The 71,384-nt window shown below is 47.1% G+C and overlaps 1 pseudogene; it reads left to right on the top strand.

Annotated features, from left to right (window-relative positions):
- Positions 1-30,542: 30,542 nt before the first annotated feature.
- On the top strand, positions 30,543-70,113 carry LOC140198310 (zinc-binding protein A33-like; annotated as a pseudogene).
- The last annotated feature ends 1,271 nt before the right edge of the window (positions 70,114-71,384 follow it).

The raw sequence follows: 71,384 nt of genomic DNA, 5'->3' as shown, positions 1-71,384 counted from the left end.
CTCACACATCGACTCCACTCTATCCCATTCGAGTCAATCCCTTTCAACTTACATCCACGACACTTCTCACGGCTTCAACCTCCTCAGTAATTTTCAATTCCCTGGCACTGAGTGTCTCATTTTCACTATGGATGTCCAGTTATAACTTCTATCCCCCATCAAGAAGGCCTTAGAGCTCTGTTTCTCTCTCAATAAAAGAACAAACCAGTTCCCCTCCATCTGGAAGGATTGGTGCTCATACTCAACAATGTTCCTTCCGCTCCTCTCACTGTCTCCAGACTTGAGGGCTATCTACCGGCATCTGCATGAGCCCCAGCAATGCTTGTTTCTTTGTTGGCTACTGTTACATACCTGTAGGAAATCTGTGATTTTTTTTTGTGAGAATGATGTAATGGTCTTTTGGAGGTCACCTGATGTAATTTTCCCTCCGGTGAGGTCACGTGATGGCATGCGCACCACGGGTATATAAAGGAAGACCCCAGATGACGCAGTTAGTTTTTAGTTTTCCAGCTAGAACGTTGATGTGTGTCTGTTTCTATTGCGCATTTGTTTTTATAACACAATTTAATTTTTAAAACGGAGTGTTACGTTCTGTTGCAAGGTGCAGTAGTGCTGGACTGGAAATTTTTGCTAGATGTGTTGATGTACCTTATTCCAGCAGTAGTGCGGGAGAGTGACGATGTTATCGAAGTACAGGACCGAAGGATTGAGAAGAGTCAGTATCATTCGGCAGTTTAACAAAGGATCGACCTTCTTGAGTCTTCGTTGAAGGAGTGGTGACCTGCATCGTAGATAACTCTTGCCAAAAGTGAAAAGAGTTCATGCAGGGTGCTCTCTAGAATTTAAGGTCAGTTGTTTTAAACTGTTTATTTCCTGCATCATGAATCCTTTGGACAGACCAACAGGAAAGTCGCGTCTATGAAGAAATCCTTCTCCAGGAAGTCTCTCCCAATTGAACGTATAAATCTGTTGGACTTTTGAATTTATCATTTTAAGAACTATATCTGACTTTACCGCTTTAAGAACTGTTTTCACATTTAATGCTTTAAGAACCAGTGCAGAGGGACAATTTGTTGAATGGCTGCATAGCGGTTAACTTTCGGTTAAGGTTTTCATTTTTTAAAATTGTTTATCCATGTTTAATAAATGTTTGGTTGTTTTTATATAACCTGTCTCGATTGATAGTCATTGTTGCCGGTTACGTAACACTATGTACAACAGTCCATGTTCCAGGCCTTCTCCAGTAATGCTCCCCAAACCTTCCTCAGAAACATTAATGACTGCAATAGTGCTGCTTCATGCACCCATGCTGAGTTTATCAATTTCATCAACTTTAACTTCCACCCTGCACTTGAATTCACTCGGTCCATTTCAAACACCTCCCTCCCCTTTGCCCTTCTCTCTGCCTCCATCTCTCGAAACAAACTGTCAACCGACATATTTTATAAACCTACTGATTCCCACAGATACCTTGATTATGCCTCTTCCCACCCTGTCTCCTGTAAAATGCTATTAACTTTTCTAAATTCCTACATTTCCACTGTATCTGTTCCCAGAATGTAGTTTCCCCTTCCAGAACATCAGGAATGTCCTCCTCTGCAAAGAACAGGGTTTCCTTTCCTCCACTATTGATGTTGCCCTTACCTGCATCTCCTCCACTTCCCAAACATCTGTGCTCACCCCATCTTCCCTCTGCCTTAACAGTGATAAAGTTCCTCTTGTCCTAACCTACCAGCACATAAGTGTCCGCATCCAACACATCATCCTCCAAAACCACCTCCATTTCCAAAGAGATCCGACCACCAAACGTATCTTTACCTCCTCCCTTTTCTACTTTCTGCAGGGATCAATTGCTCCATGACTCCCTTGTCCATTCACCCTCCCCACTAATCTCACTCCTGACACTTACCCCTGCAAGCAGCCAAACTACCTAGTCACCTCCTCCCTCACCTCCATTCCAGGACCCACAAAGTCCTTCCAGGTGAGGCAACACTTCATCTGCTGGGGTCATTTATTTGATCTGCTGCTCCCAATGCAGCCTCCTCTACATTGGTGTGACCTGTTGTAAATTGGGGACTGCATTGTCAAACACCTCTGCTCCATCTGCCAAAGATGGAATTTCCTGGTGGCCAAACATTTTAATTCCAATTCTCATTCCCATTCTGACCTGTCAGGCCATGGCCTTCTCTTGTGCCACAATGAAGCGACCCTCAGCGCGAAGGAAAAACACCGTATAGTATGTTTGGGTAGCCTCCAAATAGATGGCATGAATATTGATTTCTCCTTCCAGAAAAAATTCTCTCTCTCTCCCCTCTTCTTCTATCCCCCACTCTGGCCTCTTACCTTCACTGACCTATCATTTCCCCCTGCATTCTCTCTTCCTTCCCTTTCTCCTATGGTCCATTCTGCTCTCGTACCAGATTCCTTCTTCTCCAACCCTTTATCTTTCCAACCTACCAGGCTTCACCTATCACTTTCCAGCTATCTTCCTTTCCTTCCCCACACAACCCACTGATTTTGTTCTAGTGACTTCCCCTTTGCTATCCTGAAGAAGGATCTCGGCCCGAAGCGTCACTTCCATGGATGCAGTCTGACCTGCTGAGTTCATCCAGTATAGAACATAGAAAATCTACAGCACATGACAGGCCCTTCGGCCCACAACGTAGTCCCGGCCATGTAACATACTGTAGAAGCTGCCTAGAATTTCCCTACCGCATAGCGCTCTATTTTTCTAAGCTCCATGTACCAATCTAAGAGATTTCTAAAAGACCTTATTGTACCTGGCTCCACCACCTTCACTGGCAATGCATTCCACGCACCCACCACTCTCTGTGTGGAAAAACTCACCCCTGACATCCCCTTGTACCTACTTCCAAGCACCTTAAAACTATGCGCCCCTCCCTCGTGTTAGCCATTTCAGCCCTGGGAAAAAGCCTCTGGCTATCCACATGATCAATGCCCCTCATCATCTCATACACCTCTATCAGGTAACCTTTCATCCTCCATCACTCCAAGGAGAAAAGGCCAAATTCACTCAACCTATTCTCATAAGGCACACTCTCCAATCCGGGCAACATCCTTGTAAATCTCCTCTGCACTCCCTCTATAGTATCCACATCCTTCCTGTAATGAGATGACCAGAACTGACCACAGTATTCTCAGTGGGGTCTGACCAAGGTCTGATACAGCTGTAACATTACCTCACCGCTCTTGAACTCAATCCCACAGGTGATGAACCTTCTTAACCACACTGTCAACCTGCACAGCAGCTTTGAGTGTTCTATCGACTCAGACCCCAAGATCCCTCTGATCCTCCACACTGCCAAGAGTCTTACCAATAATATTATATTCTGTCTTCAAATTTGACGTACAGGAATGAACCACTTCACTCTTATCTGATTTGAACTCCATCTGCTACTTCTCAGCCCGGTTCTGCATCCTATCAGTGTCCCACTGTAACCTCTGACAACCTTCCAGACTATTCACAACATCCCTAACTTTTGTGTCATCACCAAACTTATTAAACCACCCTTCTACTTCCTCATCCAGATCATTTGTAAAAATCATGAAGAGAAGGGGTCCAGGAACAGATCCCTGCAGAACACCACTGGTCTCCGTCCTCCCTGCAGAATACGAACTATCCACAATCACTCTTTGCCTTCTGTGGTCAAGCCAGTTCATGATCCACAAAGCAAGGTCCCCCTGGATCCCATGCCTCATTACTTTCTGAATGAGCTTCACATGGGGAACCTTATCGAATGCCTTACTGAAATCCATATACACTACATCCACTGCGCCACCTTCATCGCTCTGTTTTGTTATATCCCCAAAGAATTCAATCAGGTTTGTAAGGTGTGACCTGCCCTTGACAAAACCATGCTGACTATCCCTGATCAGATTATGTCTCTCCAAATGCTCATAAATCCTACCTGTCAGGATCTTCACCAATAACTTGCCCACCATTGGGAAAAGGGGATGGGATAGTGAAGGAGAAGTGGGGGACATTACCGTGGTCTCCTCCACTGTCTTGATGAGTCCACGATTAGGTTGGAGGAACAACACCTTATATTCTGTCTGGGTAGCCTCCAGCCTGATGGCATCAACATCGATTTCTCGAACTTCCAGTGATGCCCCCAACCCCCTCTCCTTCACCATTCCCCATCCCCCGTTTCCCTCTCTCATCTTATCTCCTTGCCCGCCCATCGCCTCCCTCTGGTGCTCCTCCCCATAAACTTTCTTCCGTGGCCTTCTGTCTCTTCTATCAGACTCCCCCTTCTCCAGCCCTGTATCTCTTCCACCGATCAACCTCCCAGCTCTTTACTTCATCCCTCCCCCTTCAGTTCACTCCTATCACCATGTGTTTTTCTCTCCCTTCCCCCACTTTTTCAATCTACTCCTCAGTTTTATTCCTCCAGTCCTGCCGGAGGGTCTGTGCCTGAAATGTCAACTCTACTTTTCCCCATAGATGCTGCCTGGCTTGCTGAGTTCCTCCAGCATTTTGTGTGTGTTGCACCGGGTACATCGAGTCTTTCCTGGTGACTTGTGGTCAAAGGTGTTGGTCTGGAGGAACTGTGCCCAAGTTCATTAACGCAAAGTTCACATGCACAGACGATGAACAAAGTTACTGACAGGAGCTTCCTGTGACTCTGAGAACAAACTCGGCGCTTCTATCGGACTGAAATCTGCAGCTCTCGGCCGATGAGAGCCGGTCCGTCAATCAGCAGGACCGGCTCTCATCGGCCGAGGAGTGAGCCCCGCCCAGTGGGCTGTCCATTGCAACCGGGAGCGAGTGGCTCCGATCCGGGGACAGGCCGCAAACCGGCAGCGGCACCTTGGGAACCGCTGCGACACCGACCGGGGCTGCGAATCTTTTCTGTGGTGGAGGTGAGGAGATTCAGTGAGATGTTTCAGCTATACGGAGGGTGCCCGGCCTTTCCCCGCCGGGGATTGGGGCCTGTTGTCTGCAACCGGCCTCCTGCTGCTGGGAGACCGGAGCCGCGCCGCAGCGGCTGCAGATGGGTCGCTGGTGCTCTCACCTCTCTCCTGTGCAATCCGACAGACTGAAGGGCGCGGGAGGGCAAGCACCGATGACCCCTCTCCGGGCTTCAACCCTCCTTCTCTCCCTGGTCACCCCGCTCGGGTCTTCTGCCTTCTCTGGATCTTTACATTGCCAACTGCCGATGGGACATCAACCATCGCCACTTCACCACTCCTCCCTCCAATTCCAACCTCACTCCTTCCGAACGCTCTGCTCTCCACTCCCTCAGCACTAATCCTCACCTCACCCTCAAACCCGCAGATAAGTGGGGTGCTGTAGTAGTCTGGCGTACTGACCTCGACCGTTCAGGCCTAGTGATAATTCTCAGACACCTCCTACTTACTTACCCCTCGAACAGGACCCCATCAAGGAGCACCAGGCCACTGCCTCCCACACCATCACCAACTTTATTAGCTCTGTGGATCTCCCATCCACTGCCTGCAACCTCATAGTTCCCGCGCCTCCCTTTCCTACCTCTAACCCAAGATCCACAAACCTACCTGTCCAGGTAGACCCATTGTTTCAGCTTGTTCCTGCCCCACTGAACTCACATTGGCACACCTAGACTGTCTTTTATCCCTCCTGGTCCAGTCCCTTCCTCCCCACAACAGTGGCACTTAACACTCTGGATCTTTTCAATGATTTCAGGTTGCCTGGCCCCAATCATCTGATCTTCACTGTGGTTGTCCTGTACCTGTACACCTGCATACACCACCAGGAAGGCCTCAAAGCTCTCCATTTCTTTCTGAACACCAAAACCACCCAGTTCTCCATCACCACTCTCCTCTGTCTGGCAGAACTTGCCCTCACTCTCAGTAATGTCTCCTTTCACTCCTCCCACTTCCTTCAAACAAAAGGGGTAGCCATGGGCTCTCGCAAGTGTCCCAGCTATGTCTGCCTTTTTAGCAACTACATGGAACAGTTTATGTTACTGGTGTCTGTCCCCCACTTTTCCTACGCTACATTGATGACTGCATTGGTGTTGCTTCCTGCACCGATTCTGAGCTCTTGGACTTCATCAACTTTGCCTCCAACGTCCACCCTGCCCTCAACTTTACCTGGTCCATTTCCAACACCACCCTCCCCTTTCTCGACATCACTGTGTCTATCTCTGGAGACAGCTTATTTACTGAAGCCTGTTATAAATCCACGGACTCTCACAGCCACGGACTATACCTCTTCCCACCCTGTTACTTGTGAAAACGCCATCCCTTCTCTCAGTTCCTTTGTCTCCACCACATCTAATCTCAGGAAGAGGCTTTTCATTCCAGAATTCAGGGGATGTCCTCCTTCAAAGAAAGGGGCATCCCTTCCTCCACCATCAAAGCTGCCCTCAACTGCATCTCTTCCATTTTGCGATATCTGCTCTTACCCCATCCTCCTGCCATCCCACCAGAGATAAGGTTCCTCTTGTCATCACCTACCACCTCATCAGCTCTGCGTCCAGCACGTAATTCTCCATAACTTCCACCATCTCCAACAGGTTCCCACTGCCAAGCACATCTTTCCCTCCCCCTCACTTTCTGCTTTCCACAGGATTCTCGTCTTGCACGACTCCTTTGTCTATTCGCCCCTCCCCACTGATCTCCCTCCTGGCAAATGGAACATGTGGTACACCTCCTCCCTCACTACCATTCAGGGCCCCAAACAGTCCTTCCAGGTGAGGCGACACTTCGCCTGTGACTCCTGGTGTGGCGTCTTGTACATCGGTGAGACCCGGCGTAGATTGGGAGACCGCTTCGCTGAGCACCTGTGCTCCATTTGCCAGAAAAAGCAGGATCTCCCAGTGGCCACCCACTGTAATTGCACTTCCCATTCCCATTCCGACATGTCAATCTCTGGCCTTCTCTACTGTCACAATGAGGCCACATTCAGGTTGGAGGAGCAACACCTTATATTCTCCTTGGGTATCCTCCAACCTGATGGCATGAACATCGATTCCTCACCCCCTTCTTCACCATTCCCCATTCCCTTTTCCCTCTTTCTTTATCTCCTTGCCTGCCCATCGCCTCCCTCTGATGCTCCTCCCCCTTTCCTTTTTTCCATGGCCTTCTGTCCTCTCCTATTGGATTTCCCCTTCTCCAGCCCTGTATCTCTTTCACCCATCAACTTCCCAGCTCTTTACTTCACCCCTCCCCACTTCCCGGTGTTACCTATCACCCTGTGTTTCTCCCTCCCTCCCCCAACTTTTATCCCTGACTCCTCATCTGTTTCTCTCTGGTCTTGATGAAGGGTCTTGGCCCAAAACATTGACTGTACTCTTTTCCTTCGATGCTGCCTGGCCTGCTGAATTCCTCCAGCATTTTGTGTGTGCTGCAAAGGTAAACTTATGTTTTAAGAAATTAAACTTTATAATAAACTAACTGCAAGAGATTTAAACAGTTCGAATGATATTTGACATTCTTAATGTCATATGGTCAATATATTCAGTAATGTTAACACTGTTTAAATCATTGCCATTCAGATCGCCTTGGGGGTGTCGCAGATTTCAGTGTTTGTGGGGCTTCCCCACCTGACCCAGGCCCTCCATGTGTGGTAGCAGAAGGAGTCTCGACTGTGGTCCTCTCCCAGAGACTTTGCACTGGCTGCGCCAACACCTACCATGTCCCTCAGCACATCCTCCTGCAGCCTGGACTGTGCCTGCCGACAGCATTCCCTTCGCGACATCTGGCTGTGCTGGGAGACCAACAGGTTTTGGGCAGGACAAAGAGTGTCTCTCACTGAGTTGATGATCTTCCAGCAGCAGTTCCCGGGCTGAGTGACTCAATGGAGAACGTGGTGAGTCAGTGTGGGAGGAAGTGAGAAAAAGGAAGGGAACAAGTCCTCTGTTCGAAGCCAGAGGATTGGGAAGCTTTTCAAAACTAACAGAAGGCAACTAATAAAAAGGGTGGTAAAGATGAAATATGAACGTGAGCTGGTGAATAATATAAAGGAGGATATCAAAAGTTTTATCAGATATATAAGAGTAAAGGAAAGATGAGAATGAATATCAGACCACTAGATAATTACATTGAAAATGGTGGACAAAGTCATTAACTACATGGTATAAGTCTTCATTGTGGAAGACATCAGCAGTATGCCAGAATTTTAAGAGTGTCAGGGCACAGAAGTGAGTGTTGTCACTATCACTATGGAGAAGGACCATGGAAAACAGAAAGATCTGAAAGTTGACAAGTCACCTGGACCAGAGGAGTGAGACCTAGAGGTTCTGAAAGAAGTAGCTGAAGGGATTGTGGAGACATTAGTGCTGATCTTTCAATTTTCACTAGTAGTTTTGGGGGACTGGAAATTGTAAATGTCACTCTACTCTTTAAGAAGGGAGGGAGACAAAAGAGGAAATTATAGGCGATTTCTTCTGACTTCACTGGCTGGCTAGAGTCTGTTATTAAGGATGAGGTTTCAGAGTAATTGAAGGCACATGATAGGTTGAAATCAGCATGATTTCCTTCAGGAGAAATCTTGCCTGACCAATCTGTTGCATTCTTTGAGGAAATAACAGGAAGGATTGACGAAGAAGAGTCAATAGATATTGTTTACTTGGATATTCAGAAGGCATTTGACAAGGAGCCACACAGGCTGCTAAACAAGATGAGAGTCCATGGAATTACACTAAAGATACCAGCACGGATAGAAGATTGACTGACTCTCAGGAGGCAAAGAGGGGGAATAAAGAGGTCCTTTACTGGTCGGGTGTCGGTGATGAGTGGTGTCCGCAGGGGTCGGTGTTGGGACTGCTTTTCATTTTGTTTGTCGGTGATATGGATGGCAGAATTGCTGGTTTTGTGGACAATACAAAGATAGCTGGAGGGGTAGGTAGTGTTGAGGAAACAGGGAGTCTGCAGTAGGGCTTAGATTGCAGAATGGCCGAGAAGTGGTAGCTGGAATATAGTGTCGGGAAGTACATGGTCGTGCACATTGGTAGAGGGAATAAAGGTATCGAAGGAATAAAGGTGCTTGCAAGTAGGTACAGAGGAGACGTCAGGGGTAAGTTTTTTACGCTGAGAGTGGTGAGTGCGTGGAACAGGCTGCCGGCAACGGTGATGGAGGCAGATAGGACAGGATCTTTTAAGAGACTCCTGGGTGGGTACATGGAGCTCAGAAGAATAGAGTGCTATGGGTAATTTCTAAAGTGGGTACATGTTCGGTGCAGCATTGTGGGCTGTAGGTTTTCTACGTTTCTATTAAACGTGCAGCAAATTCAGAAATCGGAGGTGGAGAGAGACTTTGGAATCCTAGTGCAGTGTTATCCAAAGCTTATCATGCAGGCTGAGTCAGTAGTCGGGAAGGCAAATGCAATGTTAGCATTAATTTTGAGGGGAGAAGAACGTAAAAGAAAAGATGTAATGCTGAGCCTTGGTAAGGCATTGGTCAGACTCCATTTGGAGTATTGTGAGCAGTTTTGGCTCCTCGTATCAGAAAGGATGTGGTGACATTGGAGAGGGTCCAGAGGTAGTTCAGAATAACGATCCTGGTAAAGAACGGATTAGGTAGAAGAAGCATTTGATGGTTCTGTGCCTGCATTTGCTGGAGTTTAGAAAAATAAGGAGTTATCTCATTGTGACCAATCAAATACTGGGTGGCCTACAGAGAGTGGAGTTGGACAGGATGTCTCCAATAGTGGGAGAGTCTAGGACCAAGGGGCACACACCCATAATACAAATACATCCTTTTTGTACAGTGGTGACAGGGAATTTCTTTAGCCAGAAGATTGTGAAACTGGAATTCATTGTCACAGAGAGATGTGGGGGCCAAGTCATTGAGTATATTTAAAGTTGAGGTTGATGGGTTCTTGATTAGTAACTTCTATTCAAAAGGTTCAAAGGAACATCTAAACAAGCCTGATGCATTTTGGAAACAAGTCCTGTGGACTGATAAAGTTAAAATAGAACATTTTGGCCACAATGAGCAAAGGTATGTTTGGAGAAAAAAGGGTGCAGAATTCAGAATTTCATGGAAAGATCCCCTCTCCAACTGTTAAGCATGGGGGTGGATCGATCATGCTTTGGGCTTGTGTTGCAGCCAGTGGCACGGGGAACATTTCACTGGTAGCGGGAAGAATGAATTCAATTAAATACCAGCAAATTCTGGAAGCTAACATCACACGGTCTTTAAAAACGCTGAAGATGAAAAGAGGATGGCTTCTACAACAGCACAATGATCCTAAACACACCTCAAAATCCACAGTGGACTTCCTCAGGAGGTGCAAGCTGAACGTTTTGCCATGGCCCTCACAGTCCCCCGACCTAAGCATCATCGACAATCTGTGGATAGACCTCAAAAGAGCAGTGCATGCAAGACGGCCCAAGAACCTCACAGAACTAGAAGCCTTTTGCAAGGAAGAATGGGCGAAAATCCCCCAAGCAGGAATTGAAAGACTCTTAGCTGGCTACAGAAAGCGTTTACAAGCTGATACTTGCCAAAGGTGGTGTTACTAACTACTGCCATGCAGGGTGCCCAAACGTTTGCTTCGGGCCCTTTTCCTTTTTTAGTTATTTTGAAACTATACAAGATGGAAATAAAAAAGTTTTCTTGCTTAAAATATTAAAGAAGTGAGCCATCTTTAACTTTATGCCTTTTAGAAATCAGTTCATCTTTTACTCGCTTAGCTATTCACAGTAACAGAAATTTTGACCAGGGATGCCCAAACTTTAGCATGCCACTGTGGGTAGGAAGGGACTGAACCATGGGAGATAAAACTGAGTCATGGTGAGCAGATATAAGCTCTATGGGGTTGCATAAAAGCTTGTGGGACTGTATATCTTGATTCAGTTCTATTCCCCTTGGTCCAGTCCCTTCTTGCCTACATCCGTGACATCTGACTGGAGGCTTGTCACTGGTGGTGTCGATGCTGGATATGTTCTTTGTCATCTATATTAATAATTTGAACTCCATCTGCCACTTCTCAGCCCAGTTTTGCATCCGGTCAATGTCCTGTTATAACCTCTGACAGCCCTCCACACTATCCACAACACCCCCAGCCTTTGTGTCATCAAAATGACACAATTCAAACATGGTTCACCAGATCAGCAAGTTTCTGTATGACACCATTTTGGGGTCGTAGTGCACAGCAAGGAAGAAAGGTCAAGCTGGGAAATCAGCTGGAAAATGTCAGATGGAATGTCATGCAGACAAGTGTCAGGTGTTGCATGTTGAGAGCACAAATCGGTAGGGGTTGCACGGTGTGCAATGGGACACTGAGGAGTGCAGTAGAACAAATGGATCTGGGAATGTGGATCCATAATTCCATCTTAATTCCTGCAGCATGAACATCGTGGTTAAATTCTGTCAATATTAACCTTCTCTGAAAGCAGTGGAATTTAGTGTACGTTAGAATGTAATTTAGTGTAATTTAGAATGCAGTGAACTCAGCCCAAAACATCACGGGCACCTCCCTCCCCCAGTCGATCGTATCTACAGGTGATGTCAAGAAGGCAACATCTGTCATCTGGGGAATGCCATCTTCTGACGACTATTATCGAACAGGAGGTACAGAAATCTTTAGTTCCACATCTCCAGGTTCAGCAACAGCTCCTTCACTTGAACCACTCTGTTCTCGGACCATCGTCACAACCCTCAGTGCAGCAACACTGGCCACCCTGATTGTACTAAAGTGGACTAAAAATTCTATCTGCATTCTTTGTACCATCAATCAAGAACCTATCTATCTCTGCCTTAAATACACACAATGATTTGGCCTCCACAGCCACTCATGGCAAAAAAATTCCACAGATTTACCACCCTCTAACTAAAGTAATTTCTCCGCATCTCAGTTCTAAAAGGACATCTTTCAATCCTGAAATTGTGCCCGCTTGTCTTAGGATCCCCTACCATGGGAAATAAGTTTGCTATATCTAATCTGTTCAGGTCTTTTAACATCCAGAATGTTTCTATGAGATCCCCCCTCATTCTCCTGAACTCCAGGGAATACAGCCACAGAGTTGCCAGATATTCCTCATACAATAACCCTTCCATTCCTGAAATCATTCTCGTGAATCTTCTCTGGACCCTCTCCAATGTCAGTATATCCTTTCTAAAATAAGGAGCCCAAAACTGCACACATTACTCCCAAGTGTGGTCTCACGAGTGCCTTATAGAGCCTCAACATCACATCCCTGCTCTTATATTCTATACATCTAGAAATGAATGCCATCATTGCATTCGCCTTCTTCACAAACGACTCAACCTGGAGGTTAACCTTTAGGGTATCCTGCATAAGGACTCCCAAGTCCCTTTGCATCTCTGCATTTTGAATTCTCTCTCCATCTAAATAATTGTCTGCCCATTTATTTCTTCCCCCAAAGTATATGACCATACACTTTCCAACATTATATTTCATTTACCACTTCTTTGCCTATTCCCCCAAGCTATCTGAGTCTCTCTGCAGGCTCTCTGTTTCCTCAACACTACCTATTCCTCCACCTATCTTTGTATCATTTGCAAATTTAGCCACAAATCCATTAATACTGTAGTCCAAATCATTGACATACATTGTAAAAAGCAACAATCCCAATACCGACCCCTGTGGAATTCCACTGGTAACCGGCAGCCAGCCAGAATAGGATCCCTTTATTCCCATTCTCTGTTTTGTGCCAACCAGCCAATGCTCCACCCACACTAGTAACTTCCCTGCAATTCCATGGGCTCTTACTTTGCTAAGCAGCCTCTTGTGCGGCACCTTCTCAAAGGCCTTCTGAAAATCCAAAAACACCATGTCGACTGCATCTGCTCTGTCTACCCTGCTTGTAATTTCATCAAAGAATGCAGCAGATTTGTCAGGCAGGATTTTCCTTTCACAAAACCATGCTGGTTTTGGCCTATCTTGCCATGTACCTCCAAGTACTCTGTAATTCCATCCCTAACAATCGATTCCAACAAATTCCCAACCACAGACATCAGGCTAATATGTCTATAGTTTCCTTTCTGCTGCCTCCCACCCTTCTTAAATAGCGGAGTAACATTTGCAATTTTCCAGTCATCTGGTACAATGCCAGAATCTATCGATTCTTGAAAGATTATCGTTACTGTCTCCACGATCTCTCCAACTACTCCCTTCAGAATCCAAGGCTGCATTCCATCAGGTCCAGGAGATTTATCCACCATCAGACCATTAAGCTTCCTGAGCACCTTCTCAGTCATAACTTTCACTGCACAAACTTCACTTTCCTGACACTCTTGAACGTCTGGTATACTGCAGACATCTTCCACTGTGGATACAAAATATGCATTCAGTTCCTCTGCATCTCTCATTACAATATTTCCAGCATTATTTTGTATTGGTCCTATAACTACCCTTGACTCCCTTTTACGCTTTATATACTTAAAAAACCTTCTAGTATCTTCTTCAATATTAGTCGCCAGCTTCCACTCATAATTCATCTTTTTGTTCCTAATGACCTTCTTAGTTTCCTTCTGCAAGTTTTTAAAAGCTCCCCAATCCTCTATCTTCTCACTCGCTGTGGCTTCCTTGTATGCCCTCTCTGAATGAATCATTTAGAGTGATATGGTCCAAACACGGATAAATGGGGCAACCATACATAGTCACCTTGGTCGGTATGGACAACAGAAGCTGGTGCTAGTAAACCTGATTCTGATTCGGGGGGAGCCAGCGAGGTGGATTCAGGATTGGCTCGATGATCACTAACAGACAGTGATGGTGGAAGGTTGATTATCTTATTGAAGGCATCTGCCAGTGAGATGCTTGAGGGGTTATTGTTGTGATATCTATGATTCATTATTTATGTTATGATTTGGATGTGAATGTACACAGTATGATTAACAAGTTTGCTGATACAACAAAACTAGGGGGTCTTGTTGACAGAGAAGCAAGTTACAATGAATTACAAAGGGATCTTGATCATTTTGGGGAATGGGCTGAGGAATGCAAATGGATTTCAATCTTGATATATGTGAGATAATACACTTTGGACATTCAAACCAGGGTAGGACTTGTACAGTGAATGGCAGGGCACTGACGAGTGTTGTGGAACAGAGGGACCTGGGTGTACAGGTGCACAGTCCACTGAAAGGGTGAATGTAGACAGGGTGATGAAAAAAAGTGTTCAGCATGCTGGCCTTCATCAATTCAGGAGTAGGGACATAATGTTGCAGTTATACATGTCACTGGAGAGGCCACACTTGGACTATTGTGTCCAGTTTTGGTCACCTTGTGACAGGAAGGGTAATGACAAGCTGAAGTGGGTTTAGAGGAGAACTTATGAGAAAACCATCAGGCCAAAAGTGCCTGATTTATACAGAGGGGTTGGCCACACTGGATATTTATTCCTGGGAGTGTTGGAAAATGAGAGGTAACCTCATAAAAGTTAACAAAGTCGGGGGGGGGGGGTCAGGATAAGGTCATGGTGTTTTCCTGAGGATTGGAGAGTTCAAAACTAGAGTACGCAGATACGATACATGATGGGAGAGATTTAAAAGAGACCTGAGTGGTAACGTCTTCTCAGAGAGGGCAGTGAGTCCCGGGAATGAGCTGCCAGAGGCAGTGGTCGAGTTGGGTGCAACTGCAACATTTACAGTAGAGGCATTTGGATAGGTACAGGGAGGGGAAGGGCCTGGAGGGTTATGGGCATCTGGGTCTAGCGGGTAGGTAGTGTGGTCAGTACGGGCCAATGGGCTATCTGGGTCTAGCGGGAACGTAGTGTGGTCAGTACGGGTCAATGGGCTATCTGGGTCTAGCGGGTAGGTAGTGTGGTCAGTACAGGGCAATGGGCCATCTGGGTCTAGCGGGAACGTAGTGTGGTCAGTACGGGTCAATGGGCTATCTGGGTCTAGCGGGTAGGTAGTGTGGTCAGTACGGGCCAATGGGCTATCTGGGTCTAGCGGGTAGGTAGTGTGGTCAGTACGGGTCAATGGGCTATCTGGGTCTAGCGGGTAGGTAGTGTGGTCAGTACGGGTCAATGGGCTATCTGGGTCTAGCGGGTAGGTAGTGTGGTCAGTACAGGCCAATGGGCTATCTGGGTCTAGCGGGTAGGTAGTGTGGTCAGTACAGGCCAATGGGCTATCTGGGTCTAGCGGGTAGGTAGTGTGGTCAGTACGGGCCAATGGGCTATCTGGGTCTAGCGGGTAGGTAGTGTGGTCAGTACAGGGCAATGGGCCATCTGGGTCTAGCGGGAACGTAGTGTGGTCAGTACAGGGCAATGGGCTATCTGGGTCTAGCGGGTAGGTAATGTGGTCAGTACGGGCCAATGGGCTATCTGGGTCTAGCGGGTAGGTAGTGTGATCAGTACGGGTCAATGGACTATCTGGGTCTAGCGGGTAGGTAGTGTGGTCAGTACGGGCCAATGGGCTATCTGGGTCTAGCGGGTAGGTAGTGTGATCAGTACGGGTCAATGGACTATCTGGGTCTAGCGGGTAGGTAGTGTGGTCAGTACGGGCCAATGGGCTATCTGGGTCTAGCGGGTAGGTAGTGTGGTCAGTACGGGTCAATGGGCTATCTGGGTCTAGCGGGTAGGTAGTGTGGTCAGTACGGGTCAATGGGCTATCTGGGTCTAGCGGGTAGGTAGTGTGGTCAGTACAGGCCAATGGGCTATCTGGGTCTAGCGGGTAGGTAGTGTGGTCAGTACAGGCCAATGGGCTATCTGGGTCTAGCGGGTAGGTAGTGTGGTCAGTACGGGCCAATGGGCTATCTGGGTCTAGCGGGTAGGTAGTGTGGTCAGTACAGGGCAATGGGCCATCTGGGTCTAGCGGGAACGTAGTGTGGTCAGTACAGGGCAATGGGCTATCTGGGTCTAGCGGGTAGGTAATGTGGTCAGTACGGGCCAATGGGCTATCTGGGTCTAGCGGGTAGGTAGTGTGATCAGTACGGGTCAATGGGCTATCTGGGTCTAGCGGGTAGGTAGTGTGGTCAGTACGGGCCAATGGGCTATCTGGGTCTAGCGGGTAGGTAGTGTGGTCAGTACGGGTCAATGGGCTATCTGGGTCTAGCGGGTAGGTAGTGTGATCAGTACGGGTCAATGGGCTATCTGGGTCTAGCGGGTAGGTAGTGTGATCAGTACAGGCCAATGGGCTATCTGGGTCTAGCGGGTAGGTAGTGTGGTCAGTACGGGTCAATGGGCTATCTGGGTCTAGCGGGTAGGTAGTGTGGTCAGTACGGGCCAATGGGCTATCTGGGTCTAGCGGGTAGGTAGTGTGGTCAGTACGGGCCAATGGGCTATCTGGGTCTAGCGGGTAGGTAGTGTGGTCAGTACAGGCCAATGGGCTATCTGGGTCTAGCGGGTAGGTAGTGTGGTCAGTACAGGCCAATGGGCTATCTGGGTCTAGCGGGTAGGTAGTGTGATCAGTACAGGTCAATGGGCTATCTGGGTCTAGCGGGTAGGTAGTGTGGTCAGTACAGGCCAATGGGCTATCTGGGTCTAGCGGGTAGGTAGTGTGGTCAGTACGGGCCAATGGGCTATCTGGGTCTAGCGGGTAGGTAGTGTGGTCAGTACAGGCCAATGGGCTATCTGGGTCTAGCGGGTAGGTAGTGTGGTCAGTACGGGCCAATGGGCTATCTGGGTCTAGCGGGTAGGTAGTGTGGTCAGTACGGGTCAATGGGCTATCTGGGTCTAGCGGGTAGGTAGTGTGGTCAGTACAGGCCAATGGGCTATCTGGGTCTAGCGGGTAGGTAGTGTGGTCAGTACAGGCCAATGGGCTATCTGGGTCTAGCGGGTAGGTAGTGTGGTCAGTACGGTTCAATGGGCTGAGGGACCCTTTACTGCCTGACCCAATCACTCAATAACTAAGGACAGCTTGGTCTACACAATGTGATGTTTTAACACCATCCATTTTAAACACTGGGTGTCAGTGTGTTTTATGTAAACACAGTCTGATTTCTATATTCAATTGATATCAACAAAGATTGAAATTTGATCAAGAAATTGTGGCAGCAATTAGCCTTTGACTTTAATGATGCTGGGATTGAATTCAAAAATGATCTTATGTGGTCTTGGTGAGACATTCATGAAATTCACAACGGTTGTATGACTGTAATTCAGATCATAATATTGGAATTTGAAATGTATAATTCACAGCAACAGTAAGGAAGTAAAAGTATGTTGGCATTTATTGTAAGTGGATTTAAATATTCATTTCACTGAAATTATATTAATCTAATTATCAAATAATAAATCACAATTCTATTTCTTCTGTGGTCTGATATGTACACAGATAATGATCCAGATGAAAATGTGGATGGTGTGATTAGTAAACTTACAGATGACACCAAACCTGGTGATGTGGTGGACAGTGAAGAAGATCGACTAAAGTTACAACAGGACCTCAGTCAGCTGGGAAAGTGGGCAAAGGAAGGGCAGAAGGTATTCAAATCACACAAGTATGAAGTGATGCTTTTTGGGAAGTTATGCCAAGGAAGGATATACATAGTGAATAGCAGGGCCCGGGAACTGCTGTAGAACAGAGATACACGAGGGAACAAATTGACAGTTCCCTGAGAGTGAAGATACAGGTAGACAAAGTGGTGAAGAAGGCACATGGCACCCTTACCTTCATCAGTCAGGGTATTAACTTCAAGAGTTGGCATCTCATGTTAAAAGCAGACAAGACATTGGTGATAACACAATGAGAGTACTGTAGCAATTCTGGCTGCCCGGCTGAGAAAGAATGTCATTAAGCTGGAAAGATTTAAGAAAAAGATTCACACCAGAGAGTGAAGGTCAAAGGTCTTCACACTCCAATGTCAGTGTGGTTTTCTTTCTGCCCCCCGCCCCCCATCTGTCTTCCAGTGTCTCTTTCACTCCATCTGTCACCATGATAAACTGGGACACTCATCACCTCAACGAGGATTGTGCAGTAGATCCAGTGAGATTTTCTTTTTGTTCTGTCCGTGGCCTGAGGTATGAAGCTCAAACTGTTACAGTACCTGTCTGTTAAATTCCTGGCTGAGGGTGTGTTTTGTCTGTTCACTGTTTCATTTGTGTATTAAATGAAGGTGAATAACGTTTGAATATAAGAGCAAAGAACACAGTGCACAGGCCTAGTCTGTGTTTAATTAAACACGTTTACCTTTGCGCCTTTTTCACCTTTGGCCTTCACTCTGTCTTATTGCACAGGGGAGTAGTGAGAGCTTCAGAGATCCATCAGCAGCCAATATAGTACAGTTCCCGTCTCCCAACAGCAGGAGGCAGCTGCAGACAACAGGCCCCGATCTACGGTAGGTAGGCAGAGACCGGGCACCCTCTGTGTAGCTGAAAGAACTCAGGGAAACTCTGCCAAAGTCACTTCACCCAGCCACTGAAAGCTTTTGTGGCTTGGGCTGGTGTTGATACAAGGAATAATTGAGCATAGTATGCCGAATTCTAAGTCGAGTCAATATATTTCCTTCCCTTCTTGTCTTACCCTCTTCTCGCATCAATCCAACAGTTTTACATATTCTGTAAAAGTGTCTTTACAGAAAAGGAAATGTATTTGCTCTTTTTACCACAGACTCAACCTGTAAATTAACCTTCTGGGAGTCTTGCACGAGGACTTCTAAGTCTCTCTGCACCTCTGATGTTTGAACCTTCTCCCGATTTATTTGATAGTCTGCACTATTGCTCCTTTTACTAAAATGCATTGTCATACATTTCCCAACACTGTATTCCATCTACCACTTTTTGTGAGCATGCATGACATGCGCGTACATGTCGATTTGTCGATTTTTTCCCACACATCGGTTTTGACTTAATCTTCCTGACTATACTGTACATACATTATTTCTACTTTATATAGGCTGTGTATTTATCCTATCATTCCTGCTTTCACTATATGTTAGTGTTATTTTTGGTTTTATGTGTTACTTGGTATGATTTGGTAGGTTATTTTCTGGGTCTGAGAACGCTGACAAAGTTTTCCCATATAAATTAATGGTAATTGCTTCTTCGCTTCACGCCATTTCAGCACAAAAGATTTCATAGGAACGCTCTACCTTGGCGGGGGAAATACAGGACAAGGGCGGTCCTGTATGGGACAAACCAATTTAGCCCAATATATGGGATGTCCTGGCAAATACGGGACAGTTGGCAACCCTATGTTCAAGTTCAACAGTGTGTGACAGGGAAGGAAAGGTTCAGCCGACTAATATCGTTTTCTCGCGGCCCGGTAGCACAAGTTCTGTGGCCCGGTGGATGGGGACTGCTGATTTAAAGTATATGGGAGGCTGTGTGTAGGTTTGGTGCGCCGCTGGGTCTTAATGTCCACCGCACTGAAACAGGTTAAATAAGGGACTTGAGCATACGTGTTTTTTGGTATCGGGGTGTGGGGGGGGTCTGAAATCCAAAAAATTCTGAATCCCGAAATACAACTGGCCCCAAGGATTTCGGATAAGGGATTGTGAACCTGTACTTCCATGCAGGGTGCCCAAACTTTTGGTTTGATTCCTTTTCCTTTTTTGTTATTTTGAAACTGTAGAAGATGGAAATTAAAAAAGTTTTCTTGCTTCAAATATTAAAGAAGTGTGTCATTTTTAACTTTATGCCTTTTGGAAATCAGTTTATCTTTTACTCGCTTAGCTACTCACAGTAACAGAAATTTTGAACAGGGATGCCCAAACTTTTGCATGCCACTGTACGTCCGTGACACTTCACATGCTCTTGGTCTTTTCAATGATTTCAGGTTCCCTGGCCACAATCATCTTATTTTCACTATGGATGTCCAGTTCCAAATCACCTTCATCTCCCAACTGGAAAGATTCAAAACTGTCCATTTATTTTTGGACACCAGATCCAACTACTTCCCCTCCACTTCCTGCGTCTGGCAGAACTGGTCTTCGCTCTCAATAATTTCTCGTTCTGCTCCTCCCACTTCCTTCAAACAAAAGGTGTAACCATGTGCGCTTGCATGGGTCCCAGCTTTTGTCGCTTATGTTCCTAGGCTACACTGGTGTGACTCCCCCACTTTTCTGACACTACATCGACGACTGCATTGGTGCTGCTTCCTACACCCATGTTGAGCTTGTTGACTTCATCAACTTTGCCTCAAACCTCCACCCTACCCTCAAATTTACCAGGTCCATTTCCAACACCTCCCTCCCCTTTCTCGATCTCACTATCTGTGTCTCTGGAGACAGCTTAGCTACTGATATATTTTATATACCCACAGACTTTCACAGCTACCTGGACTGTACCTCTTCCCACCGTCATACCCGTAAAATTGTCATCCCCTTCTCTCAATTCCTGTCTCCATCTCATCTGCTCTCAGGATGAGACTTTTCATTCCAGAACTGGGCAGATATCTTCCTTCAAAGAAAGGGCCTTCCCTTCCTCCACCATCAATGCTGCCCTCAGCCTCATCTCTTCCATTTTGTGCATGCTTGCCCTCATCACATCCTCCTGCCACCCCACCAGGAACAGGGTTCTTCTTGTCCTCACATACCAACCTGCCAGGCTCTGTGTCCAGCACACAATTACATAATTCTCCATAACATCAGCCATCTTTAGTGGGATCCCAGCATCTTTCCCTCCCATTCTCAACAGGGAACGCTCCCTCTACAACTCCTTTGTCCACTCGTCCCTGCCCACTGCTCTCCCTCCTGGCACTGATCCTTGCAAGTGGAACAAGTGCTACACCTCCTCCCTCACTACTATTTGGGCCTTAAACAATCCTTCCAGGCGAGGCAACACTTCACCTGTGAGTCTGTTGGGGTCATCTGCTGTATCTGGTGCTCCTGGTGTGCCCTCCTGTATATTGGCGAGACCCAACTTAGATTGCGAGTCTGCTTCGTCAAGCACCTTAGCCCCCTCCGCCAGGAAAAGCCGGATCTCCTGGTGGCCATCCAGTTTAAATTCTACTTCACATTCCCATTCCGACTTGTCAGTCCCATGACCTCCTCTCCGACCGCAATGAGACCATAGTCAGGTTGGAGGAACAACACCCTATATTTCATCTGGGTAGCCTCCAACCTGATGGCAGGAACATTGATTTCTTGAACTTCTGGTGATGGCCGCACCCTCACCATTCTCCATTCCCATTTCACACTCTCACCTTATTTCCTTTCCTGCCCATCACCTCCCTCTGGTGCTCCTCCACCTCCCCTTTCTTCCATGGCCTTCTGTCCTCTATCAGATTCCCCCTTCTCCAGCCCTTTATCATCTTCACCAATCAACTTCCCAGCTCTTACCTTCACCACTCCCCCTCTCCTGGTTTCACTGATCACCTACAACCTTGTATTTCTTCTTTCCCTCCCCTCACCTTCTTCCTCTGACTTCTGGTTTTTTTTTTCTCCAGTCCTGATGAAGATCTGATTTGCTCTTGCTTGAAGCTTTGGTGAGGTCACATTTGGAGTGTTGTGGAGACACAAGAGGCAGCAGAGACAGGGCTTTGATGCAGAATCTCAGTCTGAAACGTTGACTATCACTTTTTCTGTGGAGATGCTACCTGATCTGCTGAGTTCCTCTATCGGCTTCTTTTTGTCTTTGGAGTACCAAGTATTTTTCTGTGCATTGGGTGTTTGACGATCTTCTTTCTTTTGGGTTCTATTGGGTTTCTTTATTTTGTGGCTGCCCGTGAGGATGCAGGAAAAGGGAGGCAGGGTGTGCCGGATACAGAGTGTATGCAGAAAGGTGGGGTTAGTTTAATTTGTTCTCATGGTCAGCACAGACACAGTGGGACCAGGTTACTGAGGGAACTGGGAAAATACATTGTGAAGGCTCTGACCACAAATAGTAAACAAGGGTGGATTCAACTCTCTGTGAGAAACCCCCGGTCACAGCTCTCTGACCTGAGGAGTATCAGGCAGAGGGAGGAGTACAGTGAAGAGAGAAATCAAGACAATAGGAGGAGAACACGTGACAGCTCTGTCAGATAATTTGAATGACATTCATGAGGTGCTACAGGCACATTGAGATTTAAAGAGTAATTAGTGAGAGAATAGATTTTCTTAAGCACTGATGTGGTTATCAACCGATGGAACAGCTCAGGAGGGGAGTGGTCTGAAATCAATATTTCCCATCTCTACTTCCCAGGGAAAACATCATGGAATCCATGGAATGAAGGAAAATGAACATTAACATCTTGGAAAGTCTCACATTACAAGAGAGTAGGTGCTGATGATCTTAACGCCAATTAAGGTGGACAAATCTCCAGAGTCTGATCAAGGGTATGCGAAGACATGAGGACCAGTTCAAAATTGCAGGTGCCCTTGGTAGAGAAATTTACTTTATACTTAGCCACAGGTGAGGGGCCGGACGACTGGCGGATGGCTCAAGGGCACAACTTGAGAAGGGCTGGAAGGACAATCCAGAAAACTCCAGGCTGCTGAGCCTAACATCTGTGATGGGAAAATTTCTGACAGACAGGACCAAACTGAGTTTGACCAGAAAAACCATAGAACATAGGAGCAGAATTACGCCATTTGGCCCATCAGGTCTATGCTGTCAATCCATCATGGTTGACTCATTTACCCTTTCAGTCCTATTCTCCCGCCTTCTCCCGACAATTTGACACCCTTACTAATCACAAACCCATCAACCTCAACTTTAAACACACTCAATGACTTGGCCCCCACATCTCTCTGTGACAATGAATTCCAGTTTCACAATCTTCTGGCTAAAGAAATTCCCCCTCACCACTGTACAAAAGGGATGTATTTGTATTATGGGTCTGTGCGCCTTGGTCCTAGACTCTCCCACTATTGGAGACATCCTCTCCAACTCCACTCTCTTTGGGCCATCCAATATTTGATTGATCACAATGAAATAACTCATTTTTCTAAACTCCAGCAAATGCAGGCACAGAACCATCAAATCCTTCTTCTAATTAACCCATTCTTTACTGGCATCATTTTTCTGAACTACCTCTGGACCCTCTCCAATGTCACCACATCCGTTCTGATACGAGGAGCCAAAACTGCTCACAATACTCCAAACGGAGTCTGACAAATGCCTTATCAAGGCTCAGCATTACATCTTTTCTGGTCCCCTCAAAATTAATGCTAACATTGCATTTGCCTTCCCGACTACTGACTCAGCCTGCGTGTTGAGCTTTGGATAACACTGCACGAGGATTCCCAAATTCCTCTCCACCTCTGATTTCTGAATTTGCTGCGCGTTTAATAGAAACACAGAAAACCTACAGCCCAATACAGGCTTCCCAATCCTCTGGCTTCGAACAGAGGCCTTGCTCCCTTCCTGTTTCTCACTTCCACCCACACTGACTCACCACGTTCTCCATTGAGTCATTCAGCCCGGGAACTGCTGCTGGAAGATCATCAACTCAGTGAGAGATGCTCTTTGTTCTGCCGGAAACCTGTTGGTCTCCTAGCACAGCCAGATGTCCCGAAGGGAATGCTGTCAACAGGCACAGTCCAGGCTGCAGGAGGACGTGCTGAGGGACACGGTGGATATTGGTGCAGCCAGTGCAAAGTCTCTGGGAGAGGATCACAGTCGAGACTCCTTCTGCTACCACACATGGAGGGCCTGGGTCAGGTGGGGAATCCCCACGAACACTGAAATTTGCAACATCCCCGCGGCGATCTGAATGGCAATGGTTTAAACAGTGTTAACACAGCTGAATGTATTGACCATATGACATAAGAATGTCAAATTTTATTTGAACTGTTTAAATCTCTTGCAGGTAGTTTATTGCAAATAAAGTTTAATTTCTTAATTTACAAAGTAAATGGCAGGATACTTGGTAGTGTGGAGGAGCATCTCTGGGTACATGTCCACAGATCCCTGAAAGTTGCCTCACAGGTGGATAGGGTAGTTAAGAAAGCTTATGGGGTGTTAGCTTTCATAAGTCGAGGGATAGAATTTAAGAGTCATGATGTAATGATGCAGCTCTATAAAACTCTGGTTAGGCCACACTTGGAGTACTGTGTCCAGTTCTGGTCACCTCACTATAGGAAGGATGTGGAAGGGTACAGAGGAGATTCACCAGGATGCTGCCTGGTTTAGAAAGTATGCATTATGATCAGATATTAAGGGAGCTAGGGCTTTACTCTTTGGAGAGAAGGAGGATGAGAGGAGACATGATAGAAGTGTACAAGATAATAAGAGGAATAGATAGAGTGGATAGCCAGCGCCTCTTCCCCAGAGCACCACTGCTCAATACAAGAGGACACGGCTTTAAGGTAAGGGGTGGGAAGTTCAAGGGGGATATTAGAGGAAGGTTTTTTACTCAGAGAGTGGTTGGTGCGTGGAATGCACTGCCTGAGTAAGTGGTGGAGGCAGATACACTAGTGAAGTTTAAGAGACTACTAGACAGGTATATGGAGGAATCTAAGGTGGGGGCTTATATAGGAGGCAGGGTTTGAGGGTCGGCACATCATTGTGGGCCAATGGGCCTGTACTGTGCTGTACTGTTCTATGTTCTAAAACATAAGTTTACCTTTGCAGCACACACAAAATGCTGGAGGAATTCAGCAGGCCAGGCAGCATCTAAGGAAAAGAGTACAGTCAACGTTTCGGACCGAGACCCTTCATCAAGACTAGAGAGAAACAGATGAGGAGTCAGGGATAAAAGCTGGGCGAGGGGAGGGAGAAACACAGGGTGATAGGTAACACCGGGAAGTGGGGAGGGGTGAAGTAAAGAGCTGGGAAGTTGATGGGTGAAAGAGATACAGGGCTGGAGAAGGGGAAATCCAATAGGAGAGAACAGAAGGCCATGGAAAAAAGGAAAGGGGGAGGAGCATCAGAGGGATGCGATGGGCAGGCAAGGAGATAAAGTGAGAGAGGGAAAAGGGAATGGGGAATGGTGAAGAAGGGGGTGAGAAATCGATGTTCATGCCATCAGGTTGGAGGATACCCAAGTAGAATATAAGATGTTGCTCCTCCAACCTGATTGTGTCCTCATCACGACAGTAGAGAATGCCATGGATTGAAATGTCGGAATGGGAACGGGAAGTGCAATTAAAGTGGGTGGCCACTGGGAGATCATGCTTTTTCTGGAAAATGGAGCATAGGTGCTCAGCGAAGCGGTCTCCCAATCTACACCGGGTCTCACTGATGTACAAGACGCCACACCAGGAGTCACAGGTAAAGTGTCGCCTCACCTGGAAGGGCTGCTTGGGACCCTGAATAGTAGTGAGGGAGGAGGTATACCACATGTTCCATTTGTCAGGAGGGAGATCAGTGGGGAGGGGTGAATAGACAAGGGAGTCATGTTGGGGGAGAACCCTGTGGAAAGCAGTAAGTGAGGGGGAGGGAAAGATGTGCTTGGCAGTGGGATCCTGTTGGAGATGGTGGAGGTTATGGAGAATCACGTGCCTGACGCAGGAGCTGGTGGGGTGGTCGGTGATGACAAGGGGAACCTTGTCTCTGGTGGGGTGAGAACAGATATGTGTAAAATGGAAGAGATGCAGTTGAGGGCAGCTTTGATGGTGGAGGAAGGGATGCCCCTTTCATTGGAGGAGAACATCTTAATTCTGGAATGAAAAGCCTCATCGTGAGAGTAGATGCGGGTGGAGACAAAGGATCTGAGAGAAGAGATGGCATTTTCACAAGTAACAGGGTGGGAAGAGGTACAGTCCAGGTAGCTGTGAGAGTCCGTGGGTTTATAACAGGCATCAATAAATAAGCTGTCTCCAGAGACAGAGACAGGTCGAGAAAGGGGAGGGAGGTGATGGAAATGGACCAGGTAAAGTTGAGGGCAGGGTGGACTTTGGCGGCAAAGTTGATGAAGTCAAAGAGCTCAGAATCGGTGCAGGAAGCAACACCAATGCAGTCATCAATGTAGCGTAGGAAAAGTGGGGGACAGACACCAGTAACATAAACTGTTCCATGTAGCTGATGAAAAGGCAGACATAGCTGGGACCCTTGCATGTGCCCTTGGCTACCCCTTTTGTTTGAAGGAAGTGGGAGGATTGAAAGGAGACATTACTGAGAGTGAGGACAAGTTCTGCCAGACAGAGGAGAGTGGTGGTGGAGAACTGGGTGGTTTTAGTGTCCAGAAAGAAATGGAGAGCTTTGAGGCCTTCCTGGTGGTATATGTAGGTGTACAGGTACAGGACAACCAGAGTGAAGGTCGGATGATTGGGGCCAGGGAACCTGAAATCATTGAAAAGATCCAGAGCATGTGAAGTGCCACTGTTGTAGGGAGGAAGGGACTGGACCAGGAGGGATAAAACAGAGTTGAGGTGTGCCGATATGAGTTCAGTGGGACAGGAACAAGCTGAAACAATGGGTCTAACTGTACAGGTAGGCTTGTGGATCTTGGGTAAGAGGTAGAGAGAGGAGGTGCGGAAACTATGAGGTTGCAGGCAGTGGCTGGGAGAACCCCAAAGCTTATAAAGTTGGTGATGGTATGGGAGACAGTGGCCTGGTGCTCCTTAGCGGGGTCCTGTTCGAGGGGTAAGTAAGTAGGAGGTGTCTGAGAATTGTCGCTGGGCCTGAACGGTCGAGGTCAGTACGCCAGACTACTACAGCACCCCACTTACCTGCGGGTTTGAGGGTGAGGTGAGGATTAGTGCTGAGGGAGTGGAGAGCAGAGTGTTCGGAAGGAGTGAGGTTGGAATTGGAGAGAGGAGTGGTGAAGTGGTGATGGTTGATGTCCCATCGGCAGTTGGCAATGTAAAGATCCAGAGAAGGCAGAAGACCCGAGCGGGGTGACCAGGGAGAGGAGGAGGGTTGAAGCCCGGAGAGGGGTCATCGGTGCTTGTCCTCCCGCGCCCTTCAGTCTGTCGGATTGCACAGGAGAGAGGTGAGAGCACCAGCGACCCATCTGCAGCCGCTGCGGCGCGGCTCCGGTCTCCCAGCAACAGGAGACGGGTTTCGGAGGCAGCTGCAGACAACCGGCCCCGATCCCCGGCGGGGAAAGGCCGAGCACCCTCCATATAGCTGGAACATCTCACGGAATCTCCTCACTTCCGCCACTGGAAAGAATCGCAGCCCCGGTCAGTGTTGCAGCAGTTCCCAAGGTGCCGCTGCCGATTTGCGGCCTGTCCCCGGATCGGAGCCACTCGCTCCCGGTTGCAATAGACGGCCCACTGGGCGGGGCTCACTCCTCGGCCGATGAGAGCCGGTCCTGCCGATTGACGGACCGCCTCCGTCAGCTGCAGATTTCAGTCCGATGGAAGCGCCGAGTCTGTTCTCAGAGTCACAGGAAGCTCCTGGCAGTAACTTTGTTCATCGCCTGTGCATGTGAACTTTGCGTTAATGAACTTGGGCACAGTTCCTCCAGACCAACACCTTTGTCCACAAGTCACCAAGAAGGACTCGATGTACCCGGTGCAACACACACAAAATGCTGGAGGAACTCAGCAAGCCAGGCAGAATCTATGGAAAAAAGTAGAGTTGACATTTCAGGCAGAGACCCTCCGGCAGGACTGGAGGAAAAAGCTGAGGAGTAGATTTAAAAAGTGGGAGAAGGGAGAGAAAAACACACGGTGATAGGATTAAACTGAAGGGGAAGGGATGAAGTAAAGAGCTGGGAGGTTGATCGGTGAAAGAGATACAGGGCTGGAGAAGGGGGAGTCTGATAGAAGAAACAGAAGGCCATGGAAGAAAGAAAAGCGGGAGGAGTACCGGACGGAGGCGATGGGCGATCTGCGTGGAGGACGGGGACCAGTGGTGTTCTGCAGGGATCTGTTCTTGGACCCCTTCTCTTCGTGATTTTTATAAACGACCTGGATGAGGAAGTAGACGGGTGCTGTAGTAAGTTTAGTGATGACACAAAAGTTAGGGATAGTGAATAGTCTGGAAGGTTGTCAGAGGTTACAGCGGTACACTGATAGGATGCAGAACTGCGCTGAGAAGTAGCAGATGGAGTTCGATTCAGATAAGAGTGAAATGGTTCATTTCTGTACGTCAAATCTGAAGGCAGAATATAATATTAATGGTAAGACTCTTGACAGTGTGGAGGATCAGCAAGATCTTGGGGTCTGTGTTGATAGGACACTCAAAGCAAATGCACAGGTTGACAGTGTAGTTAAGAAAGTTCATCGACTGTGGGATTGAGTTCAAGAGCTGTGAGGTAATGTTACAGCTATATCAGACCTTGGTCAGACCCCACTGAGAACACTGTGGTCAGTTCTGGTCATCTCATTACAGGAAGGATGTAGATACTATAGAGAGAGTGCAGAGGAGATTTACAATGATGTTGCCTGGATTGGAGGGTGTGCCTTATGAGAATAGGTTGAGTGAATTTGGCCTTTTCTCCTTGGAGTGACGGAAGATGAAAGGTTACCTGATAGAAATGTATAAGATGATGAGGGGCATTGATCGTGTGGGTAGTCAGAGGCTTTTTCCCAGGGCTGAAATGGCTAACACGGGGGGGTGGGGGAGCATAGTTTTAAGGTGCTTGGAAGTAGGTACAAGGGGATGTCAGGGGTAAGTTTTTCACACAGAGAGTGGTGGGTGTGTGGAATGCATTGCCAGTGAAGGTGGTTGAGCCAGGTACAATAAGGTCTTTTAAAATCTCTTACATTGGTACATTAGAAAAATAGAGTGCTATGCGGCAGGGAAATTCTAGGCAGCTTCTAGAGTATGTTACATGGCCAGCAGTACATTGTGGGCCGAAGGGCCTGTAATGTGCTGTAGATTTTCTGTGTTGTACTTCTATACTGGTTGAACTCAGCAGGTTAGACTGCATCTATGGAAATTACATTTCGGGCTGAGATCATTCTTCAGAACTGGAAAGGATGGGGGAAGTCTCTAGAATATAATAGGTGAGGGGCGGGGGGACGGAAAGGAAGATAGCTGGAAAGTGATAGGTGAAGCCAGGTAGGTTGTTGTAGAAGGAGGAATCTGATATGAGAGCAGAATGGTCCACAGGAGAAAGGGAAGGAGGAGGGGACGCCGGGGGAGTTGATAGTCAGGTCAGTGAAGTTAAGAGCCTAGTGTGGGGGATAGAAGAAGAGGAGAGAGGGAGGGAATTTTTTTTCTGGTAGGAGAAATCAATATTCATGCCATCTGTTTGGAAGCTGCCCAGATATACTATACAGTGCTTTTCCTTTGCCCTGAGGGTGGCTTCATCATGGCACAAGAGAAGGCCATGGACTGACAGATTGGATTGAGAATGAGAATTTGAATTAAAATGTTTGGCCATCAGGAAGTTCCATCTTTGGCAGATGGAGCAGAGGTGTTTGACAAAGCAGTCCCCAATTTAAAACAGGACACACCAATGTAGAGGAGCTGCATTAGGAGCAGCAGACCAAATAAATGACCCCAGCAGATGAAGTGTTGCCTCACCTGGAAGGACTTTGTGGGTCCTTGAATGGAGGTGAGGGAGGAGGTGAATGGGTACTTTGGCTGCTTGCAGGGGTAAGTGTCAGGAGTGAGATTAGTGGGAGGGTGAATGGACAAGGGAGTCATGGAGGGAGTGATCCCTGCAGAAAGTAGAGAAAGGAGGAGGTAAAGATATGTTTGGTGGTCAGATCTCTTTGGAAATGGAGGAGGTTTCAGAGGATGATGCGTTGGATGCAGACACTTATGTGCTGGTAGGTTAGGACAAGAGGAACTCAATCACTGTTAAGATGGGGTGAACACAGACGTTCAGGAAATGGAGGAGGACAACATCAATAGTGGAGGAAAGGAAACCCTGTTCTTTGCAGAGGAGGACATACCTGATGTTCTGGAAAGGGAAACTGCATTCTGGGAACAGATACAGTGGAAATGTAGGAATTTAGAAAAGTTAATAGCATTTTTACAGGAGACAGGGTGGGAAGAGGCATAGTCAAGATACCTGTGGGAATCAGTAGGTTTATAAAATATGTTGGTTGATAGTTTGTTTCCAGAGATGACGGCAGAGAGAAGGGCAAAGGGGAGGGAGGTGTTTGAAATGGACCAAGTGAATTCAAGTGCAGGGTGGAAGTTAAAGTTGATGAAATTGATAAACTCAGCATGGGTGCATGAAACAGCACCAATGCAGTCATTCATGTTTCTGAGGAAGATTTGGGGAGCATTACTGAGGAAGGCCTGGAACATGGACTGTTCTACGGAGCCAACAAAGAGACAGGCATTACTGGGGCTCATGCAGATGCCTGTGGATAGCTCTGTAGTCTGGAGAAAGTAGGAAGAGCAGAAAGAAAATTGGTGAGGGTGAGCACCAGTCCTTCCAGATGCAGGGGAACTGGTTTGTTCTTTTATTGAGAAAGAAACAGAGAGCTCTAAGGCCTTGTTGATGGGGGATGGAAGTTATAACTGGACATCCATGGTGAAAATGAGGTGGTCAGTGCCAGGGAATTGAAAACTGCTGAGGGGATTGAGGGCGTGAGAAGTGTCGCGGATGTAAAGGGGGAAGGGACTGACTCGAATGGGATAGAGTGGAGTCGATGTGTGAGGACACAAGTTCAGTGGGGCAGGAGCACCCAGGAGCGGGGTCGGACAATCGGCCAACAGTCTATCTCGGTTTTCAGGAATTGCCCCTTCCGGTTCTGCCTTACACTGAACCAGGCTCCGCGTTCCGGGTTCATTTATATTCAGACTTCTTTAATGTGTTTCTGATCCCACCCTGACGTGGAAATTCCCACGATTCCTTCCCAGAGAACACTCGCAGCAACTTTATGTTCATTCCCGAGACTGCAGCGCGCCTACTGGACAATCGCGGTACTGCAGGGGTTCAGCAGCTCCCGAAAGTGAAAGGATCCTGAACCAGGAAGTACCGGGAGTTAACATGGCTTCGAAAGGACAGGTCGAGAGTTTAACCGAGGAGGCATTTTGTCCCATCTGCCTGGATTTCTTCACCAATCCGGTGTCACTGGAGTGTGGTCACTACTTCTGCCGCTCCTGTATCACCGGGTGATGGGAAAGGGAGGAGAGAATGCCCGCATTGTAGAGAGGAGTTTGCGGACCGCACCCTCAGGGCCTGTTGGGCCTTAGCAAATCTGTCTGAGAAAGCTCGAAAACTAAACCTGAATCCGAAAGAGAAGGAAAGTAAACTTTATTGCGAGGAACATGAGGAAGAACTGAAGCTCTTTTGTGAGACGGACAGGAAACTGATCTGTAGAGATGCATTGGAACACAAGTCTCACAACTTCATGCCGATTAAAGAAGCCTTTAAAATTTACAAGGTAAAAATAACCCGCGTTCGATCGTCTTTTTGTCTAATCCAAAAGTGTCATCTTTTTTGTCTAATCCATTCACTCTTTCATTCCCAGGATCGGGTTAAATCTTCCTTAGACTCTCTCACAAAAAAGAAATCGGACTTTCAGGAAATGGAGCAGCAACAGAAATAGAAGATTTCTGGAGTTCGGGTGAGGCTTCCTGAGCAGAATTTCCAATATGGTTGTGTAGTTTTGTTGCCTTTAATGCAGAATAGCAGAGTATCGCAGCTCCAGTGCCCGGGGTTCGATCCTGACCCCTGGTGCTGTCTGCGTGGAGTTTGCACGTTCTCTCTGTAACCAGTACATTCTTTTAGCCAACATTCCATGGTTGAACTGTAAATTGGCTACTGTAATTAACCCCGTGAAGGGGGTTTGTATGTGAATGAGGTGGGAGTTAATAGGTCAGTGAGGAAGACTGGGTTTCAGGGAAATGTGATTGAAGATTTGAGATTCACTTTCTTCCTCACAACACACTTGAGGAACTCAGCATGTCGGGCAGCATCCGTGGAAACGATCAGTCAATGTTTCGGGCCGGAACCCTTCATCAGGACTGAAGACAGAGGGGGCAGAGACCCTATAAAGAAGGTGGGGAGAGGGTGGGAAGGAGAAGGCTGGTAGGTTCCAGGTGAAAAACCAGTAAGGGGAAAGATAAAGGGGTGGGGGGAGGGGAAGCAGGGAGCTGATATGCAGAAAAGGTGAAGAAGGAATAGGGGAAAACACAATGGGTAGTAGAAGGAGGTGGAACCGTGAGGGAGGTGATAGGCAGCTGGGGGAGGGGGCAGAGTGAAATGGGGATAGGGGAAGGGAAGGGGAGGGAATTACCGGAAGTTGGAGAATTCTATGTTCATACCAAGGGGCTGGAAACTACATAGACAGTATATGAGGTGTTGCTCCTCCAACCTGAGTTTAGCCTCATCATGGCAGTAGAGGAGGCCATGTGTGGACACATCTGAATGGGAATGGGAAGCAGAGTTGAAGTGGGTGACAATTGGGAGATCCTGTCTGTCATGGTGGACGGAGTGGAGGTGCTCGACGAAGCGATCCCCCAATCTGCGTCGGGTTTCACCGATGTAGAAGAGACCGCACCGGGAGCACCGGATGCAATAGATGACCCCAACAGACTCACAAGTGAAGTGTTGCCTCACCTGGAAGGACTGTTTGGGGCCCTGAATGGTGGCAAGAGAGGAGGTGTAGGGACAGGTGTAGCACTTATGCTTACAGGGATAAGTGCCGGGTGGGAGATCCGTGGGGAGGAACGTGTGGATCAGGGAGTCGTGGGGGGACCGAACCCTGCGGAAAGTGGAGAGGGGTGGAGAGGGAAAGATGAGCTTAGTGGTGGGGTCCTGTTGAAGGTGGTGGAAGTTCTTACTGCCTGTTTTGCCACTGGCGGTTAGGACAGCAATGAAGGGTGAATTGGACAGGTTGAGTGAGTGGGCAGATGCATGGCAGATGCAGTTTAATGTGGATAAATGTGAAGTTATCCACTTTGGTGGCAAGAACAGGAAGGCAGATTACTATCTGAATGGTGTCAAATTAGGAAAAGGGGAAGTACAATGAGATCTAGGTGTCCTTGTTCATCAGTCACTGAAAGTAAGCATGCAGGTACAGAAGGCAGTGAAGAAAGCTAATGGCATGTGGGCCTTCATAACAAGGGGAGTTGAGTATAGGAGCAAAGAGGTCCTTCTGCAGTTGTACAGGGCCCTGGTGAGACCACACCTGGAGTGTTGTGTACAGTTTTGGTCTCCAAATTTGAGGAAGGACATTCTAGCTATTGAGGGAGTGCAGTGTAGGTTCACGAGGTTAATTCCCGGGATGGCGGGACTGTCATATGTTGAAAGATTGGAGTGACTGGAGTTGTATACACTGGAATTTAGAAGGATGAGAGGGGATCTGATTGAAACATATAAGATTATTAAGAGATTGCACGCGTTAGAGGCAGAAAACATGTTCCGATGTTGAGGGAGTCCAGAGCCAGAGGCTACAGTTTGAGAATACGGGGTAGACAATTTAGAATGGAGTTGAGGAAAAACTTTTTCACACAGAGGATTATGGTTCTGTGGAATGCTCTGCCTCAGAAGGCAGTGGAGGCCAATTCTCTGGATTCTTTCAAGAAAGAGTTAGATAGAGCTCTTAAAGGTAGCGGAGTGAAGGGATATGGGGAGAAGGCAGGAAAAGGGCACTGATTGTGGATGATCAGCCATGATCACAGTGAATGGTGGTGCTGGCTTGAAGGGCTGAATGGCCTACTCCTGCACCTATTGTCTATTGTCTATTGTCTGCCATCTCTGGCAGTGTTCATGTCTTCTTTGAACATGTCAGTAGCTACTTCTTGGTTTTCACTACTGTCAGTCATGCAGGTCCTGAGTGAAGACTGAGGAATAGTATGGCACTCAAATGTAGAAAGAGTGGAGAGCGGCCAATGGAGTGAGTGGGGCCAGTGAAGGAGTGGATCTTTGAGGCTTTGGCTCGAGAGGTTTTGGACGTTTTGGCAGTTGGATTGTGCAATCAAGTCAATCAAAATTTGAACAGCTCAGACTCAGCAGAAAGCAGCTGATTGGGCAATTGTGGTCAGGTGACCAAGTAGTTTGATTGGGCAATCGAAAATTGAAAAGCTCAAAAAACAAATAAAAAGAGGGGTAGCTCAAGCGGAGTGAGTGGGGCCAGTGAAGGAGTGGAGCTTTGAGGTTTTGGCTCGAGAAGCTTCGGCGAGTAGAGGACGAGCTTGCTCCTAGTGAGGTAAGGCCGGGTGAGTTTCTTTAATTATTTTAATTAACGTAGGAGTTGGTAATGGAGGCAGTAGATAGGACAGTCCAATGCTCCGATTGCAGGATGTGGGAAGTCAGGGACAGCACAATTGTCCCTGACAACTACACCTGCAAAAGGTGCGTCCAGCTGCAGCTCCTGACAAACCGAGTTAGGGAACTGGAGCTGGAGCTGGATGAACTTCGGATCATGCGGGAGGCAGAGGCAGTAATAGATCGGAGTTTCAGGGAGACGGTCACCCCTAAAGGTCAGGAGACAACTAACTGTGTGACTGTCAGGAGAGGGAAGGGGAATAGACAGAAAGAGCAGAGCACCCCTGTGGCCGTTCCCATTAACAATAAGTATATTGTTTTGGATACCATTGGTGGGGACGACCTACCAGGGACAAGTTGTAGTGCTTGCATCACTGGCACCGAGACTGGACCCTCAGCTCAGAAAGGAAGGAGTGGAAAGTGGGGAGCAGTAGTGACTGGGGATTCGATAGTTAGGGGGACTGATATGAGGTTCTGTGGGAAAGATCAAGGATGGTCTGTTGCCTCCCTGGTGCCAGGGTCCACGATATCTCAGATCAAGTCCTCGGTATTCTCAGGAGACAGGGTGAGCAGCCAGATGTCGTGGTCCACGTGGGGACCAATGACATAGATAGGACTAGGGATGAGGTCCTGAAGGAGGAATATAGGGAGTTAGGAAAGAAGTTAAAAAGCAGGACCCCAAGGGGTGGTAATCTCGGGATTGCTGCCTGTGCCACGAGACAGAGAGGGTAGGAACAGGAAGTCATGGCAGTTGAATGTGTGGCTGAAGAGTTGGTACAGGGGACAGGGGTTCAGATTTCTGGAGCATTGGGATCTCTTCTGGGGAAGGTCTGACCTGTACAAAAAGGACGGGCTGCACCTGAACTGGAAAGGGACCAATATCCTGGTGGGCAGGTTTGTTAGAGCTGTTGAGGAGGGTTTAAACTAGTTTGACGGGGGTGGGAATCAGAATGTGAGTGCAGGGATGAGGGTAGAAGGACAAGGGTATGATGCTGTGTGTTCTGAGTTGCTGAGGAAGGACAGGCAGGGGACAAAACATAAATGTAGCCGGTTAGAGGGGTTGAAATGTGTCTATTTCAACGCTAGGAATATTAGGAATAAAGGGGATGAACTTAGAATATGGATCAGTATGTGGAACTACGACGTTGTGGCCATTACTGAAACTTGGCTGGAGGAAGGGCAGGAATGGCTGTTGCAGGTGCCGGGGTTTAGGTGTTTTAAAAGGAATAGGATGGGAGGTTGAAAAGGGGGTGAGTAGCATTACTGGTTAGCGATAGTATCATGGCTATAGAAAGGGAGGACGCTGCTGAGGGAGTGTCCACTGAGTCGGTGTGGGTGGAAGTCAGAAATAGGAAGGGATCAATCACTGTGCTGGGAGTAGTCTATAGGCCCCCAAATAGCCCTCGGAACACCGAGGAGCAGATAAGCAGGCAAATTTTAGAATGGTGCAGGAAATACAGGGTTGTAGTTATGGGTGATTTCAACTTCCCTCATATTGACTGGCACCTCCTGACTGCAAGGGGGATAGATGGGGCTGAATTTGTCAGGTGTGTTCAAGAAGGATTCCTGACACAGTATGTGGACCGGCCGACGAGAGGAGAGGCCATACTAGATCTAGTTCTGGGTAATGAACCAGGTCAGGTGGCAGACCTCTTGGTGGGGGAGCATTTTGGTGAGAGTGGCCACAACTCCCTTAGCTTCAGCATAGCTATGAAAAAGGATAAAAACAGACAAAATAGGAAAGTGCTTAACTGGGGAAGGGCTAACTATGAAGGGATGAGGCAGGAACGAGCGAGAGTAAATTGGAAACATATGTTCAAGGGTGAAAGCACAGAAGTAATGTGGAGGAAGTTTAGGGACCACTTGTGCTGGGTTCAAGATAGGTTTGTCCCACTGAGACAAGGAAAAAATGGTAGGGAAAGTGAACCGTGGCTGACGAAACACGTGAGGCAACTTGTCAAGAGGAAGGAGGAAGCATATGTTAGATATAAAAACAGGAAGCAGGAGGGGTTCATGTGAAATATAGGGTAGCCAGGAAGGAGCTTAAGAAAGGACTTAGGAGAGTTCGAAGAGGGCATGAGAAGGCCTTGGCATGTAGGATTAAGGAGAACCCCAAGGCGTTCTATGCTTATGTGAAGAACAGAAGGATGACAAGAATGAAGGTGGGGCCTATAAAGGATAAAGAGGAGAACATGTGCCTGGAGGCAGGGGAGGTTGGGGAGGTCCTATATGAATACTTTGCTTCAGTATTCACAAGTGAAAAGGATATTGATCAGGGTGAGGTCGATATAGAACAGGCCTGTGTGCTGGACGATGTGGAGATTAAGGAAGAAGAAGTGTTGGATCTTCTTAAAAACATCGATATTGATAAATCCCCAGGGCCGGACGTGGTATACCCCAGGTTGTTGAGAGAAGAGATCACTGGAGCAGTAGCTCTGATCTTTGAATCCTCTTTGGCTGCAGGGGAGGTGCCGGAGGATTGGAGAATGGCAAATGTAGTTCCCTTGTTTAAAATAGGGAGAAACCTGGGAACTATAGACCGGTGAGTCTTACGTCGATGGTCTGCAAACTATTGGAAAGGATTCTTAAGGATAGGATCTACGAGCATTTGAAGTACAGTCTATTCAAGGATGGTCAACATGGCTTTGTGAAGGGAAGATCGTGCCTCACGAGCCTAATTGAGTTTTTTGAAGAGGTAAAAAAAGAAATTGATGAGGGTAGGGCAGTAGATGTGGTCTACATGGATTTTAGCAAGGCATTTGACAAGGTCCCCCACGAGAGACTCATCCAGAAAGTCATGAGGCATGGGATCAGTGGAACCTTGGCTGTTTGGATAAAAAATTGTCTTAAAGGAAGAAAGCAGAGTGTAATTGTGGAAGGAAAGTATTCTGACTGGAGGTCGGTGACCAGTGGAGTGCTGCAGGGATCTGTCCTGGGACCCCTGCTATTTGTGATTTTCATATATGACCTGGATGAAGAGGCGGAAGGATCGGTAAGTTTGCGGATGACGCAAAGATTGGAGGAGTTGTGGATGGAGCTGTAGGTTGTCGAAGGTTACAAGAGGATACAGACAGGAAGCAGAGTTGGGCAGAAAAGTGGCAGATGGAGTTCAATCCGGGTAAGTGTGAGGTGATGCATTTTGGAAGGACAAACCAGAAGGCTGAGTACAGGGTTAATGGTCGGTTAATAAAGAGCGTGGATGAACCGAGGGACCTTGGGGTTCAAATCCATACATCCCTCAAGGTCACTGCACAGGTTGATAGGGTAGTTAAGAAGGCCTATGGGATGCTAGGCTTCATTAATGGGGGGACTGAGTTCAAGAGTAGAGAGGTCAAGTTGCAACTCTACAAATCTCTGGTGAGACCACATTTAGAGTATTGTGTTCAGTTTTGGTCACCTCATTATAGGAAGGATGTGGCAGCTATGGAGAGGGTGCAGAGGAGATTTACCAGGATGTTGCCTGCATTGGAAACCAAGTCTTATGAGGCAAGATTAGCAGAGCTGGGACTTTCCTGTTTGGAGCGTAGAAGTATGAGAGGGGACGAGATAGAGGTCTACAAGATTATGAGAGGCATAGATAGGGTGGATAGCCAGTACCTGTTTCCCAGGGCACGAATAGCAAACACCAGAGGGCGTATGTACAAAGTTAAGGGAGAGAAGTTTAGGGGAGACATCAGGGGTAAACTTTTCACACAGAGGGTTGTGGGTGCCTGGAATGACTTGCCAGGGATGGTGGTGGAGGCTGAAACATGAGGGGTATTTAAGAGCCTCTTGGAAAGGCACATGGATGAAAGAAAAATAGAGGTTTACAGGGTAGTGTGGGTTTAGTATTTTTTTTAAGGATTATATGGGGCGGCACAACATCGAGAGCCGAAGGGCCTGTACTGTGCTGTAGTGTTCTGTGGTTCATTGTTTCTGCAGCAATTTTGTTTTACCAGTCAGTATTGATAGACCTGAGCTGAACCCATCAACCTGGAGGACCAGTAGACCACTGTTACTCTGGCCTCTACCCTTTGACCTGTTTGTCATGGGTGACCCCACCAAAAGTCAAAGCATAAAGCCCACATTCCAGCCAACAGAGCTCTTTGAGTGATTGAGGCTCACAAGCCTCCAAACCCAACGGCAAGGATGTGGTCCTCTTGGATGATGATGGGCTGGATAGACCTTCCATATCATAAGGAAATACATCAGGGCCAGATAATAAACCAGCCTCTCCTTTCATTTGACAGGAACAGTCACAAAGTGTTCAGTCCCACATCACATCCCAGTTTGCTGAACTGCGCCGGATTATCACCGAGAAAGAGCAGCGCGCGCTCCGAGATCTCAGGGAAGAAGAGGAGAGGATTCTAAATCCAATGGAGAAAAATCTTCAAGACATTCAAGAGAATTTAAATTCTATTCAGGAGGAAATCTCTAAGTTACAGACACGGATGGATCAGAAGGACAATGTGATATTCCTCATGGTGAGAGATTTCAGTTTGTTTCTGTTAAAGTGCTCAGTCACAAAATAATGTATGTTAAATCAGTGTGGTGTTTACAAATACTGTCATTGTAAACTGATTTAAACCGGACAGATGTTTTCACTGTTCTGGACTGTTGTCGTTCCCCAAACCAGTCTCTCACAACATCTGTACATCACAGGACAGTCTGTAACCTTCTCGGGAATGGGTTACTCTGATCAGAGCACTGAGCTGGTGATCATTTCTGTGATTCTCACGTATAATATCCCAGATACTCAGAGTAACAACCAGTTACAGTCACAGGCTGTGAGTGTGTCTGGTGTGGAGGGTGTGGAGGGTCTCTCTGTCAATCAGTGGGAACTGAGGTTGAATTGCAGATTGTGACCCACACATCAGATTTACCGTCTTTCTCTGGTTTGTATCAGGTTCATTGTTTTGGAGAATTTTGTACCATCTGTTTTGTTTTTCAGATATATTCTTTTTTGGATTATATCCAATTTTCCATCAAAGACAGGTCTTTCAGCCCTTCTTTTTCTATCAATTTCCCTGCTTCACAAGCAACCTCCCACACATTCACCACACAGAGCAACAGTGCCCTGAACTCCATGGTCCCTCATGTGTTTATGCAGCTTCCCCATTACATTCAATCTCTGCTGTTCCACTTCAGCCACTCCTGTGAGTTCCACATTCTCTTCACCACATTTCTTGTGGCATTCATTACTGACCAACTGATGTTTTATCTTTGACTTTTGGTCTTGCCCAAGCAGAAATATTTTCTCCACTGCCATCCCATCAAATCCATTCAGAATCTTAAATTCCTCCATCTGATCCTCCCTGACATCATATCCAGATAAAAATACAAAATCTGTCCAGTCTCTCCTGTAAGTTCCATCCTGTCAGTTATGGTATAATTTTCATAAACATTCCTTGTACTTTCTCCCGTGGTTCTGTGTCCCTCTTTCATGCCTTATGAAAACAGGTTGAGTGAACTGGCCTTTTTTCCCTGGAGCGACAGAGGATGAAAGGTGACCTGATAGAGGTGTATAAGACAAAGAGAGGCATTGATCGTGTGGATAGTCAGAGGCTTTTTCCCAGGCCTGTATTGTGCTGTAGGTTTTCTACGTTTTTTTCTCCATGTGTGTCAGTGGGAGTAAGCGGGAATTTTCAGCATGTTTTAATAACTTGCTTCAGATTCCTGCTGTTCGGATGCCAACGGTCAGCCTCAGTCAATTGAGATCTGTGTTTTATTTATTTCAGGAGGAAGCTCATCGGAAGAGGAGGTAGGACATGGTCTTGACTGAAACTCTGAATGGGCTTGTAAAATAGTTCAAATATCACTGATGCTCAGTTTATAACCAGCTGTATCATATTTACAGGGTTGGTGATGATACCCTGAGATTGTCGGTGACAGATGGTGCCCTACTTGCTGAAAAATTTGATCATCCTTATCTGCTCGACATAGTGTCGGAAGAAGTGTTTGACAGCATTAAGCGAGGTAAAACATACAGATTCATTTGTCCTTGTTTATGAGACACAATTAAGTTACAATTCGATGCAAAACATGGCTGTAATAATAGGGCTGAAGGGGAACTAGAGACAATAAGATATAGGAGCAGAATTGGTCTATGTGGCCCATCTTTGAACCCTCTCCAATGCCATCACATCTTTTCTCAGATCAGGAGCCCAAAACTGTTCACAATACTCAAGGTGAAGCTTCACCAGTGCCTTATAAAGCCTCAGCAACACATCCCTGCTCTTGTATTCTAGATCTCTTGAATCGAATGCTAACATTGCATTTGCCTTCCTCACCACTGACTCAACCAGCAAGTTAACCTTTAGGTTGTTCTGCACAAGGACTCCCAAGTCTCACTGCATCTCAGATTTTTGGATTTTCTCCCCACTTAGAATATAGTCTGCAGTTTTATTTCTACCACCAAAGTGCATGACCATGCTTTTTCCAACACTGTATTTCATTTGCTTCTTTCTTGCCCATTCTGCTAATCTGTCTCAGTCCTTCTGCACCCTATCTACTTCCTCAACACTACTTTCCCCTCCACCAATCTTCGTATCACCTGCAAACTTGGCAACAAAACCATCTATTCCATCATCCAAATCATTGATATACAGCATAAAAAGAAGTGGTCCCAACATCGACCCCCGCAGAACACCACTAGTCACTGGCAGCCAACTAGAAAATGATCCTTTTATTCCCAGTTGCTGCCTCCTACCAATCAACCAACTCTCTAAACATGTCAGTAACTTTCCTGTAATACCATGGGGTATTAACCTACAGCACAATACAGACCCTTCAGCCCACAAAGCTGTGTGGAACATATACTTACCTTAGAAATTATGTCATTCTTTACCAGCAGAGCCACACCACCCCCTCTGCCTGCCTTCCTGTCCCTCCGATACAACGTGTAACCTTGGACATTCATCTCCCAACTACAACCATCCTTCAGCCACGATTCAGTGATGGCCACGACATCATACCCAACGATCTGCAATAGTGCAACAAGATCATCCACCTTATTTCTTACCCTCTGTGCATTGAGATATAACACTTCAGTACTGTATTTGCTACCCTTTTTGATCCAAGCGTTCCTAATGTACTGATACTCACCCTGTTGGCTGACACTATGTCCCGTCACCTGCCTGCCCTTCCTGACAGTCTGACTGTCGGCTCTCCTTGTTTTTTAACCATACTTCCTATCCTGTTCCTTCACTCTGTTTCCCACCTCCTGCCAAATTAGTTTAAACCCTCCCCAACAGCTCTAACAAATCTGCCCGCGAGAATATTGCTCCCCTCGGTTCCAGGTGCAACCTGTCACTTTCGAACATGTCATACCTCCCCCAGAAGAGATCCCAATGATCCAGGAACTTGAAGCCCTGTGCCTGCACCAGCTTCTCAGCCACACATTAATTTGTCAAATCACAAACAAGAGAAAATCTGCAGATGCTGGAAATCCGAGCAACACAAACAAAATGCTAGAGGAACTTAGCAGGCCAAGCAAAATCTATGGAAAAAAGTACAGTCGCTGTGTTGGTCTGAAATCCTTCGGCAGGACTGGAGAAAAAATGCTGATGAGTAGATTTGAAAGGTGGCTGGAGGAGGGAGAGAAACGCCAGGACATAGGTGAAACTCAGAGCAGGAGGGATGCAGCAAAGTGCTGGGAAGTTGATTGGAGAAAGAGACAGAAGGCCATGGAAGAAAGAAGATGAAGGGGGTGGGGAGGAGCACCAGAGGGAGGCGATGGGCGAGCAAAGAGATAACGTGAGAGAGGGAAAGGGGATGGGAAATAGTGAAGGCGGGGGGAGATAGAGGCATTACTGGAAGTTTGAGAAATCGATGTTCATGCCATCAGGTTGGAGGCTACCCAGATGGAATATAAGGTGTTTTTCCTCCGACATAAGTGTGGCCTTATCATTACAGTGGAGGAGGCCATGGAGGGACATTTGGGAATGGGAAGTGGAAGTAAAATGGGTGGCCACTGGGAGATCCTGCTTTTTCTGGGAGATGGAGCATAGATGCCTGGCGAAGCAGCCTCCCAATCTACGTCGAGTCTCGCTGACATACAGGAGGCCACACCGGGAGCACCGAACACAGCATATGACCCTAACAGACTCACAGGTGTATTGTCACCTCACCTGGAAGGACTGTTTGGGGCTCTGAATGTAAGTGAGGGAGGAGGTGTAGGGGCGGGTGAAGCACCTTTCTGCTTGCAAGGATAAGTGACAGGAGGGAGATCAGTGGGGAGGGACGGATGGACAGGGATAAGTGTCAGGAGGGAGATCAGTGGGGAGGGACGGATGGACGAGGATAAGTGTCAGGAGGGAGATCAGTGGGGAGGGACGGATGGACGAGGATAAGTGTCAGGAGGGAGATCAGTGGGGAGGGACGGATGGACGAGGATAAGTGTCAGGAGGGAGATCAGTGGACAGGGATAAGTGTCAGGAGGGAGATCAGTGGGGAGGGACGGATGGACGAGGATAAGTGTCAGGAGGGAGATCAGTGGGGAGGGACGGATGGACAGGGATAAGTGTCAGGAGGGAGATCAGTGGGGAGGGACGGATGGACGAGGATAAGTGTCAGGAGGGAGATCAGTGGGGAGGGACGGATGGACGGGGATAAGTGTCAGGAGGGAGATCAGTGGGGAGGGACGGATGGACGAGGATAAGTGTCAGGAGGGAGATCAGTGGGGAGGGACGGATGGACGGGGATAAGTGTCAGGAGGGAGATCAGTGGGGAGGGACGGATGGACGAGGATAAGTGTCAGGAGGGAGATCAGTGGGGAGGGATGGATGGACAAGGGAGTTGCTTAGGGCATGATCCTTGCAGAAAACAGAAATGGGGTGGGAAGGGGGAAGATGTGTTTGGAGGTGGGATCCCGTCGGAGGTGGCGGAAGTTTCAGAGAATTATGTGCTGGACGTGGATGCTGATGGGGTGGTAGGTGAGGACAAGAGGAACCCTATCCCTGGTAGCGTGGCGGGAGGATGGGTTAAGAGCAGACATGTGTGAAATGGAAGAGACGTGGTTGAGGGTAGCGTTGATGATGGAGGAAGGGAACCGATGTCTATTATAAACCAACAGACTCTCACAGCCCACATCACGCACTTCCCGTTTCTACCTCCTACACCAAATCCACAAACCTGCTTGTCCAGGTAGACACATTGTTTCAGCTTGTTCCTGGCTCACTAAACTGATAACTGCATTTCTAGACTCTGTTTTATCCCCCGCCGGTTCAGTCCCTTCCCACCTACATCCATGACTCCACACACGCTCTTGATCTTTCAGATTCCCTGGCCCCCGTCATCTTAGTTTTACTATGGATGTCCAGCCCCTATACACCTCCATCCCTCACCAGGAAGGCCTCAAAGCTCTCTGTTCCTTTCTGGATACCAGTCCCAACCATGGATGGACATATCCATTCCCCTCCACCACCACTCTCCTCCGCCAAGCGGAACATCCTCACTCTAAATAACTTCTCCTTTGGGTCCTCCCACTTCCTTCAAACAAAAGGGGTAGCCATGGGCACTCGCATGGGTCCCAGCCATGCCTGCCTGTTTACTGGTGACCTGGAACAGTTTATGTTGCAATCCTACACTGGTGACTGCCCCACACTTTTCCTACGCTACATCAACAACTGTATCGGTGCTGCTTCCTGTGTCCGTGCTGAACTTGTCGATTTCATCCACTTTGTCTCCAACTTCCACCCTGCCCTCAAATTCACCTGGTCCATTTCCGACACTTCCTTTCCCTTTCTCGATCTCACTGTCTCTGTCTCCGGAGACAGCTTATCCACCGATGTCTATTATAAATCAACGGACTCTCACAACGACCTGGACTATACCTCGTCCAAACCTGCTACTTGTAAAAATGCCGTCTCCTCCTCCCAATTCCTCTGTGTCTGCCGCATCTGCTCTCAGGATGAGGCTTCTCATTCCAGAACGAAGGAGATGTCCTCCCTTTCTGAAGAAAGGGGCTTCCCTTCCTCCACCATCAACGCTGCCCTCAATCTCTTCCATTTCACACATGTCTGCTCTTACCCCATCCTCCAGACACGCTACAAGTGATAGAGTTCTTCTTGTCCTCACCTACCATCCCACCAGCCTCTGCGTCCAGCACATCATTTTCCACAACTTCCGCCATGTTCTACTGGATCCGCCAGCAAACACATCTTTCCCTCCCCCGCCTCCCACTTTCTGCTTTCCACAGGGATCGCTCCCTACATGATTCCCTTGTCCATTTGCCCCTCCCCACTGGTTTCCTTCCTGGCTCCTATCCTTGCAAGCAGAACAAGTGCTACACCTGCCCCTACACCTCCTCCCTCACTACCATTCAGGGCCCCAAACAGTCCTTCTAGGTGAGGTGACACTCCAGGTGACTGGAGACCACTTCTCTGAGCATCAACGCTCCGTCTGCCAGAACAAGCGTGATCTCCCAGTGCCACCCACTTAAATTCTATTTCCCATTCCAATATGTCTGTCCATGGCCTCCTCCACTGTCGGGATAAGGCCACACTTATGTCGGAAGAGCAACACCTTATATTCCATTTGGGTAGCCTCCAACCTGATGGCATGGACATTGATTTCTCAAACTTCCAGTAATGCCTCCACCCCCCACTCTTCACCATTTTCCATCCCTTTTCCCTCTCTCATGGTATCTACTTGCCTGCCCATTGGCTCCCTCCTGGGGCTCTCCCCCTCAACCCCCAGCCTTCTTTCTTCCATGGCCTTCTGTCTCTTTCACCAATCAACTTCCCAGCTCTTTGCTTCATCCCTCTCCTGCTGAGTTTCACCTATCCCCTGGTGTTTCTCTTTCTCCTTCCCGTATCTTCCAAATCTACTCCTCAGCTTTTTTTTCTCCAGTCCTGCTGAAGGGGTTCGGCCCGAAACGTTGACTGTATTTTTTTGCATAGATGCTGCCTGGCCTGCTGAGTTCCTCCAGAATTTGCTAAGTCATCCTGTTTCTACCCTCACTGGTGCGTGGCAGAGGCAGCAATCGGAAAATTGCTTCCTGGGAGCTCCTGCTTCTCAGCTTTCTTCCTGGCTCTCTACATTCTCCCTTCAGGACCTCTTTGCTCTGCGCTAACTGCCTATTCACATTTCCATTTCTCCTGACAGTCTCCCAGCTACTCGCCTCCTGCAGCTTCGGGGTGACTACTTCCTTGTAACTCTGATCAATTATCTCCTCACTCTCCTCTACAACCCAAAGGTCATCCAGCTGCTGCTCCAGATCCCTAACATCCCCAAGGATGAGAATTATTGTGCAGAACACCTCAAGGTTGACTTGCAGGTTGAGTCGGTGTTGAGGAAGGCAAATGCAATGTTAACATTCATTTCAAAAGGTCTAGAATACAAGAGCAAGGATGTGATGCTGAGGATTTATAAGGCACTGGTGAGACCTCACCTTGAGTATTGTGAACAGTTTTGGGCCCCTCATCTTAGAAAAGTTGTGTTGGTATTGGAAAGGGTCCAGAGGAGGTTCGCATGAATGATTCCGGGAATGAAAGGGTTATCACACAAGTAACGTTTGATGGCTTTGTGTCTGTACTCGCTGGAATTCAGAACGATGAGGGTGGATCTCATTGAAACCTTTCGAATGTTGAAAGGCCTAGACAGAGAAGATGTGGAACAGATGTTTCCCATAGTGGGAGAGTTTAAGACAAGAGGGCACAGCCTCAGTGTAGCGGTGCGCCCTTTCAAAACACAAATGAGGAGAAATTTCTTTCACCAAAGGGTGGTGAATTTGTGGAATTTGTTGCCACATGCAGTTGTGGACACCAGGTCGTTGGGTGTATTTAAGGCAGAGATTGATAGGTTCTTAATTGGACATGGCATCAAAGGTTACGGAGAGAAGAAACCATAGAAACCATAGAAACTACAGCAGAGAAACAGGCCTTTTGGCCCTTCTTGGCTGTGCCGAACCATTTTCTGCCTAGTCCCACTGACCTGCACATGGACCATATCCCTCCATAAACCTCCCATCCATGTATCTGTCCAATTTATTCTTAAATGTTAAAAAAAGAACCCGCATTTACCATCTCGTCTGGCAGCTCATTCCATTCTCTCACCACTCTCTGTGTGAAGAAGCCCCCCCTAATGTTCCCTTTAAACTTTTCCCCCTTCATCCTTAACCCATGTCCTCTTTTTTTTCTCCCCTTGCCTCAGTGGAAAAAGCCTGCTTGCATTCACTCTATCTATACACATCATAATTTTATATACCTCTATCAAATCTTCCCTCATTCTTCTACGCTCCAGGGAATAAGGTCCTAACCTATTCAACCTTTCTCTGTAACTGAGTTTCTCAAGTCCCGTCAACATCCTTGTAAACCTTCTCTGCACTCTTTCAACCTTATTTATATCCTTCCTGTAATTTGATGACCAAAACTGAACACAATACTCCAGATTCGGCCTCACTAAAGCCTTATACAACCTCATCATAACATTCCAGCTCTTATACTCAATACTTTGATTAATAAAGGCCAATGTACCAAAAGCTCTCTTTACGACCCTATCTACCTGTGATGCTACTTTTAGGGAATTTTGTATCTGTATTCCCAGATCCCTCTGTTCTACTGAACTCCTCAGTGCCTTACCACTTACCTTGTCTGTTCTACCTTGGTTTGTCCTTCCAACGTGCAATACCTCACACTTGTCAGTATTAAACTCCATCTGCCATTTTTTAGCCCATTTTTCCAGCTGGTCCAAGTCCCTCTGCAGGCTCTGAAAACCTACCTCACTGTCTACTACAGCGGTCCCCAACCACCGGGCCACAGAGCGTGCACTACTGGGCCGTGAGGAAGTGATATTGTTTGGTCAGCTGCACCTTTCCTCATTCCCTGTCATGGCCACTGATCAGCCATTATGTATGCGAGGTCATAACCTGCGCGTCATCCGTGTCAGGGCGGGAAGGCGATCAACTCCTCGAGCTTGCAAATGACGATGGGCTGAAAAGTATGTTTGACATAACATCTCTGTCGGCATTCTGGATCAAAGTCAAGGCTAAATATCCTGAGAAAGCCACGAAAGCACTGAAAACGTTGCTTTCATTTCCAACATTTTTCTGCTAAGCAGAGTTTTCTGCAATGAATGCAACGAAAACTAAATTGCGGAAGAGACTGGACATAAGGAACCCCGTTCGAGTATCACTGTCTCCCATCACCCCTCGATAGGACCGTCTTGTTGCAGGGAAACAAGCCCAGGGCTCCCACTGATTCAGCGATATCGGTGTGTTGCAATGAATTTATATGTTCATACGGGGAAAATATGCGCTGTGTGTTTAATATCCAATTATTACTTAAAATGTTATGATGCTATTGACTTATAAGTGACCTATATAACCATATAACAATTACAGCACGGAAACAGGCCATCTCGGCCCTTATAGTCTGTGCCGAACGCTACTCTCACCTAGTCCCGCCGACCTGCACTCAGCCCATAACCCTCCATTCCTTTCCTGTCCATATACCTATCCAATTTAACTTTAAATGACAATATCGAATCTGCCTCAACCACTTCTGCTGGAAGCTCGTTCCACACAGCTACCACTCTCTGAGTAAAGAAGTTCCCCCTCATGTTACCCCTAAACTTTTGTCCTCTAATTCTCATTGAATGGTGGAGCAGACTCGATGGGCCAGATAGCCTCATTCTGATCCTATGTCTTATGGTCTTGTGCTCCAATATGGTCTTCAGGGAGTTGGAGCCAGATGCACTTCACACAGATGGTGTTCACTGGGAGACTCTGGGTCCTCCCAGGACTCCAGCATCTGGCATTGGGTCATTGGAATTGAAGTTTATTCTGGCACCAACCCCACCTGTTGGGAAGCATCACTGTCACATGGTCAGCTGGAGATGTCAAATCCCTGAACAGACCGACACAGGAGGTAACATACAACCAACACACGGCACTGTTATGTGAACCACTGCATCCTGATCCCATTCACACTGGACAAATACGCCAATGCATGAGTTTGAATCTGAACACAGCATCTCTGGAATTAACATTCAATGAATGACTTTAAAGGGGATAAAATCTGGTATCACTGTGGTGACAGGGATTGTCAGAAAAATACACCAGTCCTTCGTGCCACTCACTGTGTCTGACCTGTCCGTGACCGTGGTCTGATTGACTCAGCTCTGCCCCCTGCTGGACTCGCGAGTCTCACTGTTGTTATCAAACCACCATATTGAAGCATCGTCAGACTGAGCCCGGACACACCGATCAGCATTGACCTCGGTGAATGATGGCAGAAGATCATGTAACCAGCCTGGCAAATCTCCCTCACACACATGCACAAGGACGATTGATAGATTGTAGTCAGAGCCTCAGCATTGCACAGCATTACACACACACACACTCACACACACTCACACACACTCACACACACTCACACACACTCACACACACTCACACACACTCACACACACTCACTCACACACACACACACACACACACACACACAAAACAACAGTGATAAATACCCAGACACACCAGCAGACTGGGACACATTTAAGAATGAAATCTGCCACCTTTATCCAATTTGCCTGTTTTTGTGGCACTGAACTGCCCTCTGGACTGACGTCACACCAACAGTTCACAGACAGACTCCAGGGTGAGATTCCTCGGGAGGATGATCTGGGAAGGGGTTTGGTAGATGTTGAACCCATGGCCCAACTCATCCATCCGGGCTAAGATGTCTTCTTGAGTAAGTCCCATTTCCGTGTGTTTGTCCCATATCTCTCTAACCATTTCCTATCCGTGTACCTGTCTAAATTTAATTGAAAATATTTTAATTATACTATAGACCATAAGACTAAGATATAGGAGCAGAATTAGGCCATTTGGCCCATCGAGTCTGCTCCATCTCATCATAGCTGATCCAATTTTCCTCTCGGCCCCACTCTCCTGCCATCTCCCTATCGAACGTGCAGCTCCTCCCTTGGAGGGTCAGACACCCTGAGCCAATAGACTGGTCCTGGACTTATATTCCATCTGACATAGTTTGCATTTTGTTGTTTGACTGTTGGGGGGCTTTGTATTGCTATATTTATGCTCTATTTTTGCTTGGTGTGGCTGTAATGAAACCAAATATCCCTCGGAATTGATAAAGTATATCTACCTATCTATCTCTCTATCTATCTACATCCATTCATGCCCTGACCAATCAAGAATCTATCAATCTCTGCCTTAAATATACATAAAGACTTGGCCTCCACAGCAGTTTGTGGCAAAGAGTTCCACAGATTCACCACCCCCTGGCTAAAGAAATTCCTCCACATCTCCGTCCTAAAAGAATGCTTCTCCGTTTTGAGATCGTGTCATCTGGTCTTAGACTCTCCCACCATCGGATACATCCTCTCCGTATCCACTCTGTCAAAGCCTTTCACCATTCAATAGGTTTCAATGAGATCACCCCTCATTCTTCTGAATTCCAGTGAATACAGGCCCAGAGCCATCAAACTCTCTTCATATGACAAGCCATTCAACCTGGAATCATTTTCATGAACCTCGTTTGAACTCTCTCCAGTTTCAGCTCATCCTTTCTGAGATAAAGGGCGCAAACCTGCTCACAATACTCCAAATAAGGCCTGACCAGTGTTTTATAAAGTTTCAACAATACATCCTTGCTTTTATGTTCTAGTCTTCTTGAAATGAATCCTAAAATCACATTTACCTTCTTCACCACAGACTCAATCTGCAAATTAACATTTACGGAATCCTGCACAAGGACTCCCAACTCCCTTCACACCTCAGTTTTTTTTATATTTTCTCTCCATTTAGAAAATAGTCAAGCCTTACATTTCTTCTGCCAAAGTGCATGGCCATTCACTTCCTGACACTGTATTCCATCTGCCATTTCTTTGCCTATTGTCCAAAACTGTCAAAGTCCTTCTGTAGCTTGTCTACTTCCTCAAAAGTACCTGCCCTTCCACCAATCTTCATATCGTCTGTAAACTTTTCAACAAAGCCATCAATTCTGTCATCCAGATAATTGACATAAAATGTAAAAAGAATCAGTCCCAACACAGACCCCTGTGGAACACCACTAGCCACTGGCAGGCAGCCAGAAACGGCTCCCTTTATTCCCACTGTTTGCCTCCTGCCAATCAGCCACTGCTTTGTCTATGCTAGGATCTTTCCTGTAATACTGTGGGCTCGTAGCTTGTTAAGTAGCCTCATGTGTGGCACCTTGTCAAAGGTCTTCTGAAAATCCAAATATACAACATCCACTAATTCTCCTTTGTTTATCTGGCTTGTTATTTCTTCAAAGAATTCCAACAGATTCGTTAGGCAAGATTTTCCCTTGAGGAATCCATGTTGACTACGGCCTATTTTATCATGTGCCTCCAAGTACCCTGACAAGTCCGCTTTAATAATCAACTTCAACATCTCCCCAGCCACTGAGGTCAGACTAACTGGCCCAGAGTTTCCTTTATTCTGCCTCTCTCTTCTTGAATGGTGGAGTGACTTTTGCAATTTTCCAGACTTCCGAAACCATTCCAGAATCTAGTGATCCTTGAAGGATCATTACGAACACCTCCACGATCTCTTCAGCCACCTCTTTCAGAACTCTGGCATGTACACCATATAGTCCAGATGACAGCTACCTTAATATCTTTAAGGTTCCCAAGAACTTTTTGTCTAGTAATGGCAACTTCACACACATCAATCCCCCTGACATCTGGAACTTCCACCATCCTGCTCGTCTCTTCCACAGTGAAGACTGATGCAAAATATTTCTTCAGTTCATCCACCCTTTCATTGTCCCCCATTACTACCTCTCCAGCATTGTTTTCCAGCAGTCCGATATCCACTCTTGCCTCTCTCCAATCCAGAAATTAGCATCTCCCGGGTACTAATTTCTAGATTGCCCCCTATGCCACGTGCCAGGGAGGGTAGAAACAGGATGATTTGGCAGATAAATGTGTGGCTGAGAAGTAGGGGCAGGGGGCAGGGCTTCAGGTTCTTGGATCATTGGGATCTCTTCTGGGGGAGGTCTGACCTGTTCAAAAGTGATGGGTTGCACCTGAACCCGAGGGGGACCAATATTCTCACGGGCAGGTTTGTTAGAGCTGTTGGGGAGGGTTTAAACTAATTTGGCAGAGGTGTGGGAACTGGAGTGAAGGGACTCAGGACAGGACGGATGGTAAAAATGTAAAGACAGCGTGCAGTCAGACTGTCAGGAAGGGCAGGCAGGTGATGAGACTCAGTTGCAGCCAATAGGCTGAGTATCAAAACATCAGGGATGCAGAATCAGAAAGGACAGCAAATACGTCCTCAAGGTGTTGTATCTAAATGCACGTAGTATAAGAAATAAAGTGGATGATCTTGTTGCAAGATTACAGATTGCCGGGTATGATGTTGTAGCCATCACTGAATTGTGGCTGAAGGATGGTTGTAGTTGGGAGCTGAATGTCCAAGGTTACACGTTATATCGGAGTGATAGGAAGGTAGGCAGAGGGGGTGGTGTGGCTCTGCTGGTAAAGAATGGCATCAAATCAGTAGAAAGATGTGACACAGGATCGGACGATGTTGAATACTTGTGGGTTGAGTTAAGAAACTGCAAGGGTAAAAGGACGTTGATGGCAGTTATATACAGGCTTCCCAACAGAGCTGGGAGGTGGACCACAGATTACAACAGGAAATAGAAAAGGCGTGTCAAAAGGGCAATGTTATGGTAGTCATGGGAGACTTTAACATGCAGGTCAATTGGGAAAATCAGGTTGGTAATGGGTCTCAAGAGAGTGAGTTTGTTGAATGCCTAAGAGATGGCTTTTTAGAGCAGTTTGTCATTCAGTCTACTAGGGGATCAGCTGTACTGGATTGGCTGTTATGTAATGAACCGGAGGTGACTAGGGAGCTTAAGGTAAAATAACCCTTAGGAACCAGTGATCGCAGTATGATTGAGTTCAACTTAAAATTTGATAGGGAGTAAAGTCTGATAGTAAAGTCTGATGTAGCAGTATTTCAGTGGAGTAAGGGAAATTACAGTGGTATGAGAGAGGAGTTGGCCAAAGTAAATTGGAAGGAGCTGCTGGCAGGGATGTCAGCAGAGCTGCAATGGTGTGTGTTTCTGGGAAAAATGAGGAACGTGCAGGACATGAGTATTTCTTCATTTCTTCCAACAGTGAAGAAATACTCAAATGGTAAAATAGTCCAACCATGGCTGACGAGGGAAAGCAATTGAAAAAGCAAAAGAGAGGGCATACAACAAAGCAAAAATTAGTGGGATGAGAGTGGATTGGGAAGTTTTTAAAAACCTACAGAGAGCAAGGGGAAAGATGAAATATGAAAGCAAGCCTGCAATTAGAAACATAGAAAATAGGTGCAGGAGTAGGCCATTCGGCCCTTCGAGCCTGCACCGCCATTTATTATGATCATGGCAGATCATCCAACTCAGAACCCCGCCCCAGCCTTCCCTCCATACCCCCTGACCCCCGTAGCCACAAGGGCCATATCTAACTCCCTCTTAAATATAGCCAATGAACTGGCCTCAACTGTTTCCTGTGGCAGAGAATTCCACAGATTCACCACTCTCTGTGTGAAGAAGTTTTTCCTAATCTCGGTCCTAAAAGGCTTCCCCTTTATCCTCAAACTGTGACCCCTCGTTCTGGACTTCCCCAACATCGGGAACAACTTCCTGCATCTAGCCTGTCCAATCCCTTTAGGATTTTGTACGTTTCAATCAGATCCCCCCTCAATCTTCTAAATTCCAACGAGTACAAACCCAGTTCATCCAGTCTTTCTTCATATGAAAGTCTTGCCATCCCAGGAATCAATCTGGTGAACCTTCTTTGTACTGCCTCTATGGCAAGGATGTCTTTACTCAGATTAGGGGACCAAAACTGCACACAATACTCCAGGTGTGGTCTCACCAAGGCCTTGTACAACTGCAGTAGTACCTCCCTGCTCCTGTACTCGAATCCTCTCGCTATAAATGCCAGCATACCATTCGCCTTTTTCACCGCCTGCTGTACCTGCATGCCCACTTTCAATGACTGGTGTATAATGACACCTAGGTCTCGTTGCACCTCCCCTTTTCCTAATCGACCACCATTCAGATAATAATCTGTTTTCCTATTTTTGCCACCAAAGTGGATAACTTCACATTTATCCACATTAAATTGCATCTGCCATGAATTTGCCCACTCACCCAACCTATCCAAGTCACTCTGCATCCTCTTAGCATCCTCCTCACAGCTAACACTGCCGCCCAGCTTCGTGTCATCCGCAAACTTGGAGATGCTGCATTTAATTCCCTCATCCAAGTCATTAATACATATTGTAAACAACCGGGGTCCCAGCACTGAGCCTTGCAGTACCCCACTAGTCACTGCCTGCCATTCTGAAAAGGTCCCGTTTATTCCCACTCTTTGCTTCCTGTCTGCTAACCAATTCTCTATCCACATCAATACCTTACCCCCAATACCGTGTGCTTTAAGTTTGCACACTAATCTCCTGTGTGGGACCTTGTCAAAAGCCTTTTGAAAATCCAAATATACCACATCCACTGGTTCTCCCCTATCCACTCTACTAGTTACATCCTCAAAAAATTCATGAGATTCGTCAGACATGATCTTCCTTTCACAAATCCATGCTGACTTTGTCCGATGATTTCACCGCTTTCCAAATGTGCTGTTATCACATCTTTGATAACTGACTCCAGCAGTTTCCCCACCACCGACGTTAGGCTAACCGGTCTATAATTCCCCAGTTTCTCTCTCCTTCCTTTTTTAAAAGGTGGGGTTACATTAGCCACTCTCCAATCCTCAAGAACTAGTCCAGAATCTAACGAGTTTTGAAAAATTATCACTAATGCATCCATTATTTCTTGGGCTACTTCCTTAAGCACTCTGGGATGCAGACCATCTGGCCCTGGGGATTTATCTGCCTTTAATCCCTTCAATTTACCTAACACCACTTCCCTGCTAACATGTATTTCGCTCAGTTCCTCCATCCCACTGGACCCTCTGTCCCCTACTATTTCTGGAAGATTATTTATGTCCTCCTTAGTGAAGACAGAACCAAAGTAATTATTCAATTGGTCTGCCATGTCTTTGCTCCCCATAATCAATTCATCTGTTTCTGTCTGTAGGGGACCTACATTTGACTTTACCAGTCTTTTTCTTTTTACATATCTATAAAATAATATCAAAGTGGATGGTAAAAGTTTTTTCAAGTATGTTAAAAATAAAAGAGAAATAGGTCCCAGAGTGGATATTGGACAGCTAGAAATTGAGGCAGGAGAAATTATAACAGGGGACAAGGAGATGGCTGGTGAACTGAACGACTATTTTGCATCACTCTTCTCTGTGGAAGACACTAGCAGTATGCCTGATGTTGTAGTGTGTGAAGGAAGAGAAGTGGGTGCAGTTACTATTACAAGAGAGAAGGTGCTCAAAAAGCTGAAAGACCTAAAGGTACATAAATCACCCAGACCAGATGAACTGCACCCTAGGGTTCTGAGTGAAGTAGTGTTAGAGATTGCAGTGGCATTAGAAATGACCTTTCAAAAATCATTGAACTCTGGCATGGTGCCAGAGGGCTGGAAAATTGCAAGTATTACTTTTCTCTTTAAGAAAGGAGGAAGACAGCAGAAAGGAAATTATAGACCAGTTAGCCTGACCTTAGTGGTTGGGAAGATGTTCAAGTCAATTGTTAAGGATAAGGTGATGGGGTACGTGATGACACAGGACAAGATAGTATAAAGTCAGCATGGTTTCCTTTAGGGAAAATCCTGCTTGACGAACCTGTTGGAATTCTTTGAGGAGATTACAAGAAGGATAGATAAAGGGGATGCAGTGGATGTTGTATATTTGGACTTTCAGTGAGGCCTTTGACAAGGTGCCACACATGAGGCTGCTTCCCAAGTTAAGAGCCTGTGGTATTACAGGAAAGTTACTAACATGCTTAGAGCATTGGCTGATTGGTAGTAGGCAGTGAGTGGGAATAAAAGGATCCTTTTCTGGTTGGCTGCCAGTGACTGGTGGTGTTCTGCAGGGGTCGGTGTTGAGACTGCTTCTTTTTATACTGTGTATAAATGATTTAGATGATGGAATAGGTGGCTTTGTTGCCAAGTTTGCAGATGATACGAAGATTGGTGGATGGGCAGATAGTGTTGAGGAAACAGGTAGGATGCAGAAGGACTTGGGCAGATTAGGAGAATAGGCAAGAAAGTGGCAAATGAAATACAATGTTGGAAAATGCATGGTCATGCACTTTGGTAGTAGAAATAAATGTGCAGACTATTTTCTGAACGGGGAGAAAATCCAAAAAAGCCTACAGTACATTACAGGCCCTTCAGCCAACAAAGCTGTGCCGAACATGTCCCTACCTGAGAATTTACCGAGGGTTTCCCATAGCCCTCTATTTTTCTAAGATTCATGTACCTATCCAGGGGTCCCTTAAACAACCCTATCTTATCCGCCTCCACCACCGTCGCTGGCAGCCCATTCCATGTACTCACCACTCCCTGTGTAAAGAAAACTTAACCCTGACATCTCCTCTGTACTTACTTCCAAGCACCTTAGAACTCTGCCCTCTCATGTTAGCCATTTCAGCCCTGGGAAAAAGCCTCTGACTATACACACGATCAATGCCTCTCAGCATCTTATACACCTCTATCAGATCACCTCTCATCCTCCGTCGCTCCAAGGAGAAAAGGCCGAGTTCACTCAACCTTTTCCCATAAGGCATGCTCCCCAATCCAGGCAACATCTTTGTAAATCTGCTCTGCACCCTTACAGTGGTTTCCATATCCTTCCTGGATAATAGACCTCACCAGTTCCCCAATACCACTATCCTCCTCCAGTTGGTGGAACTGGTTCTCACACTTAATAACTTCTCTTTTGGCTCTTCCCACTTTCTTCAGACTAAGGGCGTAGCTATGGGAAGTCGCATGGGACCCAGCTACGCCTGCCTCTTCGTTGGTTATGTGGAACAGTCTGTACTCCAGACCTATTCTGGTACTGCTCCCCAACATTTCCTTCAGTACATTGACGACTACATTGGTGCTGCTTCCTGCACCCACGCTGAGCTCGTCAATTTCATCGACTTACCTCAATCTTCCACCCAGCCCTCAAATTCACTTACTCTATCTCGGACACTTCTCTTCCCTTTCTCGATGTCTTGGTCTCCATCTCTGGAGACAGACTGTCCACTGACATCTTCTACAAGCCCACTGACTCTCATAACTACCTTGACTATACCTCTTCCCACCCCGCCACATGCAAAAATGCCATTCCCTATTCCCAGTTCGTCCGTCTCCGCCGCATCTGCTCCGAGGATGAGGTTTTCCATTCCAGGACATCTCAAATGTTGCCTTTCTTTAAGGATCGTGGTTTCCCTTCTGCTGTCATCAATGATGCCCTCACCTGCATCTCCTCCATTTCCCGCACTTCAGCCCTCACCCCATCCTCCAGCAACCACAACAGGGACAGAGTTCCCCTTGTCCTCACCTATCACAGCACCAGCCTCCGGATCCAGCACATTATCCTCCGCAACTTCCGCCACCTTCAACAGGACCCCACCACTAAGCACATCTTTCCCTCTCCACCCCTCTCCGCTTTCCGCAGGGATCGGTCCCTCCACGACTCCCTGGTCCACACGTCCATTCCCACGGATCTCCCACCTGGCACTTATCCCTATAAGCGTAAGTGCTACACCTGTCCTTACACCTCCTCTCTTGTCACCATTCAGGGCCCCAAACATTCCTTCCAGGTGAGGCAACACTTCACTTGTGAGTCTGTTGGGGTCATCTATTGCATCCGGTGCTCCCGGTGCGGCCTCCTCTACATCGGTGACACCCGACGCAGATTGGCGGCCGCTTCACTGAGCACCTCCGCTCCGTCCGCCACAACAGACAGGATCTCCCAGTAGTCACCCACTTCAACTCTGCTTCCCACTCCCACTCAGATATGTCCATACATGGCCTCCTCTACTGCCATGATGAGGCTAAACTCAGATTGGAGGAGCAACACTTCATATATTGTCTAGGTAGTCTCCAGCCCCTTGGTATGAACATAGAATTCTCCAACTTCCGGTAACTCCCTCCCCCTCCCTTCCTCTATCCCTATTTCACTATACCCCCTCCCCCAGCTCCCTCATGATTCCGCCTCCTTCTTCTACTACCCATTGTTTTCAGGGCTATGACGTCAATGCTTCCCCTCCCCCACCCCTTTGTCTTTCAAATTACTGGTCTTTCAACTGAAGCTACAAGCATTCTTCAAACCCTTCCCCATCTTTCATTCTTCAGTCCTGACGAAGGGTTCCGGGCCAAAACGTCGACTCATTGTTTCTGACTGATGTTGCCCGACCTGCTGAGTTCATCCAGCGTACTGAAAGTGTTGTTTTGATCTTTTGCAGCATCTGCAGATTATTTTGTGTTTCCATATCCTTCCTGTAGTGAGGCAACCAGAACTGAGCACAGTACTCCAAGTGGGGACTGACCAGGGCCCTAAATATCTACAATATTACTTCTCGGCTCCTAAACACAATCCCTTGATTGATGAAGGCTAATGCACCATATGCCGTCTTAACCACAGAGTCAACCTGCACATCAGCTTTGAGCATCCTATGGACTCGGATCCCAAGATCTCTCTGATCCTCCACACTGCCAATAGTCTTACCATTAATACTATATTCTGCCATCATATTTGACCTACCAGAATGAACCACCTCACAAATATATGGGTTGAACTTCATCTGCCGCTTCTCAGCCCAGTTTTGCACCCTATCAATGTCCCGCTGTAACCTCTGACAGCCCTCCACACTATCCACAACACTCCCAACTTTTGTGTCATCAGCAAACTTACTAACCCATCCTTCCACTTCCTCATCCAGGTCATTTATAAAAATCATGAAGAGTAAGGGTCCCAGAACAGACCCCAGAGGCACACCACTGGTCACTGACCTCCATGCAGAATATGACCTGTCTACAACCACACTTTGCCTTCTGTGGGCAAGCCTATTCTGGGTCCACAAAGCAATGACCCCTTGGATCCCATGCCTCCTTACTTTCTCACTAAGCCTTGCATGTGGTACCTTATCAAATGCCTTTTTGAAATCCATATACACTACATCTACTGCTCTACCTTCATCAATGTGTTTAGTCACATCCTCAAAATATTCAATCAGGCTCATAAGGCCTTTGACAAAGCCATGCCGACTATTCCTAATCATATTATGCTCTTAAATCCTGCCTCTCAGGATCTTCTCCATCAACTTACCAACCACTGAAGTAAGACTCACTGGTCTGTAATTTCCTGGGCTATCTCTGCTCCCTTTCTTGAACAAGGGAACAACATCCACAACCCTCCAATCCTCCCAGACCTCTCCTGTCCCCTTTAATGACGCAAAGATCATTGCCAGAGGCTCAGCAATCTTCTCTCTCGCCTCCCACAGTAGCCTGGGGTACATCTCGTCCGCTCTCGGTGACTCATCCAACTTGATGCTTTCCAAAAGCTGCAGCACATACTCTTTCTTAGAATCTATTTGCTCAAGCTTTTCAGTCTGCTGTAAGTCATCCCTACAATCACCAAGATCCTTCTCTGCAGTGAATACTGAAGCAAAGTCTTCATTAAGTACCTCTACTATCACCTCCGGTTCCATACACACTTTTCCACACTTGATTGGTCCTATTCTCTCACGCCTTATCCTCTTGCACTTCACACACTTGTAACCTGCCTTGGCCTTTTCCTGAATCCTTAAGGCACCAAGGCCTTCTCATGGCCCCTTCTGGCTCTCCTAATTTCCTTCTTTCGCTCCTTGCTACTAGTCTTATAATCTTATAGATCTCTATTATTGCCTAGCTTTTTTAACATTTTGTAAGCTTTTCTTCTTGACTAGATTTACAACAGTCTTTGTACACCACGGCTCCTGTACTTGACCATCCTTTCTGTCTCATTGTAACTTAGCTATGCAGAACTGTGCTCAAATATCCCCTGAACAGTTGCCACATTTCTGCCATACATTTCCCTGAGAACATCTGTTCCCAATTTTAGATTATGAAGACACGTAGTCCTCTTTTATTGTCATTTAGTAATACATGCATTAAGAAATGATACATTATTTCCTCCAGTGTGATATCACAAAACACAGTTCAAACCAAGACTGAAAAAACTGACAAAACCACATAATTATAACATGTAGTTACAACAGTGCACAATACCATAACTTGATGAAGAAGTCCGTGAGCACAGTAAAGTTCAAAGTTTCTCAAATGTCCCACATCTCACGCAGACGGGAGAAGGAAGAAAAACTCTCCCTGCCATGCCGACCGCAATCCGACCCTGAGTCATCCGAAAATTTCGAGCTCTGATCAGCTCTCCGACTCTGAGTACTGAGTGCCATCTTTGTCCGAACGATTCAACTTCTTTCTCGGTCGCTAAAAGCAGGCAAGGTCAGGGATTTTGAGGCCTACCCTCCAAAAGATTCCCGACCACGCAGTAACGACAGCAGCGAATGAGCGTTTCAGAAATTTTTCCAGTGTTCCTCTGTGCTTTCACGTTTATGCTTTCAAATTCCTGCCTGACAGCCTCATATTTCCCCTTACTCAATTGAACACTTTCCTAACTTGCCGGCTCCTATTCCTCTCCAATGCTATGGTAAAGGGGATAGAACTGTGATCACAGGAGATAGAATTGTCTATATCCTGTGCCTTCTGAATTACTACCCAAAGTTCCAGCCATTCCTGCTCTGCCGATCTCCCTGCCAGTGTTCTTTTCCAATCAATTCTGGCCAACTCCTCTCTCATGCCTCTGTAATTCCCTTTACTACACTGCCATCCTGATATACAGTATCTGACTTTAGCTTCCCTGCAAATTTCAGAGTGAATTTGATCATATTGTCCCTGTGTCTTTTATCTTGTTATCTTATCAACACCCAATCCAGAGTAGCTGATCCTCTTGTGGGCTCAACCACGAGCTGCTCTAAAAAGCCATCTCATAGGCACTCTCTGAGTTCTCCCTCCTGTAATCCAGCACCAGCCTGATTTTCCCAATCTACCTGCATATTGAAGTCCCCCATGACCATGGTAACATTGCCCTTTTGGCATGCATTTTCTATCTCCCATTGTAATTTGTAGACCAAGTCCTTAGGGCTGTTTAGGGGGTCTGTACACAACTCTCATCAGGGTCTTTTTACCCCTGCAGTTCCTTAGCTCTATCCACAATGATTCAACACCTTCTGACCCTATGTCACCTCTTTCTAATGATTTGATTTCATTTTTACCAACAGAGCAATGGCACCCCATCTCCCTTCCTGCCTGTACTGTTGATACAATGTTTATCCTTGGACATTAACCTTCTTGCTGTAATTTTTCTGCCATGATTCAGTGATGCCTACAACATCATACCTGACAATCTGCGACTGTGCTGCAAGTTCACCTACCGTATTCGGTATGCTGCGTGCATTCAGATACAACACATTCAGTCCTTTTTCAATTTTACGTTGGAACTCATCCTGTTGAATACAATTTTGCCCTATCAACAGCCTCTCCTCACTACACACTGCCTCTGTTTGTAAACTGGCTCCCTCATCTTCAGCACTATTATCCACCTTCCCTACGATACTTCTTGCATTGAAATATATTCAGCTCAGGACACTAGTTGCACCATGCTCAACCTTTTGATTCCTAACTTTGTCTGAGGTCTTACCTCCACAACCTCTCGACTAACTGTTCTGTCACTCTGGTTCCCATCCCCTTACAACTCCAGTTTAAACTCCACCGTGCAGCATTAACAAACCGTCCCACTAGGATATTAATCCCCTCCAGTTCAGATGCAAACTGTCCCTTCTGTACAGGTCCCACCTTCCCTGGAAGGAGCCCAATGATCCAAAATTCTTATGCCCTCCCTCCTACACCAGCTCCTCAGTCACATATTAAACTGTATAATCTTGCTTGTTCTGGCCTCACCAGCATGTGGCACGGAGAGCAATCCTGAGATCACAACCCTGGAGGTCATGACTTTTAACTCAGCACCTAACGCCTTGAACTCCCTTTGCAGAACCTCGTCACTCATCCTACCCATGTCTCTGGCATCAATATGGACCACGACTTCTGGCTGTTCACCCTCACACTTAAGAATGCTGAGGGCTCGATCAGAGATGTCCCAGACCCTGGCACCCGGGAGGCAACATCCCATCCGGGAATCTCATTCTCACCCACAGAGCCTCCTGTCCTTTTCCCCAACTAACAAATCCCCTGTCACCACAGCATGCCTCTTCTCCCCACTTCCCTTCTGAGTCACAGAGGCAGACTCAGTACCAGGGACCCGATCAGTGTGACTTTCCTCTGTTAGGTCATTCCCAGCCCCAGACAGTATCCAAAATGATATACCTATTGTTGAGGGGGATGGCTACCGGGGTACTCTGCACCGGCTCCTTAAACCATTTCCCCTTCTTGTCACCCAGTTTCTGTGTCCTGCACCTTGGGTGTAATTACCTCTCTGTATGTCCTGTCTCTCATCCCTTCAGCCTCCTGAATGATCCAGAGTTCATCCAGTTCCAGCTACAACTCCTTAACGTGGTTTGTCAGAAGCTGCAGCTGGATGTACATCTCACAGTTGTAGTCCTCCGGGACACTGGAGGTCTCCCTGCCTTCCCACATCCCACAAGAGGAGCATTTGACTATCCTGCCTGGCATCTCTACCGTCCTGGCTGAGCAGATAAAAAGAAGAGAAGTAAAAAATTTGAGCTTTTCTTTCCTTTGCTTTCTCTGTGTGAAGCTTCTTTTCACTGAGGCCTCGAAGAGCTGAAGCCTCAAGATCACCACTCTGACGATGTCCGCTCAGACAATGGCTGCTGTGTTTGCCTGTCTTCCATTAATTTGCTCTTCCTAATCAATCCCAGATGCCGATTGGTCACTGGTTGCCTTGCACCTCCCTTAAAAAACCTTCCCCTCTCACCTTCCCTCTCTGCCCTCTGGTTTTGGACTCCCCCTTTATGGGGAAAAAGACCATGACCTTACATCTGCTCCTGATTTTATATACCTCGGTAAGGGGTCACCCCTCAACATCCATCGCTCCAGGGAAATGGCCCCAGCTTATCCAGTCTCTCCTTTTAATCCCAGCCCTCCAGCCATTGTTACAGCCTCCTGAAGCTTCCTGACCAGTGTAATGACATCCTTCCCATAGTCGGGGACCCAGAAATGCACACAATACTCCAAGTGTGGTCTATGATCAACATCAAAGGCCTTGGTGAAGATTATGTGGACAATGTCTCCCACCCTGTCCTGGCCAATCCTCTCTGTCACCTCTTCAACAAACTGGAACTTGTCAGACATGATTTTCCATGCACAACGCCGTGCTGACTGTCCCTGATCTGTCCTTGTCTTTCTAAATGCAGCAGGCAGGTTGCAGGGAGGATGTTTCCCCTATCTGAGGAGTCGAGGGTCAGGGGTCACTGTCTCAGGATGGGGTGGACCCTCAGAGGATGGTGTGTCTGGAATTCTCTGCACCGGAGGCTGTGGGGTCTCAGTCTTTCAGTTAATCTAAAGGCACAGAGTCATCGTTGTACAGTACTGAAATGGGCCCTTTGGCCCGTCAGCTCTGTTCTGACCTACTTAGGTCAGTCTCCTTCTGTGCCTTGTCTATTGAAGCGTCTGTCTGAGTGTCTCGTAAACACAGTGATTGTATCTGGCTCCATCACCTCCTCTGGCAGCAAGTTCCAACATCAAACACTCACTGTTCAAATAAACTCACCTTTAAACTCCTTCCTCTCACCTCAGAGCATGTGATCTGCCATCTGCTCGATCTACACCCTTCATTACATTATATATTTCTGTCAGATCACCCCTCGGCCCATCTACCTGCATTTAGCTCGTACCCTTCTAAACCTTCCCTGTCATCATTTCTCTGTCGCAGGTCTCAACTCCTCTTCTGTGCCAGTTCCACAGGGCCCTCAATTCACTGTAACTTGTCCCATGGTCAGGCTCGGATTAAATCAGGGGTTTCTGGGTGGTGAGGGTCATTGTAACTTGTCCCATGGTCAGGCTCGGATTAAATCAGGGGTTGCTGGGTGGTGGGGGTCATTGTAATTTGTCCCATGGTGAGGCTCGGATTAAATCAGGGGTTGCTGGGTGGTGGGGGTCATTGTAACTTGTCCCATGGTCACAATTGGATTAAATCAGAGGTTTCTGGGTGGTGGGGGTCAAAGGGCCGGAAGAGCCTATTCCGTGCTGTATCTCAATAAATAAACTACAGCTGATGAAAGTGCAGTAGACATCGTCTCCATGGAGTTTAGCGAGGGATTTGACAAGGTAGCAGAGAGTTAGATCACATGGGATACAGTACGATCTGGAATAGGATACAGAATTGTCTGGGTGGAGTCCTGTGACCAGCGGTTGTGCTGCAGGGATCGGTGCTGGGTCCACTGTTTTTCATCATTCATATGAATGATTTGGAGAGAATGTAGCTGACGTGTTTAGTCGGTTTGTGAAGGACTCTAAAATTGGTGGTTTCATGGACAGTGAAGAGGTTATTTATTTATTTAGATACAGTGTGAAACAGACCGTCCCAGACCAATGACCTGCTCCACCCAGCACCCCAACTATTTAAAACTAGCCTAATCACGGGGCAATGTACAATGACCATTTAACCTACAAACCGCTATGTCTTTGTACGAGCGTCACAGAGTGATAGAAACTAACAGCACAGGCCCTTCAGCCCACCTGGTCTGTACCGCAACATTTAAACTACCTGCTCCCATCGACCTGCACCGGGACCATCGTCCTCCAACTCCTGCCATCCATGTACCTGTCCAAACTTCTCTTAAATGTTTAAATCGAGCTTGCATGCACCACTTGCACTGGCAGCTCGTTCCACCTGCTAACAACCCTCTGAATGAAGCAGTTTCCCCTCACGTTCCCCTTAAACTTTTCATCTTTCACCCATAACCAATGACCTCTGGTTGTATTCCCACCCAACCTCCGTGGAAAAAGCCTGCTTGCATTTACCCTATCCATACCACTCATAATTTTGTATACCTCTATCAAATCTCCCCTCAGTCTTCTATGTAACAGGACTAAAGTCCTAAACGATTCAATCTTTCCTTATGACTCAGGTCCTCCAGTCCCACCTACATCCCTGCAAATTTTCTCTGTACTCTTTCAAACTTTTTTACATCTTTTCTGTAGGTAGGTGACTGAAACTGCACACAATATTCCAAATTAGGCCTCACCAGCATCTCATACAACTTCAACATAACATCCCATTTCCGGTACTCAATACTTTGATTTATGAAGGCCAAAGAAAAGCTTTTTTTAATGATCCTATCTACATTCGATGAATTATGGACCTGTGTTCCCAGATCTGCTGTAGAACAGAGTCCTCAGTGCCCGACCATTCACTGTGTAAGACCTACACTGGAGTCCAACCAAAGTGCAACAGCTCACACTTGTCTGCATTAAATTCCAGCTGACACTTTTCAGGCCATTTTTCCAGCTGCTTCAGACCCCACTGCAAGTAATGATGGTCTTCCTCGCTGTCCACTCCTCCCCAATTTGTGGGGTGAATCAGGATCAACCGGAGGAAATGCACGAGGTCTCAGGGAGGCTGTACAAACTCTTTACAGATGGTGTTGGAATTGAACTCTGAACTCTGGAGCGCCCCGAGGTGGAATAGTATTGTGTTATCCACTACATAACCTGTTGCTCATGTTACAACGAGACCTTGATTGATTGGGTCCCTGGGCCATTGGATGGAAATTGAATTTAATTCAGAGAGATGTGGGTGTTGCATTTTGGAAGGTAAACCAGGACAGAATTTACACAGCAATTGGTGGGGCCCTGGAGAACAGAGACAGCGAGAGGTCAGAATACTGAGTACAGGAGCTGGGACGTCACGTTATGAATGTACAAGACATTGGCATAGCCACACTTGGAGCAGAGTAACTCACACAAACTGCTGGAGGAACTCAGCAGGTCGGGCAGCATCTGTGGAAATGAATAAGACCATAAGACAAAGGAGCAGAAGTCGGCCATTCGGCCCATCGAGTCCGCTCCGCCATTTTATCATGAGCTGATCCATTCTCCCATTTAGTCCCACTCCCCCGCCTTCTCACCATAACCTTTGATGCCCTGGCTACTCAGATACCTGTCAGTTTCTGCCTTAAATACACCCAATGATTTGGCCTCCACTTCTGCCCATGGCAACAAAGTCCATAGATTCACCACCCTCTGACTAAAAAAATTTCTTCGCATTTCTGTTCTGAATGGGCGCCCTTCAATCCTGAAGTCATGCCCTCTCCTACTAGACTCCCCTATCATGGGAAACAACTTTGCCACATCCACTCTGTCCATGCCTTTCAACATTCGAAATGTTTTTATGAAGTCTCCGCTCATTCTTCTAAACTCCAAGGAATACAGTCCAAGAGCAGACAAACGTTCCTCATATGTTAACCCTCTCATTCCCGGAACCATTCTAGTGAATCTTCTCTGTACCCTCTCCAACGTCAGCACATCCTTTCTTAAACAAGGAGACCAAAACTGCCCACAGTACTCCAAGTGAGGTCTCACCAGCGCCTTATAGAGCCTCAACATCACATCCCTGCTCCGATACTCTATTCCTCTGGAAATGAATGCCAACATTGCATTCGCCTTCTTCACTACTGACTCAACCCGGAGGTTAACCTTAAGGGTATCCTGTATGAGGACTCCCAAGTCCCCTTGCATCTCTGAACTTTGAATTCTTTCCCATTTAAATAATAGTCTGCCCGTTTATTATTTCTGCCAAAGTGCATAACCATACACTTTCCAACATTGTACTTCATTTGCCACTTCTCTGCCCGTTCTTCCAATCTATCCACGTCTCTCTGCAGACTCTCCATTTCCTCAGCACTACTGGCCCCTCCACTTATCTTTGTATCATCAGCAAACCTAGCCACAAAGCCATCTATTCCATAATCCAAATCGTTGATGTACAACGTAAAAAGAAGCGGCCCCAACACGGATCCCTGTGGAACACCACTGGTAACCGGCAGCCAACCAGAATAGGATCCTTTTATTCCCACTCTCTGTTTCCTGCCAAACAGCCAATGCTCTATCCACCTATGTAACTTTCCCGTAATTCCATGGGCTCTTATCTTGTTAAGTAGCCTCATGTGTGGCACCTTGTCAAAGGCCTTCTGAAAATCCAAATATACAACATCCACTGCATCTCCCTTGTCTAACCTACTGGTAATTTCCTCAAAAAATTGTAATAGGTTTGTCAGGCAGGATTTTCCTTTAAGGAATCCATGCTGAGTTCTGCCTATCTTGTCATATGCCTCCAGGTACTCCGTAACCTCATCCTTGACAATCGACTCCAACAACTTCCCAACCACGGATGTCAAGCTAATGGGTCTATAATTTTCTTTTTGCTTCCTTGCCCCCTTCTTAAATAGCGGAGTGACATTTGCAATCTTCCAGTCCTCCGGAACCATGCCAGAATCTATCGACTTTTGAAAGATCATCGCTAATGCCTCCACAATCTCCACAACTACTTCCTTCAGAACACGAGGGTGCATTCCATCTGGTCCGGGAGATTTATCTACCTTTATACTATTCAGCTTCCTGAGTACTTTCTCTGTCATAATTGTGACTGCGCACACTTCTCTTCCCTGCCACCCTTGAGTGTCCGGTATACTGCTGATGTCTTCCTCAGTGAAGACTGATGCAAAATACTCGTTCAGTTCCTCCGCCATCTCCTTATCTCCCATTACAATTTCTCCGGCATCATTTTCTATCGGTCCTGTATCTACTCTTACCTGTTTTTTACTCTTTATGTACTTTAAAAAGCTTTTAGTATCCTCTTTGATATTATTTGCTAGCTTCCTTTCATAGTTAATCTTTCCCCTCTTAATGACCTTCCTTTTGTAAGGTTTTAAAAACTTCCCAATCCTCTGTCTTCCCACTAATTTTTGCTTCCTTGTATGCCCTCTCTTTTGCTTTAACTTTGGGTTTGACTTCTCTTGTCAACCACGGTTGCATCCTTTCTCCATAGGAAAATTTCTTCTTTTTTGGAATATATCTGTCTTGCACATTCCTCACTTCTCGCATAAACTCCAGCCACTGCTGCTCTGCTGTCTTTCCCGCCAGTGTCCCTTTCCAGTCAACTTTGGCCAGTTCCTCTCTCATGCCACTGTAATTTCCTTCACTCCACTGAAATACCGACACATCAGATTTCGGCTTCTCTTTTTCTAATTTCACAGTGAACTCAATCATGATATGATCACTGCCTCCTAAGGGTTCCTTCACCTCAATCTCTCCAATCACCTCCGGTTCATTACACAATACCCAATTCAGTACAGCCGATCCCCTAGTGGGCTCAACAACAAGCTGTTCTAAAAAGCCATCTCGCAGACATTCTACAAATTCTCTCTCTTGAGATCCAGTGCCAACCTGATTTTCCCAATCCACTCGCATGTTAAAATCCCCCACAATTATCATAACACTGCACCTCTGACAAGCCTTTTCTATTTCCTGTTGTAATTTGTAGTCCACATCCCTGCAGCTGTTTGGAGGCCTTTAAATAACTGCCATCAGGGTCCTTTTACCCCTGCAATTTCTTAGCTCAACCCATAAAGATTCTGCACCTTCCGATCCTATATCACCTCTTTCTAATGATTTAATATCATTTCTTACCAATAAAGCCATGCCTCCCCCTCTGCCTACCTTCCTATCCTTCCGATACACCGTGTATCCTTGGACGTTCAGCTCCCAGAGACATGCATCCTTTAGCCACGTCTCAGTGATGGCCACAATGTCATACCTGCCAATCTGTAGCTGTACGACAAGATCATCCACCTTATTCCTTATGCTATGTGCATTTAAGTACAACACCTTAAGACCAGTATTTGGTACTTTTCGCTTTGATTTCACTGCAACTTTATTGCACTGCAACTCATCACAATGGCTACAAATTTGCCCCATCACCTGCCTGTCTTTCCTGACATCTTTACTGCTCACTATCTTACATTTATTTCTGTTTTCCCCTTCCTCCGCTTTGTCATTCTGGTTCCCATCCCCCTGCCAAATTAGTTTAAACCCTCCCTAACAGCTCTATTAAACTTTCCTGCCAGGATATTGGTCCCCTTCGGGTTCAGGTGTAACCTGTCCTTTTTGAACAGGTCATACTTCCCCCAGAAGAGATCCCAATTATCCAAGAATCTGAAGCCCTGCCCCCTGCACCAGTCTCTCAGCCAGAGAATAGTTCTACATTCATCTTGCTGATACTACTATTCTTGTCCTCGCTAGCACGTGGCACAGGTAACAATCCTGAGATTACTACCCTGGAGGTCCTGCTTCTCAGCTTCCTTCCTAACTCCTGGAAATCTCTCTTCAGGACCTCCTCCTTTGTCCTAGCTATGTCATTGGTACCAACATGTACCAAGCTAACTGGCTGCTCACCCTCCCCCTTCAGAATATTCTGGACCCGATCCGAGACATCCCGTACCCTGGCACCTGAGAGGCAACACACCATGCGGGTATCTCTGTCAGGCTCACAGAATCTCCTGTCCGTTCCCCTGACTATGGAATCCCCTACGACTACTGCATTTCTCTTCTCCCTCCTTCTCTCCTGCATAACAGCGCCAGGCTCAGTGCCAGAGACCCGGTCACCGTGGGCGTCCCCAGTCAGTTGACAAACAGTTAATAAACAGTTGATGTTCAGGGCCAAGTTTTTGTGTGTGTTGCTTTGGATTTCCAGCATTTGCAGACTTTCCTGTCTTGATGATTTGGATCATAACAAAAACTGTAGAGTTCTGGTTATCTTTCTGCAGGAAGAATGTCATTTAACTGAGAGGGTAATAAAACGGATTTACAAGGATGTTACTTTGGGTTATAAGGAGAGGCTGCATATTTTGGGACTTTTTCCTGGTGCTCAGGAGGCTGCCAAAGGAAACTGTAGAGGTGGGAACAGTTACAATGATTTAAAAGACATCTGGACGGGTATGTGGGTAGGAAAAGTTTAAAGGAATAATGGACAAATACAGGCAAATGGATCTAGTTCATTAAAGTGAGTTGGTCAGCAGGAATGAATTTTGCCTTACTTCCTCTTTAAATGTCTCTAGTGTTCACTCACCCCATCCTCATCTGGATCCAGTTGTTGTTCCGCCCCTTCCTCATACCCGTTTCCACTGCTCTCTCCCGTCTTTCTTTCCAATCTTGAGGTAAGGTCTCGGCTGAAACATCGACTGCACATCTCCCATAACACACGCTGCTTGACCCGCTGAGATCCTCCAGAATTTTGTGTGTGTTGATCAGGAAAAATCCGCTCTCCATGTCGGGGAAAAACCTCGGGAAGATGCTGGTTGTCCATCCGCTGTGGTTTGGTAAAACCCCGGGAAAGGGTCCTGTCGGCCACCCGACTGAGCCTGAGGCCGAGCGGCCTCTCCCCCGGTCCTGTCCCGGGGCCGCGCTGCCCGAGTCTCCCCCCGATCCCCGGGGACTCTCTAATTCTCTGCTTCTCCCCCCAGTCTCTGTCACCCTGGATGTGGAAACGGCGAATCCGCGGCTCCAGGTGTCTGAGGATCGGAAGAGTGTGAGACTGACCCGGACCCGGAGGGATCTCCCTGACACCGGGAAGAGGTTCACAGACCGGGAATGTGTGCTGGGATCGGAGGGATTCACATCGGGGAGACATTACTGGGAGGTGGAGGTGACGGGGAATCGGCGCTGGGGTCTGGGAGTCGCCGCAGAGTCTGTGGAGAGGAAGAGATTGTTCACACTGAGTCCGGAGACCGGATTCTGGATCATCGGGCGGTCTGATGACGAGATGAGGGTCCACACCTCCCCTGAGTCCCGTCTCCCTGCCGGTCCCATCCCCGGGAGGGTGGGAGTTTATCTCAGTTACCAGTCCGGGACAGTTTCATTTTACAACGCGGAGACCAAGTCCCATCTCCACACCTTCACTGGGAATAAATTCACGGGGAAACTTTATCCTTTCTTCGGGCCTTGGGATGAAAACGAGTGGCTGAGAATCTGCTCCGGTTCCGCTCCGGGTCTGTAAACGAGTTGGGTCCCGGGACCGGCGTCAGGAGGAAGTCAGTGTAAATATAAATGTGCGGAGAGTGAAATAAACACGATGTGAGAATTATCGATCCATTAATTTTAACTCGTTCACCGCATCCGTCAACGGGACAGAAACACCGCGGATTCAGCAGCAGCCGCGGGCGGCGGGTCCTGAGCTCCCCGGCTCCCCCGGGTGCTAAAGTCCACCCGCACCGGGACAGGTGAAGTGGGACAAGTGGCGGTGGTGCTGACTGGGAGAGGGAGGTCAGGGCGACTCTTGCGGAGCCGGGACATGTGATGGTAACAGGCTGGAGAATCTCAGCGTGTCGGGCAGCATCTATAGAGGGAAATGGATAATTGATACGTTGGTTCTGCGCCCTTCAGTTGGGCTGAAAAGAAAAGGAGAGGTGACCGGTGTGGAATGATGAAGAGAAGGGTGGGTTAAGAGCTGGCGGGTGATGGGTGGATCCATGTGGGGAGCTGATAGACAGAGGAGGGAGGGGTAGAGGGTGGACATGTGTCAGAAGCTGGGAGGTGAGAGGTGGCAGTGACAAAGATGATGGAATCTGTTAGGAGAGGAAAGTAGAGCCCAGAATAAAGGGAAGGAGGTGGGGGGAGTGTTTGGGGGATGGGCAGACAGGGAGTGTGGGGAGGAGGGGGAAGAGACAGGGTGATGGGGGTTGGTGGATCAGGAGGGCAGAGAGAATTAAAAAGGAAAAGTGACAGAGAGGGTGAGGGAGTAAATACGGGAAGTTTGACAATTTGATGTTCATGCCGCTAGGTTGCAGGCTGCCCAGATGAATGAGACAAATAGAACCGGGATCCCAGCAGATTCCCACATAGAATCAGTTCATTTTGAACCCATTTTTGTCCAAGGAAATGCAGGAAACATGCATCACATCAGTCCGAATCCCTGGAGTTCGTATTCCATGCCAATTCCCTCTCCTGGAATCCCCTGCAATCACCTGCCACCTTGTTCATCTTCCTCACATTCCCCCACCTTCTCACTCTGACTTCTCCCCTTCCTTTCCAATCCTGCTGAAGGGTTTCAGCCTGAAACACTGACTGGAATCCTTTCCATAAATGCCGCATGGCCTGCTAACTTCCCCACACAAAGTGCTGGAGGAACTCAGCAGTCCAGGCAGCATTGATGGAAAAAAGCACAGTCGAGGTTTTGGGCTGAGAATCTTCAGCAGGACTGGAGAAAAAACAAAGCTGAGGAGTAGATATAAAAGTTTGGGAGGAGGGGAGAGAGAAACACCAGGTGACAGGTGAAACCTGCAGGGAGAGGGATGAAGTAAAGAGCTGCGAAGAGATTGGTGAAAGAGACAGAAGGCCACGGAAGAAAGAAAAAGGGGGAAGAGCACTAGAGGGAGGCGATGGGTGGGCGAGGAGATCAGCTGAGGGAGGGAAAATGGTGAAGGAGGAAGCGTGGGGGGGGGCATTACTGGAAGTTGGAGAAATTGATATTCATGCCATCAGGTTGGAGGCTACCCAAACGGAATATAAGGTGTTGTTCCTCCAACCTGAGTGTGGCTTCATCTTTACAGTAGAGGAGGCCGTGGATAGACATGTCAGAGTGGGAATGGGATGTGGCATTAAAATGTGTGGCCACTGGGAGATCCTGCTTTCTC

The sequence above is a fragment of the Mobula birostris genome, chromosome 5 (assembly GCF_030028105.1).
Source record: "Mobula birostris isolate sMobBir1 chromosome 5, sMobBir1.hap1, whole genome shotgun sequence".
In the NCBI taxonomy this organism is placed as follows: domain Eukaryota; kingdom Metazoa; phylum Chordata; class Chondrichthyes; order Myliobatiformes; family Myliobatidae; genus Mobula; species Mobula birostris.
The sequence above is the reverse complement of the archived record's forward strand: the minus strand, read 5'-3'. Positions and strand labels throughout refer to the sequence as shown.